We start from the raw sequence: 72,089 nt of genomic DNA, 5'->3' as shown, positions 1-72,089 counted from the left end.
TTCTCCGTCAAGTTACGTAATAGTTGTGCTAGATAATTGCAAGAGGTGTTCTATTTTAAGGAATAAACAAAGAAATTTCAAAAGTAATCCTTAAGGAGAAACTAGAAAGGCTTCCTCGTATGGAACTAATACGTTTTTGAACGTATTGCAAATCAGTATATTTGCTAAAGGTTGTGATTGGATAGAAGGATCATTGAGTGCCAAGTGTCGTGATAGTAAGTGCGATGTTTCTATATGAAGGACAAGAAACAAAAGCACGCTTAAGGAAATGATGCAAACTTGCTAAGTCTGGACAAGGAAGTATACCATCGAGGACTTCATGGACAAACTACCAAAGACGGCTAAAACTCATGAGCATCACTCGATGATTGGGAGACAAAGGATCAACCGGTAAGCCAAGAAGCTAAGACAATTCAAGAAAGGATGTGAATACAAGAAGTATTCATTTTATAAGGACTAAGCAGGTTTCGAGGACGAAACCTATTATAAGGTGGATAGACTTGTAACATCCCAAGTTTCATGAGGTAATTAAAATGAATCGAGTTTATATGAATTATAGGAGATAAATGAAATTATCTAAAGTATGAGGGGATTAAGTGTCATTAGATAAAAAGTTAAATATGAAACACTATCCCATTCCTATAAATATAGCCACCATCTCATTTATAATCCTCATCACCTCCAACCTCCTTCTTTACCAAATCCCGTTTTTGTGAGAATCACCTGCGAAGATCTGACGATTCCTGGAGATCTAACCGTCGGATCGGTCTCAAATATTAACTGAGTGTTCATAGAATATAAATGAAGATTTCCACCAGATGGATATTCGATCAGAGGTTGGGAAGCTAGGTTTTTATCAGCAAACCCGTAACAGTGGAAAATGAAGATTTCCGGCGACTATTTGAGTTTTCCGGCGATAGTGGTGGCGGATTCCGGCGGCAGCAGCAGGCGGCGCTGGTAGAGCCCAGCGACCAGGTTGCGTGGCTGCTTGAATCACTCAATTCCGAGTTCGTTTGATATGGTTTTAGGCTATTCGAGTGATTTGGAACAAAAACCTCAAATGTACGTTTTTATTAAAAAGGCTTACTTCTCGTGTACGGATTTGCATGAAACTTGGTAGGATGATAGACCGGGCCACGATTAGTGATAAAGTAATGAACTTGTTAAGAAATGGGTTAGTTGGTTCGGTTAGGATAAAACGAATAGCTTTCGGTTCATTACAAAGACGGGTAAACGAAGTCGGTTTTGCACGAAATTTGAAAGGATAGTAAAATCGGGTCTTAAGTGAGGACCTCGGAGGAATATGGCTTTAAAATGATTTTCATGGGAATGGTTTTCAGGAGAATGGTTTCCATGAGAATAGTTTTCATGAGAATATTTTTCATTTTCTTTCCATGAGAATGGTTTCCATGAGAATAGTTTCCAAGAGAATAGTTTCCACGAGAATGGTTTCGATGCGAATTGTTTACATGAGAATGGTTTCCATCCGATTTGTTTTCCCATGCCATACGATTTGTTTTCCCATGCGATGCGATTCGTTAGGAACTTCACTAACCTAGAAGAATGACAAGGTTAGAAATATTTTATTAATACTATAAATTATTAAACAGATAGACTTGGGCAACTAAGGAGAAGTGTTACAGTTGACTCCGAGAGGAACAGCATCCAGGTGAGTTCTAGCCCCTTTCTCTGTGACGTTTTTCAGAGCTGTGTACATACTCCTATGTGATAGTGTATACACTTATCCTAAGTGACAAGTGTATGACATGTGTATGATTATTTATTGAATGCTATTATTAATTATTGTATGAATATGCGTATATAAATATAATTATTATATATGCAATTGAAAGATGTGTAGTATGCACGTATGATAGGAAACGTATGAAGTAAACGTATGGACGACTGATGGGACATGTATGGTTGTATTGTTAAGCGAGACAAAAGGACCAGACCTTAATAATATCTGAGATTGAGATAGAGGGACCAGACCCTAATAATATCTGAGATTGAGATAGAGGGACCAGACCCTAATAATATCTTAGATTGAGATAGAGGGACCAGACCCTAATAATATATGAGATAGTAGGGACCAGACCATAATAATATCTGAGATTGAGATAGAGGGACCAGACACTAATAATATCTGAGATAGTAGGGACCAGACCCTAATAATATCTGGGATAGAAGCGACCAGACCCTTGAAAATATCTGAGATTGAGGGACCAGACCCTAATAATATCCGAGATAGCAGAAGTAGGATAGTTACGGTATACCATAGGAAAGCATGAAAGAAAGTGTGTAAATACATATATATGTACGTAAAGTATATATGAATGAGTAATAGCAAGTAAAGTATGAAATCCGTATCTCCGGACGCGTATAAGTATGAACGTGAATGTATTGTATGTTAATTAACTAGAACTCACTCAGCGTAGCTGACTTTTAGTATGCACGCAGGCAAATAGATTAAAAGAGCTGGCTTGAGGACGACACAAGGTAGGGACTGGAAGGCTGGCATCTTGAGAAGAAAGATTATGAAAATTTTATGTTATGTTTAAGACAAGTTAACCTTTGTTAAGACAAGATGTGTTGTTTTGTAACATATTAATTGATGTTTTGAGTTATTCCGCGAAAGTTTTATTTCACTATGATATTTAGAACTGTGTTTATGAGTAAATCCAACATTCAATGTAGGACACTGGGACCGGGGCCTTACAATTCAGCTTTTGGGACCACGTACAATCCACACTATGCCATCACTACTACTCGTCTTAAGTGATATCAATTCTTTTTATATAATGTTCTTCTACCCAGCGCATTGCGCCGCGGAAGCTAACAAAACACCAGCGTTGAAACCCAGGCATTTGTAAAACCTAGTGTTACGATGATGAGTCGACGCGAATTCGTTCAGTATCAGTTATGTTCGCTGTATGGATATTGTTTGTAAAGTTTGAGCGTTAAAGCCCAAAAAATTAATTCATCAAACTAAAATATAAAAAAAAATATTTAAAATGATGTTTATTTGATCGGCAAACCCAGGCGGTGGAAATACAAACGTTGTCGGTCTCAGTCATTGTGGCAGTAATTCGACACAAATTTGGGAGGGGGCGTCGGACGGTAAACTTGCGCGTTGGTAAAGCCCGAGCGCTGTCGGTTACAGGCGTTGAAGAGGCGAGTCTACTCAAATTTGGTTGATTTCCGTCTGCTTTGTTATGGTACTGAAACTAAAACAAAATAGATTTGACATTTGGTAGGCTGCCGGTTACCTTACGTTTGTTATGATAACTGAACTATATAAAACAAAACAAAAAAAAACACGGACTAATACAGTGCCGCCAGATGGCCCAATAGGGCACTTGCGGCACCAAAATTCTAATTTATATATATTAGTAATAGTAATTATGTTTTATCCGCAATAAATTACCAATAATTTTGATTAGTGGTACCTATTTGACATTTGGTAGGCTGCTGGTTACCCTTACGTACCTTTCATGGTTTATATTTTTTTACATCGGAACAGAAGGCAAGCGGCGCAGCTTGTTGCCCGCTTACCTTCTGTTTCGATGTAATTTAATTGCATGATAATCTGCTTGGTCGTTGATCCATCGGTTCCTGATCGGTCAGTGCATTGACCACCATCGTGTTATCTAGTTCTAGAAGAAACCCACGCAACTGTTGTGACGTCCCCAGAGAGAGTCGATAAAGAAGGCCCTGGGTAAAACATGCAACATGAACAATAATCCGTCGTTTTACTGTGAGTAAGTTCCATTCATAACCCGTAGGCCGGTAAAATACATTATCCAGTTTATTTATTTCCCCCGACATTTGATACCTTTGCATTTAGTGATATTAAAACTGTGTTTTCATTAGTTGTTATGGTAGTGTACAGGTGTACGACGTTGCATGCATGCATGTCTAGAACAATTTAACCCTATAAATGCAGCATCAAGCATCGATCCTCTTCTCATCATCATCTGAGTTAGTCAATATGACTAATTCTACTACATTCTTTCTTCTTCTGGTCCTTGGTGTTCTTGTGAGTACTTCTGCTGCTCGGAAACTGAATTCCACAGGTTCGGTGCAGTCTTTTAAGGATGAAAAGACTTTGTTTGGTGGCGAAGATGGCCCTGGATTAGGAGGTGATTCCGGATTGGGAATTGGTGATGGAGGATGGTTTGGCGGAGGTGGTCCTGGATCGGCAAGTACTGTTGGTGGAGGTGGCCCTGGATCGGGAACTGGTGTTGGTCCTGGATTGGGAAGTAGTGGTGGAGGATGGTTTGGTGGAGGAGGTGGTGGTGGTGGTGGCGGTGGTGGTGGTGGCGGTGGAGGTGGAGGAGGAGTGATTGGTGGTAGATTGGGAGGTAGCTCTGGATTTGGAGGAGGAGGAGGTGGTGGTGGTGGACTGTTTGGTGGAGGTGGAGGAGGAGGAGGAGGTGGTGGTAGTGGTGGTAATGGGTTTGGTGGTGGTGGTGGCGGTGGCGGTGGAGGAGGAGGTAGACTTGGTGGTGGGTATGATGGAGGTTTTGGTGGTGGACTGCCTTGAGTGCATGCATAACTAGAAAGTGTATGGCATGGTTGTAGAAAGTGTAAAAGACTTCTATGTTTTTACATTGTTGAAACCTTAAATAAAAGATGTTTAATTTGTATGTCGTAATAAAACATTGTTCTTTGTTAGTATTACAAGTCTAATTGTGACCTATGGCATAATATCTATTTTGAATAATAGGCTGTCGTATGTGAAAGTAGGCTACCAAGTGTTATTTATTTTAATTTTCGTACTAAATAAGTAATCATAAAATATATTTTATTTCTGTATATTCACTATATTTATCGTTCTCCTAAGGAGACAGTGATCACTGTCATGAAAATAGAAGTGATCAACTAGTCTCTTTAAATTGGTGGCGTAATTATCAAGTCTTACTTTATTAATTATAAGATGGTAGTAAACTAGTAGTCATTGACTGATATGATCTAAATAAGATGATATGAACACAATCAAATAAGTGTTTTATGAATGTTATATATGCTCGTTGATATTCTTGGATACATGTTTGACCTTGGGAACTTTTTTTTGCCAAAATAGGAAGAAAAGGTGTAAATGTTTCTAGAAGAGAAAAATAATTTTAAGTGATCCATCGTTTCAATTTGCGGATTCTAAAAATTGCTCAGATATATAGTGTTAATTAGGATATAAATAATTCACATTTAATATATAATTCAGTTACATTTTTAATTAGGGCTGAGCACGGTTCGGTTCGGCTCGGTTATTAGGCGAAACCGAAACCGAAACCGAAACTGAAGTAATCGGTTATTTGAATATGCAAATCCTTCGGTTTTCGGTTCGGTTATTTTTGGTTTTTTTCAAGTATGTGTTGACATTGCAAAAGAAAAATTAAAAAATGAAAATGCATATTTTAAGCTTTTATAAGAACGTGTTAAAGTACCACAGTCCACATATATATTGAATTCAAAAAAAAAAAATAGGCACGTGCTACGTGAAACTATACGAATACAAAGTTGCTAAATAGAGTTTAAAAACTAAAAAACATTAAAAGTTTAGTCTCGATCTCCATTCATCATATTATTTATTTATCTTAAAAGTTTAGTCCATTCCTCGTCATCTTGATAATCTTTATCATCATCAATCGGTTCGGTTCGGTTTTTTTTCGGTTTTTAAAAAATGGATAACCGAATCGAAACCGAAATTTCGGTTTTTCAAATAAACAAATAATTAACCGTCGGTTAATGCTTCGGTTTGGTTTTTTCGTTGCGGTTTTTTCGGTTAATTCGGTTTTGATTCGGTTAATTCGGTTTTCTGTTCACCCCGATTTTCAATCCATAATATGTTTTAATCTTGTACAATACGGAACCTTTTTTGCCCTCATTCACGGTTCATTTGTCTAAATACGGTACCTACATGATTTTATTAGTAATGATCATTGTATAGTTTTATTTCATACATGTCTAAATATATTGGATCAATAAACACTAACACAACTGTAGGGGTATGGTACTAAACCCGGTTTTACGACCCTAAATTTATTATGTTTGGCTTATTTTATTATATGGACTAATACAATGTTATTGGGCTGAGGGGGTTTTGTGGAGGTAACCTAACTGGGCTAGGCCCATTAGGGTACCATGATGGTGGCCATGAGACTCTCTATATAAGGAGGTCTCCACCTCCTTATTAAGGGGTCATGCTCAATAAGAGCCACCACCACTTTTTTGTGTCTGTAAACAAGAGATCCTCAGGATTTCTTAGCAGTCACCTCCACACCCCCGAAAAACAATTGCAGGTCTCAAGCAGCCGAGGAAGAAGATCAAGACGTGGTTCGTTCATCTCGAAAATCCGTGGAAACATCGTCATGGATCAGGTCAGATTCATTTCGTGCTTCGACATTGGCGCCATCCGTGGGACGCGCACGCGCATGCAACATCTACGCGTGGCGCGGGACATAAAGTAGCTCGTAAGTCGCCTCACGCGCAAGCTTTATTATTCTTATAGCTCGTAAGCCGCAACTCGCGCAAGCTCAATTATTATTATAGCTCGTAAGTCGCCTCACGCGCAAGCTTTATTATTCTTATAGCTCGTAAACCGCAACTCGCGCAAGCTTCATTATTATTATAGCTCGTAAGCCGCAACTCGCGCAAGCTTCATTATTATTACAGCTCATAAGTCGCCTCGCGCGCAAGCTTCATTATTATTACAGCTCATAAGTCACCTCTCGCGCAAGCTTCATTATTCTTATAGCTCGTAAGTCGCCTCACACGCAAGCTTTGTGTTTCTTATAGCTCGTAAGCCGCAACTCGCGCCAGCTTCATTATTATTACAGCTCATAAGTCGCCTCGCGCGCAAGCTTTATTATTATTACAGCTCATAAGTCGCCTCGCGTGCAAGCTTTATTATTCTTATAGCTCGTAAGTCGCCTCGCGCGCAGTTTTTATTATTCTTATAGCTCGTAAGTCGCCTTACGCGCAGGCTTTATTATTCTCATAGATCCGTAAGTCGCCTCGCGCGCAGGCTTTATTATTCTCATAACTCGTAAGCTGCCTCGCGCGCAAGTTATGTTACATTATTATCGAGATGCGCGCTCCATCTTTTATCCGGCCTCGCGCCACTATGATGCGTGTTATATCTTATTTATGACAGGGCACCATCATTATCATAAGGACCGCAACATGTCACCATCATGAGGAAAACCTCCCAAAACTCAAAGACAATAAAGACAAGGCCAAATAAAAGGGAAAAAACCGCCCCGTGACCTAACACACCTCATAAAGTCCAGCGCTCCACCTAGACGCTTGCGCGCCCAGGAGCAACGCTGGACTTGGGGGGCTTGTAGGGGTATGGTACTAAACCCGGTTTTACGACCCTAAATTTATTATGTTTGGCTTATTTTATTATATGGACTAATACAATGTTATTGGGCTGAGGGGGTTTTGTGGAGGTAACCCTAACTGGGCTAGGCCCATTAGGGTACCATGATGGTGGCCATGAGACTCTCTATATAAGGAGGTCTCCACCTCCTTATTAAGGGGTCATGCTCAATAAGAGCCACCACCACTTTTTTGTGTCTGTAAACAAGAGATCCTCAGGATTTCTTAGCAGTCACCTCCACACCCCCGAAAAACCATTGCAGGTCTCAAACAGCCGAGGAAGAAGATCAAGACGTGGTTCGTTCATCTCGAAAATCCGTGGAAACATCGTCATGGATCAGGTCAGATTCATTTCGTGCTTCGACAGTAGGCATTATTGGATGTAATGGTTTCAAAGAAAACTAGTCAGGAAAGATAAAACAATAACTAGTTAAGACCCAAACCATATAAATACAACTAGCAAAGAACCAAGTGGTGGTCACAAAACGTAAAATAGTATCTTGGTGACCTGTTTGTGTGATAGCAAGGAAATGATATTTGTGACTACAGAAAACAATATCTTGGTGACTTAGGGGTTGTTTGGTAGCATCTTAATAGTCATTAAGAGTCTATCTCTTAATAACTCATAGCCTCTTAATGGTTAAGAGGTAACCTTTAGTCTTAATGGTTAAGAAGCTACCTCTTAATCATTCAGACTTAAGGCTACCTTTTAATCGTTAAGAGATTATGGGCTATAAAGATGTAGCCTCTTAACGACTGTTAAGAGGCTACCAAACAGCCCCTTAATGTGTATCATAAAACTAGAACTGCGTTGGTCTAGTAGTACAGAATTAAACCATGACGATGGTTAAGTAATATAGATCCTGTAAGGATCCAGAATAGAAGAAAAGTAAACAGAAATGAATGATTAGTAGCTATATTATTGTATCACAAAAGAAATGTTGGTTCGAAAATCCTAAACGGAGAAAAGATTTGTAACGATCTGATAATACAAGATTTGATTAGTAAAGATCCATAAGTTAGAAATAAAACTGAATAATAGAATATTCAATATTTTGAACTGAAATCCTATTATTAAAATATAAAAGGGTAAGTCCTATTAAAAGTATATATAAACAGAAATTAATGATTAGTAGTTATGATCACTGTATCACAAAAGAAATGTTGATTCGAAAATCCTAAACAAAGAACAGATTTTTAACGATATGATAATACAAGATTTGATCAGTAAATATCTAGAATTTAGAAATAAAACTGCATAATAGAATATTCAATATTTTGGACTGAAATCCTATTATTAAAATATAAAAGGATGACGTAGTCCCATTAAAAGTATATATTTGCACAAAGATATTTTTGGTGTCAAACAACGTATTCACCAGTAATGTATAAGAATTTATACATCTTTTCATACTAAAATATCTTTAAATAAGCATAATTTCTGCAATTATATTAGAATAAATAGCCACTAATGATTATAATTTCTATCTATAGGTAAATATAGCCCTAAAGAATAAAACGAGCTGGTATACAAAGAAAAACAAAGAGAACCTGGTGAAAGCAGACTCAACACACCCCGTGGTGAATCAAGACATGGCCATGTCTAAAGTATACGAAGTAAAGACAAAATTTAGGAAGACAAAACATGGTCATGTTAACCTCAACACACCTATGTTATCAAGAACAAGAGGAAAAGACAAAATAGAAGGTTTTGAAGCTTAACATGGCCGTGCTTTGCCAAAACACATCCCATGTTTAAAGTATAAGAGAAAAAGACAATTTTGGACTATTGTAGACTTAACACGGTTGTGCCCAACTGACCACAACCGTTTTAACCTTTGCTGTACAATCTAATGATGAGCATTTAATGCAACAAGATAAAAAAGTCACCATGGCCGTGTTTTACTAAACATGACCGTGCTTTGGGCACCTGATCAGCCTATAAATTGAATGCCATCTTCCACATTCAATACACCTTGAACCACATTTACTCTACTTCAACCACCTCTTTTCACCAACATTAATAAGGGAATTATCTCATCCATCAAACCTTTGAAGATTAAGGGGATTAAGGCCTTAGAAGAAGTCATTAGCATCAAAGTCATCTAAATTGGTTAGATTGTTTCAATTTGGTCATGTTTGTATCTTTTACTTTGATGTATAACACTATACTTACTTTTGGCTAAACTTTCATAGTATCATCTTGGTTTATAATGAATCTTAATTGAAGTTTAATAATATTAGTTAAACATGTGATCGGTTTTTAATAAGTAAAGGTTATGCTGCAATTATAACTTGATGAGGAATGTTATAATACTCTTAATGATACCTCAAGTGCCAAGCTTGACGATAAGCCGAGAAATTGCTAGTCTTGTGAAGCAATGACGAACATTAAAATAGACACAGCTTGACGATAAGCCGAGGAATTTCCACTCTTGTAAGGGTTTGGTTGATAAATTATAAATCTTTAAAAGAGACACCAAGTTTCGAGCTTGATAATAAGTCGTGAAATTGCCATTCTTGTAAGAGCTTGGTAAAATAACTAATGCTAGACTGTCGCTATCTAGTCAAAAACAATTAAATCTAGTGTCCTAATCACTTTAAGCTAATCAAGGTAAGTATGGTGTCGAACCACGAGGAGTATGTGGTTAGTGTAATGTAAAACTGATTCCTTACATTATGAAGTAAACAATCAACAGTGCTGATCACACTAGCAATTGATTTGGTTATAATATCAAATGAACAACTTAAGCAAGATTCAAGCTATAAACAAGACAAATCACATCCGGGAATCCAAGTAAGCAACTAACAGTATTCTCATACAACCTAACATGTTAATTATTCTAAGTCAACTAAAGATTGATTAAGAGCTAAACCTTAGGCATCCACAATATCTAACACACGGCACTGGTTATCAAACAGTCCCTGCCAGTGTGACTCAACTAAGGGCAATTGTATGCTTTCTTACAATTAACTAGTTATAGCAATCGACAAACAAATCGTTCTGATCGACAAAAACCTAAACCGACTAAATGCAATAGACATAATAAACATTAATACTCATATATTAATAAAGAAATAATTACAATTAGTTGTTCTAGTACATGAGAAAATAACTGAAAGATTACAAACTATACATCCCGGGTATGACTCGAAGGAACTACCTACGATTCTTCATCTCTCGATATTTGATTTTGATAATATTGAGCATGTGTATGACTTAGAGATGAATGGGAATGATGGTTTTCTTCCTTGCTGCTAAACAACTGCCCTGGAAATTGCTTAATGACGATTATGGTCGTCAAAACGTATTTTAAACAAAACCCAAAGTTTTCCCGTCTATGGGACCCATCGCGTATCACAAATGGGTATCCCTTCTGGTTCATCGCGATACGTGATGGACCAAAAGTCCACAACTTTTAATTATTTTAATGGCATCGCGATACGCGATGCCCAGTCTTCACACCCCATCGCGATACACGATGGGTGGCTTCACCAGCTGAACCATTTTTTCATTTCGTTTTTCGTGCTGGACATCCCGGGTCTTCATCCCATGCTCATGCAGGTCCAAATTAATCACTTTAAGTACATGTGAACTGAAATACAATAAACACGTATGAAGTACCAAAGTTCTTAAGATAAACGATTAAAACAACTAAATTAACAAACCAAACTACATACAAATAAACCGAACATCAATAACATAAATCCTAATATGAATATGGACCAAATGAATTATAAAGCAGTAACTAATCATTTTAAAATGTGAACTATTAGCAATGTTTGTGGAGACGGATTGTTGATGTTCATCCACTAAAAATCGATTAATTATTTGTTAAGTGAGTGTGCAACATAACCTACTTTAAACAAATTTCGGGTGGTTATTACATGAGTTCTATAATTGTTCAAGAATTGTGCGAATTAATACTTGGTAATGCAAGGCTAACCCTTTACTACTTAACTAATTTTAATTGGTATTTTATGTATGATACAAAGACTATTTTTACTAAAATATCAAGGAGAATTCACTTAGTAATTTAAGGGATTATCTCATCTTTAAAGTGAGTTATCTTATGAATATTTATTATAAACGACTTGCTTACATAAAATAATGTTTTAGTGGATGATAGGGTCTAAAATATACATATTATTATATAAATATTTCCTACACTTTTTAGTACTTTAAGCTAGGTTTCTGTTGAATATATTTCTATTTATCTCATATTTGAATTTTAAAGGTATAAAGTAAATACAAGCTTAAAATAATAAATTAATAATAATAATTAATAACGATAAAATATGTAAATTATGTTTACTTAAAATGCATATTAATAGATTTGTTTTGAGAATTAAAGAAAGTGAATACTTTATACGTAATTCACATTAAAATGAGTTTTTGACATAAATTGAATTTAATATTCATTTATTTGTTTTGTGAATTGGTAGAAGATTCCATGTGATGATTGGACTGGAGTTAAGCACTACTCAAGATAATTGTAAAAGGATCAAACAAAATTATGATATCAGCTTGTGAAGCAAAACAAATTAAAAGGCCCACACTAATTGGTTTTGGACCCTACAGTCGGATTGAACTAAGGGCTAAAGTGGGCCATGAATAAAGAAAAAGGATTTGGAGTCGGTGGAGGGATACAATTATGGACAGCGAATATTATAAAAGATTTGAAGGACGGCAACAAGAGGAGAGGTCACGAAGGCAGAGAACCAAGAAAGAAAAAAAGAAGAAAATTAGAACGTTCGGGTTCAACACCCACTCATCCAAACATCATTATTATTCGGTTTGAATTTATTGTTTTTGTCATGAACTCATTATTTGAACTTATTTATTTTGGTTTGTTCTTGAGTATGGTTGTTGGTTAAACCCTTAGACCGCCTAGGCTTTATGATGAACTTTGTTGACGTTGGATTTTAGTTTGGACTTTGCTTTTGTTATGGTTTATGATTAAGTAAGAGGTTTCTTGTTATTTATTCGATGCATATGTGTGTGTAGGATTGTTTGGTGAGCTTTATTGTTTCACAGTTTCCTTGGTGATTGTCTGTCATATAATAGGATTCTGTTAGGTCATCTACTGTGTGTTTTTGACTAGTTTATGGCAGATTTGCAATAAAGCCATAGGAACAATATTAATAAATCAAATAGACCTAAGTGTGCTGCTAATCTAAATAGCTGAGAGGCGATAGATTATATGATAAGTCTTGGTTGTTTAAGATTGCTAGATTTAGTTCTTCGTAAGGAGTCCGTCTAGGTTTGATTTTTCAGCCTTGTTTATCTAGTCAAGTGAATACTTTAAACTACCTTTGATTTCCGCCCTGTAAGGTAGGATTTCTTATAGACGTACTTGTCATAAAATTAATTAGCGACCGTAAGCGAGTATAATTTAACTGGTGTTTTTAAGAACTTAATAGAAATCCATAGGTGTCTTCTTAAGAATGGTCAGGGGTCCTGTTCGGGTTTTCTTTAAGTGACGATTTTATGATCCCGGTTCCATAATATGCATTTTCTTACAATTGACAATTGATACATTAGGGATTCTAGCCTAGGTGGTTGTTTGTCATCATTTGAATTAAGTCTAGGTTTAAGTCGTCTTTAATTCTTAGTGATTAATTTAATATTAGTTTAATTTTAGTTTTTAGTAAAACCCCCTAATAATATAAATAAATAGTCGTGTATGTAATTGAGTCTAATTTAGCTAGTTTACGTAATTAAAAGAGTCTCGTGGGTTCGACATCCGGACTTACTTAGCTGTACTATAGTCGACCGGTTCACTTGCCGCTTAGTAGTTTTAGTTAAGCTAAGAGTCTAGAATTATTACTTAGTATCTAGATTAGTGTTTATTTAGTTAATATTAATAACTACTTTTAGCACATCAGTGGAGATCATGAAGTTACGCATATCTATTTATTTAATTATCATGAAACAACATGACTTAGGAATAGGTAGGTGTTAATCTCATATTTAATCACCATAGCAAGCTCACATCAGATGTTTACTAATTAATTGGTAAGCCAAGTTAAGAAGAGTTTGAACTAAGATGATACACTTTTATCCTTAATCGTCTATAAAAATATAAAAACACAAAAATATTGTCTTTACTTTCCTTTCAAAACTTACTTGTCAACCCAAAAACAATATGATATTTACTTCCTGTTAAAATAAATATAACAATTTAGTAGTAAAAATAAAACAAGTGTGTCCGTGGATTGATAGTTGGTTCTTACCTATACTTTACTACATATGTGATAGACACACTTGCCTATTTGTCTGTGATTTAGTTAAAATAATAATCATTTTATAAATAGTGAACAAACTTTTGAAAACTTAACAAGCTTTTTCCTACCCTATCCTCACGCACACCAACCAACATTAGGTGACGTATGTTTTCAAAAGTATTATCCAAATATGATACGAGGATATATGTGAACAATTGTTTTAAACCATGTTTTGTGATGAAAAAGGATGTTTAAATCCCTACTTACGAATTAAAGATATATTCAACTTATGAGTTATTTATGTTTGAAAAGAACAAACGGCTTTCCCCAAAATGACAAATGCTTTTAAATAAACCGGGCATTAGATTCCAGATATTTTACAAAACAATATTTTAAAAGACTTCCGCTTAAACTCTGACGTATTTACAAAATTAGTACTAACTATTGATCACACGGCTAGGCCCATAAGGCCGGGCGCGATATTCATAGATTTAAATAATTACATAAATGACCTTTTTTTTAAGTGAAAGAGTATTTTGGTCAATTTGTAAAAACTTAACAGAATAGTATTAATGCTCAAACTCATTATAAAAGTGAAACCAAAAGCCCCAAGCATGTTACTTGAAACTCTTAGTACCTAAACTTGTTAGTTTTGACAAATCACATGAACTGTATGTGTAATTAACTTTTTTTCTTTATGTTGCTAATCTTAGGCTTGAATTAACCAAACCTTTAAAACAACATGAAATTCGTATATTTGAGTTCAATCTAAATTAATAAGTTTGGGTTAGTTTCAAATCAAATCCACCAATGCATGTAGTGTAACAAGTTTCTTTTATGTACCGCTCGTGTTCAAATTCATGTCAGGTTGAACCTTTCAACCCACAAACATAATCCATTTAAAGCCATAGTTTGAAATTTGGAATTGCCAAGATTGTTTGAAAAAAAAAATGGCATATGTCCAAACATGTCATATTATCTGGTGCATAGTTTAAAATATAAGAAGCTAACTTTGATCAATTATAAGATAATAACTAATTTTGAATGGCAATGAGGAGTTGACGGTGGAGTGGTAAAGAAGAGACTTGATATTTCATGTGACCCAAATTTTATTCCTGTCTCCAACATTTAGTTTCAGCGGCACCGGAGTGATGATGGGAGACTAGACGAGTGGGTGACGTTCACTAGTTGGATTATTGAACTGAACAAGTTTTATCTCACCACATTATCGTGCCTTCAGACGAGTGCTCATGGGCGTTAAGCCTTAGTGAGAGTTTTCTCTAGATTGAAAGATAAGTATATCCCGATATAGTGAATTTGGCCAGTAGCCAATTTAGAAGATTTATTTGCCGTTAAAAAAATTGAATGTTTTAATGACAAGTTTTTATTTTGATGTTTGCTTGTGCCAGAAAGGCAAGTACACGTGAAAACACATTCACCCGATTGTTAGTGATTGGTTTTCGTCTAGTTGATGTCAGTTTCCTGTTTATATCCAAACTACAAAAATGATGAGAATTTAATGTAAACCTTTTAGGAAAGCAAATTAAGTGTCTGTCATTAGTTAGTTATAACAGATCACTTGACTTGGATTCTATTGGATCTTCGTTACTTTGAATTTATTATTAAGCAATTTATGGTTCAAAGGGGACGTTTGGTATTGACATGCAGGATCAGAGTAATTCATTTTACTATTTCAATGGTTGTGATAAAAATATCTTACATGAGAGTTGTAGTGTATTTATCCAAACGTTCAAAGTGGACGTTTTTGGTTTTTCTTAGTTTTTCTTTCTTTTAAATTATATATGTTTGAAGAGGTGGAGTCTCAAACCCATCTGAAAAGAATAGAAATATCCGCCGGGAAGGCTCGCACACGACGCGGAACATTGACTTGGTAAAACCAAACAACATGATGTTGGCGGAGACCCTACCATGCGCTTGACATTCTAGAAGATTTGACATTTAAGATCGTCCAAGGTATGACACGAAAAGGGAGTATCTTGACGAAAAAGACCTCCAGCCAATAGAATGACAACACATCATTAATAGTACTACATGGTATGATTGCCACAATCAGTCAGCTGCTTTATCCACCAACTCTCCTTGAGCACGTGCAAGTTCACTGGTTGGTGGATATTCTGACAACGCAGCTGGCCTCATTCCTTCTCTCTTATCCTTCGGCTATAAATATCACTCCACTACAAATGGTAAAGGGATCTGATCCCCGCACATTAATACTCTCTAACCTCTACTTATACTTTTCAGTTAGCCATACTGATTCTCACGCCAGATGGTGGCTCACGGTGCTTTGTTTCGCATGTTACACTGCTCAGATCAGCTGCATTAGGCCGAGGGTTGAACTAGTGTTTCTTCAATAGTCTACCAATTACTATATACTTAGATAACTTTGATATATTCCATCATTTTTTTACAAAATGATATACCATAAACTCGAGAATTTTATTCTATCTAGTATTGTTGAAAAACCAAGTTTTTGGAAAAAAAGATGTTGATAACATGTTTAAAACATGGAGGAATTACCCTTTACTAATCACCTCTAGCATCCATAACCAGGAATCAAAGCAATACATGTGAAAATCTCTGGATTTGTAGCACCCCGGTACAGACTATATTTAATAGGTTCATCAAAAGTGCAAGTGACATTTAGTTACATTGACAAAAACCCCTCCAGGCCTCCACATTGGTTAAACACCATTATGGAAACTCTAAATTGAAATCTTTTCATGTTAGTTTGAATTTCACATTTCAAGTATGTGAATTTAAAATTAGAGGTTTGTTTAAAAATAAATGTAAAGATAATCGGAGTTTGATCAAGATGGGAGTTCGGGATGATCATCGACCACGTTGGAAAACAGTCTGAGCAGCCATTGAGATGCATGAAGGGTAAAATACTACGTACCCCTTCCATTCGCCCCACCCCCATTGTTAACACGTAAAAGTTCCATCACGAATGCCCACCACGTGCATCCTATTAGGTAATTTTTATCATGTGGATCATAACTGGATACACCTATTGTTAACACATAAAAGTTCCATCACGAATGCCCACCACGTGCATCCTATTAGGTAATTTTTATCATGTGGATCATAACTGGATACACCTATTGTTAACACATAAAAGTTCCATCACGAATGCCCACCACGTGCATCCTATTAGGTAATTTTTATCATGTGGATCATAACTGGATATACCTGATACTCATGGTCGGGGCTTATATAGAATATCTGGACGCTTATAATTCCGCTATTTTTCTAATACTCAAACACCTTTTAGACTTACTTTTTTTTCGATTACCCAAAGACTTATAGGCCCACTGAAAATTGAAAAATGCCTTTTACTTTTAACTATTTAATAAAAGTTAAATAAATAATTCAAACACCAGCAGTCACGGTAGCATCTGCAGAAATGAGTTTTTCGAAATTATAATAATTGAAATCTTATTTACGATCCACAATGCCCCAAGAAAGACTTAGCGGGTTGGCGATGATAGCCATTGATAACGAAATATTAGAGCGCATAAACTTCGAAGAGTTGATTCAGCAATTTGCTATCAAGAATGTTAGGAGAGCTTCACAAATCCTCGGTTAGCTATTAGCCTATTCAATATGTCATAAACTCATTCTAATACCAGGATTTTGCTAATTGTTATGTTTATTGCCGTATCTTTAATCGTCGATTCGACGTATAAAAAATGTGTTTACATTATTTAGTATGATAAAGCTTAAGGGTATGTTATTTCCGGCTCAACCGGGACATATACTCGTCCCAAGTAAGTATTAAGTAATACTTATGAGATAGTTGTGAAACACTGTTTTATAATTAGTACCAGACTGCAATTATCGTAACCCTTCTCATATAGTAAAAAAAAAAAAAAACGTGCTAATTACCGCACAATTATAAAATCAGAATCGTAACTTTTGATTTTTTCCTTCTCACTGTTAAACCACTATATTTACCCATCATCTCTACTTCATCCATCAACACATAAAACACACACTAGCCATGGCTACAGCCATGAACATACCTCCACTAAGCTTCATTATATCGTCGTTTCTCTGTGTTTTACTCTTCGGAGCTCGTTGTTTGTGCGAATCGGTTCCAGGAATGTACGTATTAGGCGACTCAATAGTAGACGTCGGAAACAACAATTACTTGCCTCTGGCCCTCGCCAAAGCAAACCTTCATTACAACGGCATCGATTTTCCTACCGGGATAGCCACTGGCCGGTTCAGTAACGGAAAAAACATAGCTGATTTTCTAGGTATATTATTCCCATGCAGTATTTTTAATGACAATCTAATCTACTCTTAATAATACTACACCAATGTCCATCACATAACTCGAACGCTCAAGTCTCAACCTCCAAGTGGCGGATTCTCTACACTAATGTCTGTCACGTTTGATAATTGATATGTTTTTTTTATAGTCTAAACTTTCGATTCTATATTGCTCTGACTATGGGGAGTATTAAAACATAGATTATAGTTTGTTAATATTGAGCTCGCGGGCCACGTTAGACATCTAGGCCTTCGTTTCAATATCAATATATTGTAAGACACCCATTCAACAATAATCAATCCATTATTTACTATTGTTTTAACATTTATAACACATCTAGGTTAAGTATTTGAGTTATTTTTCTTTTTAAATAATTATGGCATTCATTAAAGAGTAATGTTTATATCGAAATGAATATCAAACGTTTAACAAGCTACTCTACTAACTTTTTTTAACAGTAAAACTAAGAGATTTAAAAATTACATTCATACATCTTTGAGTTTCATTTTGTGCTTATTTGGAATTGAAATTTTATGTGTTAACTGACAGCTGAAAAGATGGGATTACCTTCGCCGCCACCGTATCTGTCTCTAGTGTCGATATTCAAAAAGTTGAGCAGCAGTAATGCGATGGTTAGCGGAGTGAGTTTTGCATCTGGAGGTGCCGGAATATTAAACGAAATGGAGGAACTCTTTGTAAGGATGCATATATATATATATATATATATATATATATATATAGATAAAGGATATAATACAATAATCCTTTATTGTACATTACGTATGCGACATATCCAACCGTTAGATTTTCAAAACCCAAAATTACAATTACACTCATTTGCTCGTCCCTCTCCCTCAATCCGTCTCCACCACCAGTCGCCGACATCAGCACACCTCCTTCGCCTTCGCTTGTCGGCGCCATCAACACTCTTCGTCACCATCATCACCGTCGACAACGAACTCATCGGAAAAACGCAAAACTCATCACAGGGTTTGTTTTAGTTGAATTGAAATTGAAGCCAATTGATCGGTTAATCTTTGAAATCGATTCAATTAATCATCAATTTGAAGCTTCAATCGATCAATTTTGAGTTATGGATGATGGGTTTTTGGCATTTGAACGTTTAAATGTAAAAACGTTTTAGCTGAATATTTAAAGGTTTAAGGGGTTAAAGCGTATTAGCTGAACGTATTAGCTGAATGTTTAAGTTTTTGCCTGAATTTTTAAAGGATTTGAATGTATTACCTGAACGTATTAACTGAACGTTTTAGATTTTGGCTTGAACGTTTAATTTTGGCTTGAACGTTTTAGCCAATACGTTCTCGCGTACGTAATGTACGTTAAACGATTATTGTACATTAACCTTCCCCCATATATATATATATATATCTGATGGTTGGGTAAAAGTTAGTTTTATATATTAATTAGTTATATTTAGGTTAATAAATGAATGAACATTGATACTTCAAGCGTTGTTTACGTGTTTCAGGACATTGGAGGCTATGAAGTTTAACAAGGATATTTACGGGCTTGGAACGAAGATCAAGATGTAAAAGATTGGAAGTGCACGCATCACGAGGCATTCAAGAAAAGAAAAAAATAAAATCTGAAATTTTACATCTTCGCGATACGCGAAGATGCAATGAAGGGCAACTTCGCGATACGCGAAGTTGCATAATGGTGGCTGCGACTATTTTGTCCTTCGCGATACGCGAAGAAGCATAACTGGACATCTTCGCGATACGCGAAGATGCTTATGTCGGCCTAAAATTTAGTTTTCTCCCTATATAAACCCCTTAACCTCCCCATTCGTTTATCATCAACTTCCAGAGGCAAAAGAGGCTGCTTAGGACGATCTTCCATCATTCCAAGGCTTCCGGTTCGTGTCGGGTTTGCATGTTCATCCAAGATAAGTGTATTTACGTTATGATCATGTTCGGCTAAGTGCTTTGTTCATTCTAGGCTAGGTTTTTGTGTATTTTAACTTCTGTCCAGATTTGTATGCTTAATGTTTATGAGCTTGATTGAGTTATTACTTTAGTCTTGCTTAAATTATGATTGATTATTTAAACAACTTGTGTTTGAGATTATTGATTGATGCATTATTTGTTTGGTTGTGTTTATCAACATTTAGGGTTTGAACTCTTGTGTCATTGACTAGTTATCATCAAATATTGTCTTTTAATTGGTTTTAACAAACATAAGTTGGTAATTAGGTAAACCGAGTTTCATTGTGTCATCAATTCGGTTAGGGTATCGTTTGACATCACAAGCCAGCTACTAGGTTTAGTAATTACTGCGTAATCAATATAACCGAATCTGGAATTAAGTTGAATGTCACATTAACCGAACTTAGAATGAATGTTTTTATTAATATTATTCACAAATCGTTTTTAAGTAATTGTTAGTTTTTAATTAATCCTTTTTCTAAAAACCGCTTGATATCGTCTGTCCGCCTTAGTTTAATAATTAATTTAGTTATAATAAACTCACTTTCCTTGAGTCCCTGTGGAGACGACCTTACTTACCCGCACTTATTATAGGTATTTAATTCTTTAATTAATTGTTTTTGAGTAGACCACGACAGCCTACGTCAATATCAAAGTTCATAAATTTCATTCATATAAAATACATAAATGAGTAACTAAGTTGAATCTATCAAGACTTGGAAAAGAAATAGTTTAACAACTCACTCATATATATATATATATATATATATATATATATGATCAGGATCATGTAAAAACTTTTTAGGAATTGAGAACTATGAGAACTATTTTAGACCAAAAAAACCCCAAAATAAAAAAAATCATAAAACAAAAAAAAACACAAAATTAAAAAATTAAAAAAACCAAAGTTCTTATTTATCATCCCGGTTTCTAAAAAAAACGTAAAAAAAATTCTTGGTTTAGCTAAATTATACATATATGTACACACATGTTTTTTTCCTATACACATATGTATAATTTAAGGTAAATGATAATGTACATATGTGTACATTACGTAACTAGAGATTAAATGAAAATATACATATGTGTATAGGTATAATACGAATTAAAAAGAAAAAACAATTTCGGTTTTTTTAATGAAACCGTAATGAAATATAAGAATTTTGTTTTTTTTACTTTTTAAAAATTTTCGTTTTTTTTATAATTTTTTAATATTTTTTTAGAGATTTTTTTAGTGATCCAAAATGGTTCTCAAAGTTCTTAATTTGTCAATGGTTCTCTTAGGATCCTTACCCTATATATATATATGTGTGTGTGTGAAATTATTAATTAAGAAGTCTATTTGGATGAATTGGCCGTTCAAACAAAAAAAAAAGAAAGAAAAAAAAAGAGAGAAGTCTATTTGGATGATTTGTTATATTCATTTAATTAATTGTTAACATTAGAAAAAAGAAAATCTATAATGAAAATTTGTCGCCTTGTTTACGATTTATTTAAACTCATCAACCCATTTACGTCACAATCGTTTAATGTTGGCATATTTAAATATTTAATTTAATGCAAGCAGATATGGATTATGTTTTGGGTTCATATATCATTTCAACTCGTTATAAATCTATACATCGACATGTTAACCTGATAGGATAAGGCATTACAAATATTTTGAGATTTATACGATTAGCATAATCAGGGTCCAACCATTTAGGTGGTCTAAAGCGAATTAAAAATCAGAAGCCTTCTGTATTATCTTTATTTGATTAATAAAATTTGATCCATTAGCTATACATCATAATCCAAACAAATTTTTATCACGCCCAACTACAAAATAAAAGTAATTTGCTGATAAAAATTTCAGCATAAGTTTTGTTCAATATCTCATGTACAAAAGTATCTTAAACATATAGTTACGTATGGAAAAAAATAAATAAATAAAGAAATGCATGACTGCATGAGTATGCAAAACTTAAACAAAGGAAAAAAAAATACATGAGTCTGGGGAAAAAAATAAAAGATAACTATCCCAAGAAACAAATTATTGATAAAACATTCCTAGAATAGTATTGAAAGTAGGAATTGAATATTAATGAAATTAGATATTCCTACATTGGCATTACATGAAAAAATAAAAAAAACACATAGCTCCTGGGTTTCGACCTTAGCCCTTTCACAACCACTGCTCACTGCTCTACCACTTCACAACAGCAAAGTTTTGTGCTGAAAATACTCAACTTAAAATAATATACATTATATTTATATTTTTGTTTTCTTATTTTTTCTATACAAGGCCTCAAAATTTCGGAGGCCTAAAGCCCTAGCTTTACCCGATAAGCTTATAAAGCCGGCCCTGAGCATAATATTTTTATCTTTTCACATATAAATAAGCTTTTATTATTAGATATGTTTTTATTCAAATTTGATGTAAAAATTCAAGATCTAGGTATGTTTGACAAAACTAGCTGAAGGCTGGTGACTGGTAACTGGAAGCTGTAGTTTTTAGATATATTGAGGTGTTTGGCAGAGTAGCTAGAGCTTTTAATAAAATGTATAAAATGACCGAAATGGGCATAACTAAAAAAACATAATATTAAATGTATATATCTTGGAGGTTATTTAAATAAATTAAATACTAAAAGCTTATAGTTTTTTCTAAACACTACTAGTAGGAGCTTCAAGCTTCAAGTTTTTTCTCCTAATCTAAAAGCTTCAAGTTTTTTCTCCTAATCTAAAAGCTTCAAGCTTCTTCAACCAAACAAGACTTTTTATTAAGTAAGAGTTTTTTCTTAAAAGCTTAAAAGCTAGAAGCTCCTAAAAGCTTCTTGCCAAACATACCCCTATAATATTTCGTTAAAGCATAAATAACTTTTCGGGATATGGACACATGTGTTTTACAAACAATGAAGCACCTTTGTGATTTAAAAGAAGGTAAAACAAGAATCAAGCTTAGTCATATATAGGGATGAGCTTCGTACCGTACTGGTACCGACCGGTACCGGTAGCGAAAATCTCAATCCCGAAAATCACAAATTTTTTGTACCGGTACCGGTACCAAAATGTTCGGTTCGGTACCGTACAGTATCGGTATTTGAGGTAAAATTCGGGAAATACCGGTACCGTACCGTACAGTACCGAAAACTCAAAACCTTGGTACCGATTCGGTACCGACGGTGATTTCGGTACCAATATCGATTTTGCTCATCCCTAGTCGCATTGAGGTAAAATTCGGGAAATACCGGTACCGTACCGTACAGTACCGGAAACTCAAAACCTTGGTACCGATTTTGCTCATCCGATCAAGAAAAAAAACATGCTAATTAAAATGCGGTGAACTCAAAACCTTGGTACCGATTTTGCTGATCCGATCAAGAAAAAAAACATGCTAATTAAAATGCGGTGAACGTGGATCAAACACGTGACCTTCAGATCTTCAGTCTGACACTCTCCCAACTGTACTATCCCCGCGGTTGTTTTCAATGCACATCTTGTTTGCTATTATAAAATGCAGTGGCAATCAATTTCATTTACAAAGCAGGTGGGCTACTACTCTCTAGTTCATGAACAACTAGTTCAACAGTTGGGCTCAGATGAAGCCCAAGCCCATTTATCAAAGTCTCTGTTTGTAGTTATAATCGGAAGCAATGATCTATTCAACTACTTCAACAAAAACTCCAAATCCTCTAAGGAATACACCCCACAACAATTTGTTGATCTCATGGTCTCAACACTAAAAGGGCATTTGAAGGTAATTAACTGTAGTATGTGTTTGGAATTATTGTTAGTTTGTGATAAAGAGATCATTGACTTGGTTTAATTAAAGAGATTGTATGAATTGGGATCGCGTAAATTTGTGATAACTGGAGTTGTGTCGATTGGTTGTTGTCCAGCACAAAGAAAGGATAGTTCCACTGGTGATTGCAACGCCGAAATAAATACTTGGTCAATGAAGTATAATGATGGTCTAAAAGCTTTGCTACATGAACTAAAGACAGAATTATCGGATATCCATTACTCTTATTGTGAGACGTACGATGTTTTGAATAACCTTGTGCAACATCCTGAAACTTATGGTATTTAATACGACACTATCTTATATTTTACTCCATAATAATTTATAGTTTATGAGTTCAATCATGCAAATGTGATATGTGAATTACAAAAGTTTAATCAAACTTATTTTGGTTTACAGAATTTACAGAGATAAAAGAAGCTTGTTGCGGATGTGGCAGTACCCTAAAAGCCGAGTTCCCTTGCACCCCAATTTCAACTTATTGCTTGAACCGGGAAAATCACCTTTTTTGGGATCTTTACCATCCTACTGAACACACATCTAGTGTCTTTGCTGACTCAATCTATAGTGGATCACAACAAATTACGTTCCCGATGAATGTAGAGAAACTTGTTAATGCCTAAGATATGAACACGATGATAGACATATTTATACATTCATCTTGTAGTTATGTTTAAGGTAAACTGAGTTAAGGTCATAAGAATGTGAACTTGTATCAAATCTAGTATGTTTTGTATTTGGTTGTGATATTGTTTGTTGTTCAACTTCTTGCAAGTGTTACACCAAATAGTATAAATAATTGATTGATCCCAATGTATTTACAAACTTTTTGTGAGTGAAATGACATTCTTTATTTATAAAGGTTATACATCCATAATATACGTATGTACCATAAACAAAAGGTTTAGTTTAAACTATTTAAAAGTAAAATGGTTGATTGACAAAAATATGCCTTTAGCCCAACTTGAGTCTCGAAATCCAAAGCTTCAACTTTGGGGTGCCTTACAAGGAAATATACACATTTAAAACTCATTAGCATCACCCCCAACATATGTTAAAACCCAAAATCACACCATCCAATACGGGCGTATGGCTTATTGTATACGAGAATATAATTCCCAGACCAACATATGACAATAGGAAGAAACGTAGGGTTTCATCGGGCGACATACTTTACGCTGGCAAGACCCCAAGAGTGTACGGGCCCTTATGTATAGACATGTGCAATTCACTTAAGATCAACAATTCCTACGAATTTCATAAACATAATACATCTGTTCATAACAGGATAACCTTATCCTTTAAATCGTATGCTTTAACACATGTATTAGTACAAATCTAATATGCCCACATCTAGTTCATTTAGTCACAAAGATTTGTCCCGGAGATTCAAGACATCGTTTATATTCCCATCTTTCTTATAAGGTTCATGACTTCATATAACATCCTATAATCCACTATGACTTGCTATCTTGTAAACCTTATTGCATATACATGTATCTCAATTTATCACATTAACATGGAATATAACAATCAACAATCTTTATCACAAACGAGCATATATTCTATAAATAAAAAATGTATCAGGTACTAATCAATAAGTTTGAACAGATTATTAATCCTTAATTTTATTCTTTTGGCAAATTAGATTATAATAATATCATATTTGTATGGTTGGCCAATAAAAATCCCATCTGTGATTATTCTACCTGGAGATCCCACCTTTTAAACATTTTTGTCTCGCTGGACCTTCGTTAAAAAACAAGCTTAAAGCCGTTATATCCGAATTCCAAACTGAAGTTTTAGTGTTCTTGATCGAAAGAAGATACAACATACAAGTCGATTGATGTAAAACCTACCTCGAAACGGTTCTTCAATTCGGGCGTTTAAACTTTCAAGTAACAAAATAAAAGTTTGCCAAACTGCGGTGAACATGGATCGAACATTTGACCTTCAGATCTGACACTCTCCCAACTGAGCTATCCCCGCTTCTAATTTACCAAAGTGACATTAAACTAAAATAACATCACAAAAACATGCAGTAAATAATTTTCATTGACAAAGCAAGTGGATTACAATAATTTAGTTCATTACCAAATTGATTCGATCGTTGGCTCAGGTGAAACGCAGGCCCAATTATCCAAGTCGTTATTAGGCTATCAATTTTCAACAAATTCCCCCGCCCCCACAAGGCTGATTTAAGGGATACACATCAACAATATGATGATTTTGTCAACATCACATGACCTCAACTATCAGAAGGATTTCTAAAGGTGACAGGTAAACATACCAACGTTTGTTGAACATCGTTTAATCAAGGCTCTTATAGTCATCGTTCAATATGTTTTTGACTATAGTTGTTTCAATCTTTGTAATAGCATATAGTTGTAAAGACTTAATCATAATATGGATTTCAAAAGTTTTATCTTATTTATTTTGGTAGTTTGGAATTCATAAGATAAAAGAGGCTCGTTACAAATTTTACCTAAAAGCATAAATCCCTTGCAACACAATCTCAACTTATCATTTGACTGATTTATGTAACATCCACATTTTTGCAAACTTCACACATTGCAAAAGCATTTCATAAGTTTTATGATGATTACAACAAACTGTTGTAATCTATATAACATAATTAAGGATTCATAAATTGTGTGTAATCGTGTAAGGTAACCCCAAACACAATCAATAACAGGCCTATTTAGTTTAATAGACACACAGGGATTGTTCCGAAAACTAGAGATTCATCAAGGCTCGTTTAAGACATTTAACATAACACCGTTATCTATATTGTTAAGTTAGGAAAAAGAAAGTGTAAATTACCAAACACGTACAATTTGAAAATTTATTTTAAGTATAACTAACTTTCGTATACTTCTCCTTATTAGACTATAATATAAATTGAAATATGTAACTTATTGATTTGTAACTTCTATGTTAATTACTTGTCTTTATTTTGCTTGATTTTGGCCTATTGTTAAGCCTTGATCTTAGTCTTTTCTCTAGTATATGTAACCACACACTGATAATAAATTATTTAAGTTGGTTTGATAAACTTATTATGGTATCAGAGCCTAAAGTGCTCCGTTGAGCTCTTTCCAATCCCAACTTCCGGCAACAGTTTTCACCACCTACTGAAATTAATTAACAGCTTGTTGCCTCCTCAAATTTCTCCATCAAACTTACTTCCACCACTACAATATTTTCCGGCGACGCACTATTCCGTCAATTTCCGACGACGCACTATTCTGCCACTATTCCCCTCTACCACTAAAATATTTTACGGCGACGCACTGTTCCGTCGAAACACTGTTCCCTACCACCTCTAAAATACTTCCGGTCGACGCACTGTTCCGTCGACCCACTGTTCCCCTCCACCAATAAAATATTTTTCGGCGACGCACTGTTCCGTCGACCCACTGTTGTCTCCACAACTAAAATATATTATGGCGATGCACTGTTCCGTTGACCCACTGTTCTCTCCACAACTAAAATATATTCAGGCGATGCACTGTTCCGTCGCCCCACTATCCCTCCACCACTAAAGTCCTTCCGAAGACCCACACGCGACGCTGCCGAAGGCTTTTTTAACAAGATATGTCTTTTCTCACGACCGTCCATCTTGCGGGAGCATATTAGACTAGAATACAAATTGAAATATGTAACTTATTGATTTGTAACTTCTAGTTAATTACTTGTCTTTATTTTGCTTGATCTTGGCCTATTGTTAAGCCTTGATCTTAGTCTTTTCTTTAGTATATGTAACCACACACTGTGAATAAAATATTTAAGTTGGGTTGATAAACTTATTACTCCTGACTCGCGTATGCTCACTTCGGTTGGGCGTGCATGCACACCATATAACACAATTTGAGTGTATTCCTTGCGTACATGCGCTCTGAACTATTTCATTTTATTAATGAACGAACATGGACAAGAAATCTGTTCTTTTAAGCGTATTTGTTTATTTGGTTAAAGTTTAACGAACAAACACGAACAAGTTCGTTTATATCTGTTTAGTTTATTTATAAACCTAACGAGAATCCAATTTAAAATAAGGGAAAGCATACCCGTTATTTTCTGGTACATATTTAAAATTTCGTTAGAAAAAGAATAAAAAGTCAAAAAACACCACATGTACATGTACAATTTATAAATTTATCGTATAACTTAAAAATCAGAACCGTTTATTCAGTTATCACTTATTCTCCTAATCTCCTCACACTTTATAAACCCCCATCCTCCATTAACACACACTAGCCATGGCTGCTGCCATTAGCATGCCTTCACTTGGCTTCATTACGTCATCGTTTCTCTGTGTTTGCCTGTTCGGAGCTCGTGGTTTGTGTAAATAGGTTCCAGGAATGTACGTATTCGGCGACTCATTAGTAGACGTTGGAAACAATAATTACTTGCCTCTGTCTGCTGCCAGAGCTGACTTTCCTCACAACGACGTCGATTTCCCTACCGGTGAAGCCACCGGGCGGTTCAGTAACGGAAAAAATGCAGTGGACTTTCTAGGTACGTTTTTTTATTCGGGTTGCGGTTAATTATTTAGGAAATTTGAGGTTAACGAATTTAGGTTAAGTGTTTTTTTTTTTTTTAAATAAATTTATTGATTGTTTATTGGATTACATCGAAACAGAAGGCAAGCGGGCAACAAGCTGCGCCGCTACCCCTTTTTGAGTTTTAACTTGTGTTTAATTTTGATTTGACAACGGAAAAGGTGAGATTACCATCAGCACCAGCTTACCTGTCTCTAGATTTGACAAAAAGGAGAGATGCTCCGGTTAACGGAGTCAGTTTTGCATCCGGAGGTGTCAGAATCTTCGTCGAAACGAATGGACTTTCTGTAAGAATACACATGTATATCATTTTTCTCATCACACGCCTAGCTGAAGCCACCTTTACTTACATATGTGACATTTACGTAGCATCACTTTAAAAAAATTAACATTTCACTCAACTAGAACACATAGAGGACATAGTCTTATATAGTTACCAAATCACTATAGCAATTCTTTAATGGGGAAAGTGAATATAGGGCTGTTACGCATACAACTTACATGTAAAACCTATCAAAACGATGTAGTTTTGATTATATCCATCTAAAAATCTATTAGATCTGTTAATTCCCTATTTCATCTCCCTAATTTTGCATCTCTGATTAAATCCTCATTGATCATAACCCTACCTTTTCTACCATCATCCAGCATATCATCACAATCGATCAACAAATAGATTAAAATTCTTCTTATGTTGTAGATTAGTTAGCCAATCATACATCACATAAAGTATTTTTCTTGCATCATGGAGATAATCTTGCAGTTTATTTCTTAGAACAATTAATCTAAAACTGATTTGTGTTGGCTCTGTTTATAATAAAAAACTATTAAGATAAATTAAAAAACGAATCAACAATTTGAAGCCCCACAAGAGGGATGAACAAGACCACCAGAAGGAGTAATGATATGATATTTTAATTTGTTGATTTTGTTTTTTTACAGTTTCAGTATTGTGATGATTATTTTTTGAGGGTAGCCTCTGTTGTCACACCCTGGCTCAGGGCCTGGACGTGACACCCAACGTTGGTACCTGTTTTGTAAATATATCAGAGTTTAAGGTTGTAAAGCGGAAGACTTTAATAAAATATTATTATATTTAAAAGAAGGGATTTTAAAACATCCGTTAATTTGTACATAAGTGTTTGGATTACAAAGCCATGTTTCACATTATTTTATTTATAAAACATCTATTGAGCCATCAGATCGTCTAACGGCTACCCTTATTCTCCAAACACCTATTCTCCATTACCTGTAAAACAGTTATAAAAATACGTCAGCAACACATGCTGGTGAACACGCTGACACAAAACATTTAAGTTACTTGGTTATCCCCTCGGGTATCTTATGACCCGGCCCATCGTGGCTTAGGAAACAACCAAGTTAAATATACTATTATAAACCTCCAGTTATACTTGAAACCTCTCAGCGATACCGCAGCATCGAGGTCTTAGCAACTATCAATATACACGAGATAATCCCCTCTCGGACATTACTTAGGTCCGGCCCAACGTGGCGGAGGTATTAGCAAGTGTGGTGCGGTGTGCCCACCGTCTATCCACATATGTAAGGATCTAGACAAACATATACAATAGCCTGATGGCCAGCATTACTTTTGTTTATAAAGTTTTAGGGATTTAATCCCATGCAAACATTCAAGACTTGTTTTATAAAAAGTTGGACGTATTCACCTTTCTTCTTGGTTGGTGTTTCTCACCAATTTGTCTCGTTACCTCAGACCTATAGTACGAGAATAACATTTTATAAGTATTAGATCAACGATCTAGCTTCAGACCTTTAGTCCGATTGCATAACATTTACCTTGACATTTTATCTCTTTATAAATATAAGGACCTCTAGTCCTTTCTTGTTAATCACTTATAAACCTTTGTTTCTTCTTCGTGAAGGAATATATATTTCAACTTTCTTTTATTATAAGAAATACTTAATAAAATCTTTATATATAATAAAGAAGTATTATTTTATCTATAATCTAGACTTTATGAAATCTCATTTCCACTTTATAAAATCAAGGTACAGGCTATATCCCTGACTAGGGTCTAAGCCATTTATAATATAATAATCAGGCAGAACCCCTACCTTGAATGGCTTATTACTCGAAACGCCTATGCTCTACTTGGAGGGAGGTCGAGAGAGAGTAACTAAGTAGAGTTATGGCACGCATTTCAAGGTAAGACTTGTCGGGATATCGCTATATCGGGGTCGTGGCACGCTTATCGAGGTAATGTGTGATTGGGAGTGTGAGTTGGATGAATGAGGACCAGCCCCATGGCCGGCCTATTTATAGAAATTTTCCTGCATCTTCGCGTATCGTGAAGATGCACTAACTTCGCTGAGTCGCCACGTAGGCTTGCCACGTGTCGCCACGGTATCGCCACGTGTCCTGCATCTTCGCGATACGCGAAGATGCAACCCAGATTCTTCGCGTATCGCGAAGACGCAAAACTTCAATTCTGTTCATTTTTGGTCCCTGATCTTTTGGTAACTTGCCATATCTTGATTTCGTCTCATCATCCAAAAATACAAAGGTGGCTCGCGGCGATGCGAGCGTGCGAAGTGCGCCATCAAAGTGCCCATCGCCCGTGCCCGAGCCCGTGCGCGTCAGGTGCTTCGCACCCTCCGCTAGGACTAAGGAGAGTGGTTGGCCACATAAGAATATTTCCATGGAATGTTCTTTCCTTATAAAGTGCTTTATATTTCTTTATTCTTCCGATGTGGGATGGAGTATCCTTACTTCATTCCCTTAATATAAACTACTTCCCTTCTTTGTCTTATTTTTCTCTTTACTTTTACCATGAATATATTTAGTCCCTTAATTTTATTATTTGTCAAAAATTGTCCAAAATTTTCGTGATGTTACATCCTCCCCACCTAAGAATGAATCTCGTCCTCAAGATTCGTTTAGAACAGATGGGGGGTATTTCCTTCTCATTTCTGACTCTAACTCCCAAGTAAACTAGGGTCCTCTTCGAGAATTCCATCGTATCTTGACTAATTTTAGCCTTCGACGTTTAAGTTGCTTGACTTGAAAATCTTCAACTTGTAGGGGTTGTTCTACAAATTTTAGATTTTCATTGACTTCGACATCCTTTAAGGGCATGGCTAAAGTTTCGTCAGCCAGAAATTTACGTAAGTTAGAGACGTGAAATACATCGTGTATTTCTTTCATCTCTTCTGGCAATCGTAAGCGATAAGCGACAGTACCGATTCGTTTCGTACTTCAAATGGTCCTACGAAACGTGGACTTAACTTTCCTTTCTTGCTGAATCGTACAACTCCTTTCCATGGTGATACTTTTAGTAAAACCTTATCGCCCACATGAAATTCCAACGGCTTACGGCGGACGTCTGCATAGCTCTTTTGTCGATCTCTTGCCGCCTTAAGTCGTTCACGGATTTGTAATACTTTATCCGTGGTTTCTTGGACTACTTCGGGTCCAGATATTTGATTATCTCCTGTTTCGGACCAACATACAGGTGTTCTACATTTCCGTCCATACAAAGCTTCAAATGGTGCGGCTTGAATACTTGTGTGATAACTGTTATTATACGAGAATTCCATTAGAGGCAGGTGATCGTCCCAACATCCACCTAAATCGATCACACAAGCTCGAAGCATGTCTTCAAGCGTTTGAATTGTTCTTTCACTCTGCCCATCAGTTTGAGGATGATAAGCAGTGCTAAGATTCAACTTAGTTCCTAACGCTTGCTAGAAACTATTCCAGAAATGAGACGTAAATCTACTGTCTCGGTCAGATATGATAGATAATGGCACACCATGTAATGCTACGATGTTGTTCACATAAATCCGTGCCAATCTATCCATAGAATAAGATTCATTGTGTAACGTCCGTAAATTTCCGATAAAAGGTTTAACCTTGTAGTGTTGTGTACACCTTTCGGGCTTGACCCGGCATTCTCCCGGGAGCTCCTTGCAACCCTCGTAAGCTGGTCATACTTAAATTTTCTTACAAGTTCAACCATTAGTAAAGTGGAGGGGCTAGAATGTATATTGCTAATATTTTATAAAAAAAAATATAAACCCTAACCCCTAGCATTAGTCCGATCGGCACCCCCTAGACCCCCCTTCTCTTGTTGCATGCATTCAGCCACAACCCGGCCTCCAAACGTTCAATTCCAGGTCGGTATTAGATGTCTACAACTCTTTTTCACCTTAATTCATCCTTATGGCTCGTTTATTCGTCGTTAAACCGCTTGTTTTAAGTTTACCGAGTGGCTGTCCAATTGGGCTGTTTCGGGGCTGTTTCGGCTGAGGTTCTTGAACCACAATCTTCCTAGGTAAGCCCCATATAACATACTTAAAAATCATGTTCATTAGTTTTAGTTTGATTGGTCAACTAGTTGTAGATTGAAAGTGGATATTCGGTTGTCTAGAATAGCGAATTGTTGCGTTTAACGTGAGTATGGAGTAATTAACGACAAATTCAGTTCGGGTGACCTTGGTTCGGGTTACGGGCTGTTGAAAAATCATTTTTATAAGTATGGGGGCTGAATTGGTTGTCGGTTACTCAAACGGGTCGGTACAACGCGCATTTGCGTTTATTGAATAGTTAGTGCGTTGTACTTGCGAGTTACCGACCCATTTGACTCGTGTAGCGTCGTGTGGACTTGTTGGCTGTGAAATTATCATATTAGGTCCACACAGGTCTGAGTTGGATGTTAAGTGCTTAAACAACTCTTAAACGCGCGTGTTAGTATCACCTAGTGCTTCCGGGAGTGATTTGGAAATTCTTTATTCCCGGGAGTATCTAAGGGTCGTGTTGGTAAACTTAAGGCCCGAGGGGGCTGTTATGAATGAGTTTGATGAGGTCGAGGCTTTAGGTAACTCGAACCATGCTAGAACGTCTTGTAGGATAAACGAGTCCTTTCAATGTCGTTAGTGATGTTTGTATGTAAACCGACAAGCGTTTGAGGTTGGGGATACTTAGGGGTCCTCTAGCTCGTGATGAATTCGTGCGTTGTGTCAGGTGAGTTCATGATGCCCCTTTTTACTCTTTTTACGTTTTGGGCTAGCATGCACACCGTATTAAAAATTCTACCCGATTTTACGCATTGAAACTATTTGGTTGGTATTACATAGCCTCTTTCGTATATGTGGATTTATGAAAATATGTGTGAACTATATTTTATGCCTTAGGATATTGTAGACTCGTTTATGATTTTATATTCCCTAAGGTTATACATATTACTTGTGGTCTAGGCTCGAGGTTGCTATTAGGCCTAGTATTGATTCCTAGATTATCCATTATTTATGGATTGAATGTGATGATATGGCTTGGTTGAATGTTTGAATTAGATGGATGTAAGTGTGTATGTGAATGTGTATGTGTTGGTAAACTGTGACTGGGTCAAATATATTACTCGGGGTGGACCTGGGGTGAGGAGGCCCGTGTTGCATGTTTATGTCCCGGCGGGTCAAATATATTACTTGGGGATGACCCGGGGTGAGGAGGCCCGCCGTTCTGTAAACCGTGGTCGGGTCAAATATATTACTTGGGAAGACCCGGGGTGAGGAGATCCGTATCATGTGTTTAGGTATGTTAAACCGTGACCGAGTCAAATGTATTACTCGGGGACGACCCGAGGTGAGGAGGCTCGTGTTGCGTGATTTTTGTATTATTAAACTGTGACCGAGTCAAATATATTACTTGGGATGACTCGGGGTTAGGAGGCTCGTGTTGCATGATTTTGTTGGTTTTTGTTAAACTGCGGCTGGGTCAAATATATTACTCGGGGTAGACCCAGGGTGAGGAGGCCCGTGTTGCGTGTTTGATCAAGAAAATATACTTATTATTTTATTTATTTATGATTTGATTAAGAAGAGTTATTAATGATTTAATTGACTTATTATTTGACCAAGGAAAGTTATATATCTATTTACTTATGATTTTCTCCTACATTTTTATGCTTATGGGATTAAATTGTTTAATGAATGTTACTTATCAAAAACTTGAACTCACTCAGCTCAAGCTGACTTTGTGTGTATGTTAAATTGACTTTCAGGTTAAGGATTAGAGATTTCCGCTTAGACGTGCTAGAGACTACTCGGACGGTTGAAGGCACATCTAGTCGAAAAATTAATAACGCAAACTGTTTCTTTTAATTAATTACTATAAGCTTTTAAATTTTGGTTTTGGGCACTTTTCTTGGTTTTTGGGAATTTGATGTTTATTATTCCGCTGTTTAATTACTCTGAACTGATTTTAATAAGATGAACATGTTTGGTTTTGAATTTTTGAGAATTTTTGGATATGATTACCAACTGTAGGATTCCCGAGGTTCGGGGTCTTTCACATTGATAAGCAAGAAATGAGCGGATTTAGTTAACCTATCAATGATTACCCAAATAGCATTGTGTTGTCGGGTAGTTTTAGGGAGTTTCGTAATGAAATCCATTGTTATCATCTCCCATTTCCATACAGGAAGTTGAGGTTGTTGGAGTAAACCTGAAGGCTTTTGATGTTCTGCCTTGACTTGTAAACATGTTAAGCACTTAGCAACATATAAAGCAATATCTCTCTTCATCCCATTCCACCGGTAGTTCGGCCTAAGATTTTGATACATTTTATCACTACCGGGATGCATCATGTACTTTGATTTATGAGCTTCACTCATAATCTTTTCACGTAAATCACCAATAATCGGTATCCAAATTCGGTTTCCAAGTCTGAGTATGTCGTCGTCTCCTTTTACCAAAGAATCAATGGTGCCGTTACACTTTTCTTCAGAGATTTGGTTTTCTTCAATTGCTTGTTTCTGAGCTTTCTTGATTTGTTCGATTAGATCTATTTGTAGTTCTAATCTCAAAGCTCGAACCCTTTTGGGCTTCTCATGTTCTTTTCGGCTCAATGCGTCAGCTACAACATTTGCTTTTCCTTCGTGATAGATGATTTCACAATCATAATCGTTTAAAGTGTCCATCCATCTTCTTTGACGCATGTTAAGTTCCTTCTTGTAACATTTCGGTTTTTTTCGTATTCGTATTTTTATTGTAAACCCGATCCAGGTTTGTTAGTTTATTATTATTATTATTATTATTATTATTATTATTGAATTTGGAATTCGACTCATGTTGCTAGTCCATAAAATCTGTTCTTAGTCCATTTCTATTGTGCGTATGTATGTTTATATATATATATATATATATATATATTTATTTATTTAAATTTTGATTTCAAGTTACCTACTCATAACCGAACGTGTTCGTTTTTAAACGTTGACTTAGTTATAAAACATCTTGTTAAATTACTGTTAATAAAACAAAAGGAAAAAAAAAAGACAAAGAATTTGTACAATTATATTAAAATAAAAGGTTTAAGTTTAAATGGTTAAAAGTTAGGGGTTCAAAGTGAAACATTGAATTGAATTTGCACCTTCCCTGTCATGTTCTATAATGTTTTCCTTTGACGACAAATCCATTTGTCAACCCGTGTTTTCCGACAAGCAATAAGGACAAGATCAATGACCGTAATGACAAATTGATTTCGCCTTTTGACTCGAGATATTCTAACAAACTTAACGCCAACATTTTTAGAAGTTATAGGCGCACATTTAACACCGATTCATCGACCGAAGATTTCGGTATTTACCAAATTTGTGAAAAGCGGTTTTTCTTTTTTCTTAAACCTATATAATCTGACCGTCACACTTGTTTTTTTTTAGGATACCCAACTTGAAAATCATACCCCTCACTCGAAGTCGCTTTCTATTATCATGAAACCTTCACTACCGCCGATAGGTTGTTCTCTTTCCGGCCAAGCTCACCAGTCATCGAACCGACCAAATCAAGATAAGGTATTTACACAAACATACTTGCTCTCATATTCCGAATAAAAGCTCTATTGCTCCATTCATTAACGTTAGTGTAGAGATCGAATTTTGGGTTGAAATTTGTATGGGTTGTAGGGATTTTCTGAATGAAAAAGAACTGTTGTTTGTTCTTAATCCACAAACATGACAAATTAATAGTTATGTCCATCAGTTTTGTTTCTAACATATGGACACTTAACCGATTTTATTTATTAAGAACTATTGTTATTGTTTTTTTTTATTTAATAAGGAGTTTGTAAACATGTTTCTTTTATAGAATTTTAAAAGAAATCTTGTAATTTATTTCAAAATTAAATAAGTGTTAGAGCTTATTTTTTTTATATACGAAAAAGGTTAAAAAGACAAATATACATACATACTACATATATATATATATATTGTTTTAAATATAAACTGTTTAAGATCTTCACTTGAACGATAGAAGTGAATTGGCTTCTAAATCAAAATATTAATTATAGGTTCCGCAACGTTTATTTTTAGCGCAAGAATTCCGTTTATAGGTTTTGCTACCCTTCAATTAAGTTATCGCGTAAGACACGACTTTATTATCCATGTGCATCTGCATGGGAAATTCCTAGCACATTATCAAGGTGAGTAATTCACACCCCTCTTTTTACCGTTTTACATTTTGGGGGCTTTATGCGTATAAAACTTTATTATTTATTTATTATACAAGTATATACTCCAAAACACAATTCCACTATTTGCGTAGTTGTGATATTGCTCGATTAGCTGCTAAATGTTATATGACTATGTGGTTACAGTTTTTATGATTGGTTGGTATCTCATCCTCATAGTATGATCATACGCCGTCAGAGTAGCTCGTTATCTATGTGATTCGAGTGAAAAGACAATTTTTTTATATTATTGTTATGCTAGTTGAAGTAATTCACATTATCGCAAAGAATTGTCATTTTTTTTACCATTATATGTATCACAAATTGTGATTACTTGCTCAACATTATGTTGACAAAATAAATCTATTTTTACGCATATCGCAGGTAGCTATTTGGATGAATTGAAGATGCAAGACTTAGTTGGACTTTAGGTTTTATTAAAATAAAGAACAATTTATATGTTTTAGTTTTATGTAATAGGTTTGGATGATTTGTGATGCGCTCGTACAATGATTGAAATAAATAAATTAGATATTGACACTTATTATTATTTTTAGTGTCTTTGAGCTATGATACAAATTATGTCGTGCCCCGGCATGTTTCGTCATTAGTTTGGGGTGTGACAGATTGGTATCAGAGCCGAAGGCTATAAGATAGATGGTTTGACACAACGACCTAGTAGTATGCTTTAGGGTCTCTATACGTGTTCATGCATGTGCCCTACTTGTTTAAATTTTTGTTCATAGCTTAATTATTAATTATTTTATTGTTATTATTGTACGCAAGACACACCATAATCTGAGGCTACGCCTCGTTCTCAAAATCATTTCCAAAAACCTGATTTTATTATTTCATTTTGGGAAGTTCCTTAAGAATTCCCACAATTTTTACTCCTCTGTTCTTAAGGCTTGAACATATGATGAGATTTCGTTGTAACTAGAAGGGGGAGAACGCTATGATTCGGGCCTAGAGGATTCCGACCACAATGTTTAAACTTATAGGCCAAAGCGAAACCGTACGTCATGTGACACCAAACCTTGTGTGGTCAACGCAACCAATGTAACGGTTACATTCCTAAATAAAAACCGAATTCACAGTGATTTCGTGGTTAAATTCGGTATTTCTGATTATTTTATAGATATTTTTTCGATTTAGAATAAATAAGTATATCGTCGATGAATACGATTACAAATTTATGTAAATAAGGCTTACAAAATCTGTTCATCAAGTCCATAAAAGCGGCTGGGGCATTAGTGAGTGCAAATGGCATCACGGTGAACTCATAATGTCCGTACCTTGTTCGGAAAGCTGTCTTTGGAATATCTTCTTCTTGAACTTTCAACTGATGATACCCATAACGTAAATCTATTTTCGAAAAGAAACTCGCTCCTTGCAATTGATCGAATAGGTCATCAATTCTAGGTAGCGGATATCGATTCTTAATAGTTACTTTGTTCAAGTCTCTGTAATCGATACACATTCTCATGGAACCATCTTTCTTCTTGACGAATAAAATTGGAGCTCCCCAAGGTGATGAACTTGGGCGAATAAACTCTTTCTCTAACAACTCATCCAGTTGTTTCTTTAATTCCTTCATTTCCGTCGGAGCCAAACGATAGGGGGATTTGGCTATTGGAGCTGTTCCCGGCATTAAATCTATTCTGAATTCGCATTCTCGATTGGATGAGATTCCTGAAAGTTCATCTGGAAAGACATCAGAAAATTCGGATACTATGGGCACATCTTTGATTTCCTTCGGTTTTGATTCTTCCGTCACATAAGCCATAAAAGCTAAACATCCTTGGTTTAAGCATTTGTTAGCTTTCATCATGAAGATTATGCTAACATGACCAGCATCTTTTTCGCCAGCGATTTGAATTATTCGCTTGTTAGGGGCTTGAAGTTCTATGGTTTTCTTATTGCAAATGATATGAGCATGGCTGTCGGATAACCAATCCATACCTAGAACTATATCAAAGCCTGCTAATGTCATAGGCAGTAATTGTACAGGTATGACGTAGCCTGCTAACAAAATCTTTCCATTTTCTAAGGTTTCAGACATTTTGACTATCTCACCACTGGCCGTTTCGACGTTTATGGTTTTATTTAATTTCTTTAAAGGTTCGTTTAATAGACTACAAAATTTATAATCTATAAAACTTTGATTTGCACCAGAATCAAATAAAACTCTTGCGTAAACGTTATTAACTAAGAACGTACCTGTGATGGTTTCCGGTATGTATGCGGCCTTCTTGGTGTCGAGTACAAAGACTCGAGCATTCCTCTTCTTTCCTTCATTCTTGGTGTCTCTTCCCCCAGCACCTCCAATACCGCCACTCCCAGCAACATTCTTCTTAGGACATTCAAAACTAAGATGCCCCATTTCCTTGCAATTGAAGCAAGTCATCTTGTTCTTCCAACAATCAGCAGTGGCATATCCTGGCTTCTTGCATGTATCACGGATGATGGGTGAAAATACTGCAAACCAGAATCGACCCGAGTGATGTCTCTTACAAATCTTGCACAACGGGTAGTTGGAATTGAAACCACCCCTCCTTCTATCTACATCTTTTCCCTTGTAAGGATTATTTCTCTTTCCTTTCTTGTCATTTGTTGAGTATTCCTTTTTGTCCTCTTCCTTGTTACGAATCAAACCGTTCATCAAATAACCAGCTAACTCCATGGCGGATTCGGCAGTCTGCGGTAGATGAGACCTTACCATGTCTCTTGTCTCTCTAGGTAAACCCCATATGTAGCGGGTTACCTTGTTTGATTCGGGTGTTACCAACTGAGGCACAAGTCTACAATATTCTTGAAACTTGGTATTGTAGTCTCTCAGATTAGTCCCGACCACTTTGTGATTAAGAAACTTGGTTTGGATTAAGTCAGCCTCATGCATTGGACAATACTTCTGTAACACCAGATCTTTAAACTCTTCCCACGTCAACTGGTACATGGTTCTCCTACCTCTTGTCATCAACAGAATGTTCCACCACTCTAAGGCTCCTTTAAACATCTGTGCCATGTACTGAATCTTTTCCTCCTCAGTACATTTGCTTATTATAACAATTGATTCCATTTCTTCGAGCCATCTTATGGCGGCTATGGCTCCTTTTTCGCCATAAAATTCTTTTGGCCCACAATTCTTAAAATCTTCAAACAAACAACCTTCAATTCGTAACTTTTTCTTAAAGGTTTGGTGGATCTTTTCACCATTGGTTGATCCTTGATCACTTCCTTCGTCTTGAGGGGTAGGATTAGGACGGGATTTGGATTTGACAGACTTACTAGGTTGTTGGTTTTCATTTTGATGGACAGATTTTTCTTTCATAGCGGGTAATAAGGTATTCATGGCATTGATCATTTCTTGCATTTTGGTTATCAACTGCTCATGGTTTCCTTGAGCAGGCTCAGTTTTCGATTGGTTGCTTTTAGCATTTGAAGCTTCCTTATTTTGGGATGGATTACTTTGTTTCGACAATCTGAAATTATAAGGAAATTGACTCATTACTTAAAAGTTTTTATTTATCTCACAAACAGGAGTACATTATGACAACTCCTATTACCATGAACTCTAAGAACAACGATACCATCACAAATACTACAGACTTTATTCTAGAAACAACCGATACTACTACAACGGAACAAGGAACAAACGATAGAACCACAACAGAACAGGGAACAAACGGTATGGTTACAACAGAATGAGATCTTCAATCATTCATGTATTTCTTGATTATCTTCTTCAAATTACTACACTTGTGTAGTAACTTCTTCTCCGCTTTCTTCTTCTTGCTACTTTCCGTAACCAACTTTTTCCGCATTTCATCCGTCTCATGCAGTGCCCGATCCAAATGCTCTTCTTGGGACTGAGGGATGAGACTTGGATATCCATACTGGGGCGGTGGATCACGATACCCCATCATGACTATGTCATAATGGTTTCTTGGATACGGCGGTGGTGGACTGGATTAAACTAGCATGTTGTGAAAAACTTCTGCAGCCTCTTCTTGCTGCCTGATTTCCTCCGCTTGTTCCGAGATGGTTGGAACGACACCAGTAAAGGGTGGAAAACTACCTGTGTGTGCCTGGACATATGGGTCTTGTGGATCACAATGAGGGGACAGGTGAAACAATGGTTGCTGGCAGCCCATACTCGGTGGACAGTCACATCCTGGGTGGTTTTGCACCTCAGGGTTTTTCTCATCAATGCTCATCTCCTTTGAAACCTCTTCCTCTGGATCTTCTTCCGGGTCTTCTCCCGATTCTTCTTCTGGTTCTTCTTCCGACTCCTCTTCAACTTCCTCCTCGGGGTCTTCTTCTGGTTCAACTTCCACATTACTTTGATTCACCTTAATCCGAATGGCCTCCGGTTGATCACTCTCATCTTGGGTCTCCTTGATGGACCTGAAACAGAATGAGGAGAATCTGTGGGGTTGTAGACTGGGGTTCTTAGGTTAGAGTAAATCTGCATCCAACTTGGGGTACCCTCCTTAGGATTGGACTTAGCTGGTTCGTCAACCTCCATGTTATTGGAAGGATGATTCCTTGGGGTTGGTGGATCACTTGGAATGTTGATTGGCATTTTCTCTGTGCCTGGGAAGTAAATGGGTTGATTCCCATATGGGACCACTGGTGTAATGGGTCTGTCCTGGTCGAAGAAGTTAGCATAGTATTCATCACTTTAACCATCGGGAGGAACGATGGGTTCTGGATGGCCTGCTTGTCTCATCTCTTCGTAGAAGGATTCTATCATCTTCTTGAATATCGACATCTATGAGGATAAGAATGATAAGGGATAGAAAAGATTAGAATAATAAGAGATAGGAAAGAATACCAACCTATCTTATCCTTATATAATAACATAATAAATATTGAAACTTATCTCTGATCAAAACTTAGGTATACTTATATACCTAATTCGCTAAGATCGATGACTCTGATACCAACACTTGTCACACCCCGGCTTAGGGCCTGTGCGTGACACCCAACGTTGGTACCTGTTTTGTAAATATATCAGAGTTTAAGGTTGTAAAGCGGAAGACTTTAATAAAATATTATTATATTTAAAAGACAGGATTTTAAAACACCCGTTAATTTGTACATAAGTGTTTGGATTACAAAACCATGTTTCACATTATTTTATTTATAAAACATCCATTGAGCCATCAGATCGTCTAACGGCTACCCTTATTCTCCAAACACCTATTCTCCATTACCTGTAAAACAGTTATAAAAATACGTCAGCAACACATGCTGGTGAACACGCTGACACAAAACATTTAAGTTACTTGGTTATCCCCTCGGGTATCTTATGACCCGGCCCATCGTGGCTTAGGAAACAACCAAGTTAAATATACTATTATAAACCTCCAGTTATACTTGAAACCTCTCAGCGATACCGCAGCATCGAGGTCTTAGCAACTATCAATATACACGAGATAATCCCCTCTCGGACATTACTTAGGTCCGGCCCAACGTGGCGGAGGTATTAGCAAGTGTGGTGCGGTGTGCCCACCGTCTATCCACATATGTAAGGATCTAGACAAACGTATACAATAGCCTGATGGCCAGCATTACTTTTGTTTATAAAGTTTTAGGGATTTAATCCCATGCAAACATTCAAGACTTGTTTTATAAAAAGTTGGACGTATTCACCTTTCTTCTTGGTTGGTGTTTCTCACCAATTTGTCTCTTTACCTTGGACCTACAGTACGAGAATAACATTTTATAAGTACTAGATCAACGATCTAGCTTCAGACCTTTAGTCCGATTGCATAACATTTACCTTGACATTTTATCTCTTTATAAATATAAGGACCTCTAGTCCTTTCTTGTCAATCACTTATAAACCTTTGTTTCTTCTTCGTGAAGGAATATATATTTCAACTTTCTTTTATTATAAGAAATACTTAATAAAATCTTTATATATAATAAAGAAGTATTATTTTATCTATAATCTAGACTTTATGGAATCTCATTTCCACTTTATAAAATCAAGGTACAGGCTATATCCCTTACTAGGGTCTAAGCCATTTATAATATAATAATCGGACAGAACCCCTACCTTGAATGGCTTATTACTCGAAACGCCTATGCTCTACTTGGACCGCACTTCTACTTGGAGGGAGGTCGAGAGAGAGTAACTAAGTAGAGTTATGGCACGCATTTCGAGGTAAGACTTGTCGGGATATCGCCATATCAGGGTCGTGGCACGCTTATCAAGGTAATGTGTGATTGGGAGTGTGAGTTGGATGAATGAGGACCACCCCCATCGCCGGCCTATTATAGAAATTTTCCTGCATCTTCGCGTATCGCGAAGATGCACTAGCTTCGCTGAGTCGCAGTGTAGGCTTGCCACGTGTCGCCACGGTATTACGCGAAGATGCAACCCAGATTCTTCACGTATCACAAAGATGCAAAACTTCAATTCTGTTCATTTTTGGTCCCTGATCTTTTGGTAACTTGCCATATCTTGATTTCGTCTCATCATCCAAAAATACAAAGGCGGCTCGCGGCGATGCGAGCGTGCGAAGTGCGCCATCAAAGCGCCCATCGCCCGTGCTCGTGCGCGTCGGGTGCTTCGCACCCTTCGCTAGGACTAAGGAGAGTGGTTGGCCACATAAGAACATTTCCATGGAATGTTCTTTCCTTATAAAGTGCTTTATATTTCTTTCTTCTTCCGATGTGGGGTGGAGTATCCTTACTGAATTCCCTTAATATAAACTACTTTTCATTCCCTTAATATAAACTACTTCCCTTCTTTGTCTTATTTTTCTCTTTACTTTTACCATGAATTGTCACACCCCGACCAAAGGCGGCGGAACATGCCGAGGTGTAACGATTGTCCATAAGCACATGACACTAATTAAAGTGACATTATTTAATAAACTCATTTCATTTCACAACATCGAAAATGTCACATAACAATTATCCATAAAATAACCATAAAAAAGATATCACAAAATATGGCAAATTGATATTGTTCATTTTTACTAATATCCTAAGGTCTTTGATGTCGTTTTCTTCACAATCATAAATCAACCAAGATGCAAACCTGCAACATTTCATAAAATAAAGTTTGTCAACACAAAGGTCGGTGAGCAATTCATAAGTTTAATCATATTAGTATGTAATAAAGATAGCCACAAAACTTGCATACGAAACGATAAATAAAAGTGGTAATTTGGATAAATAGATATCGCTAAACACATTAGCGACACCTAGCTATAAGGGGATGCCAAATAGTCCAGGATTTTATAGTTATCGTTAATTGCATTACGTTAACGACACCTTGCTATAAGGGGATGTCAAATAGTCTAGGATTTTATAGTTCCACCAACCAAAAGCGATAAACACATAGGCATATAAGCATGGAACACCAAATCGAGCAATTATTTAGGTAAAGTATACAACTACGTATGTGGTTTAAGATTCAAATATAAAGCATTTTGTTGAATAAGTATGAAATGTCACCCCCAAAATAAAAGATGGAAAATGGGGTATGAAGTACTCACCTTCAAGTAGTAAACTTGGAAGATGATAATTTGGAGATTTGTCGGAACGACGAGTTTAACGCACAATGCCTAAAAAGAAAAGAAGTTTTGAATTTAGAAGGGTTGTCTTGAAGGTATTTAAACAAAATAAATGTTGAGAAATGTAAATAATTAAAGTTCAAGGTTTAAAATGTGACTATTTAAGAATTTATAATAATAACCCTTTAAAAATGTAAGTTTGCTCGAAACCGGGTTAAAGTATATAACCTTAATATTTACTCAACATATGTTAAGTAATAAGGTGGGTAAAATGCAAGAATGCAAATCCCTTTGGAATAAAGATACTAAAACTGGTTTTTTTTATCGAGTGTTCGGGTTGTCGGTTCGGGTCTTGATAATTGGTCAAACCCAAAGTCAACTTTCCAAAATATTGAATGTTATGAGATAACTCAATAAAATTTAATAAGACTTAACCAAGTATGTAGTTCCATTGTTTTAGAACTAACAACGCACGTTAAGCGAGTGTTCGGTTTTGTCGGTCCAAACTTTGTTATGAGATCAAGTTGGATCCAACATTTCCAAGTACTTAAGAAAATATTTAAAAGTCAATTTGTAACTATTTTTAAAGACATATACAAGTCTTGATGGCTAAAAAAAACACACTTGTGTGTCTTAAGCGAGCAAGAATCGGTTTGGTTCGGTTTCCATCTCACAACAAGTTCATAGATGGTTTCCACATGTCCAAACACTAAATAACTTGTATAATAATGTACAAATAAAAAAATACCAAAAGTTAACAATAAAGTCTTTAAACAAAAGTTCGGTTTTCGGTTCGGATCGTGTTTCGGGTTAAGACCGAGGTAAGATTCTACAAACCCATAACCATAGAATTTGTAAAAATGATTTTAGAAACTTAGATCTAACACTAAGTATGTTTAAACACACAAAACTAGTAACAAAGTTCGGTTTACGGTTTAGAGCTATTTACGGTTAAACCGAAGAATAGACTCTTAAAAACCCATAACTATGGAACTTGTAAACATGACCAACAAACTAAAATAAGCAAGATTAATATGTATGAACAAGTTATATAGATGTATATATATCAAGGACACGAAGTCCTCCATGAAGCCTTGCCTTATGGGGTCCGAAACCTCACCGACCGGAATCAGAGAAGTAACTACCAAAGGTAAACAAGGGGTGTATATTATATATATGTTGCACAACCATAAACAAGTATTAATAAGGCTACATAAACTAATTAAGATGAAAGACCAAAATCCTTCAAGAACACTTAAGAAGATAACCTTGAATCTTTGATGTTTGAGAGAGTTTTTTTTTTTTGGAGTTGTAGCAAGGGAAAATGAAGAGGAAAGGTGGTGTATATATAGGGTAATGTTGGTGGTCAAATATGGGTGTGAGACACAAGAGTTTTCATGCAAAATGGATCAAGACAAAAACACAAAACAACAAAAAAATAAATAAATAAATAAATAAATAATAAATAAATAAATAAAAATAAAAATAGGATGTTTTCAAGACCCAACAAGTGTGAAACAATATTATAACATAAATCCATCATTTTGATTATAACATAAGCTTCGGTTTACAAATCGGGTCGGTTTACATAATAAACAAATACAAAAACGAATACAAACAAGACCCGAAATTGACGAATGTCACATGAATATATTTAGTCCCTTAATTTTATTATTTGTCAAAAATTGTCCAAAATTTTCGTGATGTTACATCTGTTTGATTTTTTTTCACTATGTACAATGAGGATTTCACATTTTCAATGATGGCCTTCTCAGTTTTCATCTGTAACTGGAGCACGAACAGAAAATTGTTGATTTTATTTTTTTATTTTTTTTTGAGAAGTAAATTCATTGAAACACAAGCGAAAACCACCTAATCTCTAATACGGAGAGAAGGGGCCGCCTATAACATTACATCAAAAACAAATTACATCACGACTTCCAATCCTTTTCTTTACTATTTTATTCTTGGCGCTGATTAAAGGAGATGAAATAACAAGGATGCTTAATTAATGGAGATGAAATTGAAAATTAAAATGTTTAATTTATCTTTTAATAAGGTTAAATCAAAACTACGTCGTTTTAATAGGTTTCACATTTAAGTTGTATGCGTGACAACCATACATTCACAAACGAAATTTAAAAATGTTGGCCCAAAACATGATACGATTAAAAGGGATTCTAGCAAGTCACAAATATATATGATACAACAAAAACAAATATAGAAGTCATGTTCATGCAGTTTCACATATTAATATTTAACACTTCATCTCGAAACACGACAGAATCATAAAGGCTTCTTACGCGACACAACATGATACAGCAGAAAATAAATATACAAGTCTTGATCGAGTTGTAAATTCAACAAACTACCAACACCATTAACACTAATTATTATTATGCCTAAAAATTTTATAAGGTTTTAAAGTGAGCGTTCAGACATAAGTTTCTGAAAACTGTTCTTAAAAAAGAAGCTATTGTTTAACTTCTTCATAAATCTTCACACTTCTTAATATCCTACCAACACCTAATGTCCAACACCACAACCACCCATCATACGCCGCCACCACCACCACCGTCCACCACCACCCACTGTCCGCCACCACCACCGTCCATCACCGCCACCACCCACCATCCACTACCACCACCACCCACTCATCGGCCACAACCATCATCCACTACCACCACCCACCGTCTGCCACCACCACCACCTACCATCCGCCACCAACACCATCCGCCACCATCGTCCATCACAACCACCACCCACCCGTTGGCCACAACCATCGTCCACTACCACCACCCACCGTCTGCCGCCGCCACCCACCATTACCACCTACCATCCGCCACCAACACCGTTGACCACCCACCACCATCACCGTCCATCACCACCACCACCCACCGTCCGCCACCACCACCTACCACCATCACCGTCCATCACCACCACCGTCCACCGCCCACCACCAACTATTTTACTAGTCTACAGACGTTAAATGACTTCTATCTACTGTGATATGTATGATAGGTAACTAATTTTCAGCTTATGCAGACGATACCTAAGAGTATCTTTCTTAGGTTGCACACCTTCAGACCACATCTTCAGTTATTATATTTTCATATTGCAAACCTTCAGACCACATCTTCAGTTACAGACATGAAATCAGATTGCAGACAGTTTTTGTCTTCAAAAACAAACAACACCTAAGAAGACATGAAATCAGATGAAATCAGATTGCAAACAGTTTTTGTCTTAAAAAACAAACAGCACCTAAGAGTATTTTTCTTTTCAGTTTTTTATTCATAAGCGTATAGATAAATCAAAACACAAATAAAATGTGTTGGTTGCAAAAATGCGGTGAACGTGGATCAAACACGTGACCTTCAAATCTTCAATCTGACGCTCTCCCAACTGAGCTATCCCCGCGCTGTGATTAAATATTAGTGTTTGTTCATAAGTACTTTATAACAATCAAAAACCCATACAACTAAGTTTTTGTCACAACTCACAACTAATCCTCCGTAATGAAAATCATAATAAAAAAATAAATCTACTAAAAAAAATCGTCACATTTTATTTTCCATAATTGTGAAATAACAGTAGTAATATTTATAAATCTTATGTAACAAGTAGTGTGCATATAAATTGTATATAGTATTCGGCTATAGCCAGTCTACCAAGATTTATTATAGATTTTTAGATTTTATGAATAAATACAACATTTATTTAAACTATAGTGATATGTAGAACAAAGAACTTTTACTTCTTCCATGCCAACTAGTAGTTTACCCGTAGGGCACCCGTCCAACGGATGAGAAAGTCAACACCTAAAGCTTATACACTAATAATTATATTTATATTAAACTACAGGGGCAATCCATTTCATTAACAACACAGGTGGACTATTACTCATTAGTCCATAACCAATTACTTCTACGGTTGGGCTTAGATCAAGCCCAAGCCCAAGCCCATTTATCCAAGTCCCTATTTCTAGTTGTCATCGGAAGCAACGATCTATTCGGCTACTTCAACAAAACATCCAAAGTCTCTAAAGAATATACACCACAACAATATGTTGATCTCATGGTTTCAACCCTCAAAGGATTGTCAAAGGTAAGAAACAACTACACTTCGTAAAGTTTATGATCATGAACAAGAAATGCCAAATATTTGATAGTTGAACACGTTTAATCTTGCAAATTGGGGGTTTTAGTATGCTTTTGAATGGATATGCAATCCATTTCCAACATAAAGATGTTTGATTTGATTTGGTTGTAGAGATTATATAAGATGGGAGCCCGTAAATTTGTGGTGAGTGGAGTTGCAATGCTTGGTTGTTGTCCGGCACTAAGAAAGGAGAACACCACTAGCGACTGTAACGTCGAAGCAAATTATTGGTCAATGAAGTATAATAACGGTCTAAAAGCTTTGCTACAAGAGTTAAAAACAGAATCACCGGATATTAGCTACTCTTATTTTGATACATACAATGTTATGGATAACCTAATCCAACATCCTGAAACTTACGGTACTTAATCATCGACATCTTGCATTTTTATCTACATAATAACATACACTTGCGTTTTTTAGAAAATCTACAATGGGTTGCTTCAGGTATTTTTAGGAAGATAGAAAGGTCAGTTGAAGAAGAGAGATGGTAATATGAATGCGAGAGATTTTAAGAAAGTTCTTGCCAAACTACTTAAAAACAAGAATGTGAGAGGGTGATGTAGAGAGTGGAGGGTGGAGAGAGAAGGTTGGTTTTAGGCCATCCATTGTGGACACCTCAAAAGGGGCGTGAAACTTTTGGGCGCTACACACCACCACACAAAGGCATGATCAAGGGTGCGGGGGCAACGGCGTGACGCCCACCGCGGGCGCGGGCCAATGTGTTGTGTAGCTTTTGATTAATAATTTATATATAATTAATCACTTAGCATGAGTACCTGTACCCACCATCACATCTTATATTTCACAATAACGCATGTTCTTTGGTATGAAATGTGAAACCCTTCAATTCATTGTATGCGTAGAGAGTTTTCTTTTCTCTTTTATTTTCACATTTAAACCTTACCACATTGGAAACAATTAAGAAAAGAGAAATTATCAGTAAGGTAGAGTACGGTAAGAAAGATAAAAGGGTTGGGCAGTTGCCAAATGGGCATGGAAACATCACCATTGTGGCACCTATGCAATATGAATTACAAAAGTTTTCTCTTATTTATTTTTGGTTCATAGGAATCACTGAGGTGAAAGAAGCATGTTGCGGACTTGGCAACCTAAAAGCCGACGGCCCTTACGGCCCAAATTCAACTTTTTGCCCGAACAGGGAAAACCATCTATTTTGGGATATTTTCCATCCTACTGAACACACTTCTAGTATCTTTGCTAACCTAATCTACAACGGACGGCAACAAGTTACAACTCCGGTGAATGTAGAACAACTTGTTAATGTCTAAAACATGAAAACGGATATTGTCTAAGCTTCTATAGATTCATCTTCTTATTGTTATAAGGTAAAGTATATTGTAGTCCAAGTGCATATATGAATATGTATCAAATAAGATGTTTTCTGATTTGTTGTTGTCGAAGCATGAAATGAATCTGACCTGATCCATGACGATGTTTCCACGGATTTTCGAGATGAACGAACCACGTCTTGATCTTCTTCTCCGGTTGCTTGAGACCTGCAATGGTTTTTCGGGGGTGTGGAGGTGACTGCTAAGAAATCTCAAAGATCTCTTGTTTACAGACATAAAAAAGTGGTGGTGGCTCTTATTGAGCATGACCCCTTAATAAGGAGGTGGAGACCTCCTTATATAGAGAGTCTCATGGCCACCATCATGGTACCCTAATGGGCCTAGCCCAGTTAGGGTTACCTCCACAAAACCCCCTCAGCCCAATAACATTGTATTAGTCCATATAATAAAATAAGCCAAACATAATAAATTTAGGGTCGTAAAACCGGGTTTAGTACCATACCCCTACAAGCCCCCCAAGTCCAGCGTTGCTCCTGGGCGCGCAAGCGTCTAGGTGGAGCGCTGGACTTTATGAGGTGTGTTAGGTCATGGGGCGGTTTTTTCCCTTTTCTTTGGCCTTGTCTTTATTGTCTTTGAGTTTTGGGAGGTTTTCCTCATGATGGTGACATGTTGCGGTCCTTATGATAATGATGGTGCCCTGTCATAAATAAGATATAGCACGCATCATAGTGGCGCGAGGCCGGATAAAAGATCTCGATAATAATGTAACATAACTTGCGCGCGAGGCAGCTTACGAGTTATGAGAATAATAAAGCCTGCGCGCGAGGCGACTTACGGATCTATGAGAATAATAAAGCCTGCGCGTAAGGCGACTTACGAGCTATAAGAATAATAAAAACTGCGCGCGAGGCGACTTACGAGTTATAAGAATAATAAAGCTTGCGCGCGAGACGACTTATGAGCTGTAATAATAATAAAGCTCGCGCGCGAGGCGACTTATGAGCTGTAATAATAATGAAGCTGGCGCTAGTTGCGGCTTACGAGCTATAATAATAATGAAGCTTGCGCGCGAGGCGACTTATGAGCTGTAAGAAACACAAAGCTTGCGCGTGAGGCGACTTACGAGCTATAAGAATAATGAAGATTGCGCGAGAGGCGACTTATGAGCTGTAATAATAATAAAGCTTGCGCGCGAGGCGACTTATGAGCTGTAATAATAATGAAGCTGGCGCGAGTTGCGGCTTACGAGCTATAAGAAACACAAAGCTTGCGCGTGAGGCGACTTACGAGCTATAAGAATAATGAAGCTTGCGCGAGAGGCGACTTATGAGCTGTAATAATAATAAAGCTTGCGCGCGAGGCGACTTATGAGCTGTAATAATAATGAAGCTGGCGCGAGTTGCGGCTTACGAGCTATAATAATAATGAAGCTTGCGCGCGAGGCGACTTATGAGCTGTAAGAAACACAAAGCTTGCGCGTGAGGCGACTTACGAGCTATAAGAATAATGAAGCTTGCGCGAGAGGCGACTTATGAGCTGTAATAATAATAAAGCTTGCGCGCGAGGCGACTTATGAGCTGTAATAATAATGAAGCTGGCGCGAGTTGCGGCTTACGAGCTATAAGAAACACAAAGCTTGCGCGTGAGGCGACTTACGAGCTATAAGAATAATGAAGCTTGCGCGAGAGGCGACTTATGAGCTGTAATAATAATGAAGCTTGCGCGAGTTGCGGCTTACGAGCTATAATAATAATGAAGCTTGCGCGAGTTGCGGCTTACGAGCTATAAGAATAATAAAGCTTGCGCGTGAGGCGACTTACGAGCTATAATAATAATTGAGCTTGCGCGAGTTGCGGCTTACGAGCTATAAGAATAATAAAGCTTGCGCGTAAGGCGACTTACGAGCTATAATAATAATTGAGCTTGCGCGAGTTGCGGCTTACGAGCTATAAGAATAATAAAGCTTGCGCGTGAGGCGACTTACGAGCTACTTTATGTCCCGCGACACGCGTAGATGTTGCATGCGCGTGCGCGTAGACTTTGTGTCATGCGCCATGCGCAGATGTTGTGTGCGCGTGCGCGTAGACTGTGTATCATGCGCAGATGTTTCATGCGCTTGCGCATAGGCTTTGGTTTTGTGCTATGCGCCACGCGCAGATGTTGCACGCGCGTGCGCATAGGCTCTGGCTTTGTGTCATGCGCCATGCGCAGATATTGCATGCGCGTGCGCGTAGACTTTGCGCTATGCGCCACGCGTAGATGTTGCGTGCGCGTGCGCGTAGACTGTGATATGTGAGAGCATGTGATGCGTAAGCATATGTAATATGCGTGAGCATATGTGATGCGTGAGCATGTGGTGCATGAGCATGTGATATGCGACTGCGCTCAAGCATCATGGTGGTGTGCATGTTGAACGGCGCGGAGCCGCGTTCGGTCTTGTATTCGGCGCGAAGCCGTATGGGTTTATGAGGATTCCCAACCTTTAAGTTTGGCGCTTGGCCTGATGGGTTTATGAGGATTCCCAACCTTTAAGTATGGCGTGTAGCCATATGGGATATTATGAGGATTCCCAACCTTAAGTATGGCGCGTAGCCATATGGGATATTATGAGGATTCCCAACCTTTAAGTATGGCGCGTAGCCATATGGGATATTATGAGGATTCCCAACCTTTTAGTTTGGCGCGTAGCCATATGGGATATTATGAGGATTCCCGACCTTTAAGTTTGGCGCGTAGCCATATGGGATATTATGAGGATTCCCGACCTTTAAGTTTGGCGCGTAGCCATATGGGATATTATGAGGATTCCCGACCTTTAAGTTTGGCGCGTAGCCATATGGGATATTATGAGGATTCCCAACCTTTTAGTTTGGCGCGTAGCCATATGGGATATTATGAGGATTCCCAACCTTTAAGTTTGGCGTGAGGCCTGATGCGCGCATGCACGGTGATGGAGTGGTGACTCGCGAGTGCGCGTGCATGGCGGAGGTCTCTTGCGCAAAACCCACATGGTGGTTTCCGCGGCGGCACATGCACGGCTGCGGAATGAGAATCCGCGGGCGCGCGTACATGGCGGCGGAAGTCTGGTAATTTTTGGATCTGCAATTTAAGAGTTAGACCTGCAATTTTAAACCTAAAATCCAGGTGTGTAATCTAGATCTAGATCTGTAAATCAGATCTGGATAGATCTGAAGCTCGGAGCAGATTTAAAACCATCACAGATCCGGAGACTAGATCATTCGAGTCCGGCAGTTTCTTTTCGCACAGATCTGGAAGCCTCTTTTAGATCTATGGATCTTTTTGAGCTTTAATAGAACAAGCCTTGAAGCCTTTTTCTGTAAACTTCCAGATCTGGGTTTTTCCTGGGAGAGATCTGACAGCCGAGATGAAGATCGAAAGGTAGTTCGTTGCCGTCCCACGGATGGCGCCAATGTCGAAGCATGAAATGAATCTGACCTGATCCATGACGATGTTTCCACGGATTTTCGAGATGAACGAACCACGTCTTGATCTTCTTCTCCGGCTGCTTGAGACCTGCAATGGTTTTTCGGGGGTGTGGAGGTGACTGCTAAGAAATCCTGAGGATCTCTTGTTTACAGACACAAAAAAGTGGTGGTGGCTCTTATTGAGCATGACCCCTTAATAAGGAGGTGGAGACCTCCTTATATAGAGAGTCTCATGGCCACCATCATGGTACCCTAATGGGCCTAGCCAGTTAGGGTTACCTCCACAAAACCCCCTCAGCCCAATAACATTGTATTAGTCCATATAATAAAATAAGCTAAACATAATAAATTTAGGGTCGTAAAACCGGGTTTAGTACCATACCCCTACACCTACAAATTAGGTCATAGCTAAACATTATGTTAGCTCTTTGTTTACATAGCTATGTCTCCCGACAACCCGCCAGCAGGTCTTACATATAACAAAAGTCCACATAAGTCCATACTAATAATGTTTAGTTTTCATTCATCTTTATGAGATTATAAATGTTATCTTTATATTCATAATTGGGCTATTTACCATTTGTTTTAATCATTCTCTTTGCACACTTATGATTTATGTTATTATGTATCTGTGTGTAATTTGTTTGTTTATATATAATAAGTTATTATTTGTTTAAAACAATTATGTGGACTCTTCAAAATGAATCATTTATTCATTATTCAAAAAATAATTAGATAAAAAACTTTCTTAAAATCTTTTATAGGTTGGATGCTATATGTGCAACCAAGTCTATCAAACCTTTTCCGAAAATATGACTGATCTTTAAAAAGGTTTATATAAACAGAGAGTTGGAGGTGCTCACCTTATCGATATAGTTGAAGTTTTGGTTCAACGCTACTTCTGTCTATTGTTCCTGACCTTAACGGCTAAATACGAGTCGATGGTTATAACTTCTTACGTTACCAAAACCGTCACTTTAGAAAGATATGAGAGTCAGACTGCTTGTAAGTGAAGCAATTGCTCCGTATGTGGCTCAGGTTTATTTGAGAGTGGAAAGGGATTCAAGTTTGGATGAATCAAATGAACTCTCAAGTTCTCTATTTATAGTATCATAACTAATTAATGAGTAAGCTAAAAGATTTATTGTTGTCTAAGTGAATTGCACAGGTCTATTCATGAGGACTGTACACTCTTTGGGTCTTGGAAGCGCGGTGAAGCCTTACATTTCTACCTGTTGTTATACGTTGACCATACGTTGGTCTCAAAATTATATTGCCGCACACAAGAAGCCATACGCCAATATTGGAAGGTATAATTTTGGGTTTTAGTTTGTGTTAACATATGTCTAATGAGTTTTAAATATGTATGTTCTCAGGTTAGACACCCAAAATTCAAGCTTGATTTGTAAGGCTAAAGTTGGGCTAAAGGCATATATTTGTTAATCAACTATTTTACTTTAAATACTTTAAACTAAGCCTTTTTTTTTAATGCATGCATATGCTCAAAGGCGGACCCAGGTCTTGGTCATGGGGTCGGTCGCACCCCATGAAAATTTTATATATATGATAAAATTTTGATTAAATCTCATGAAATTTCAACTCAAACTTCCTAAAATATTGAAAAATGTGAAGATAAAAATGTTGACATAAAAGAAGACAACTAAAAAGGATTTTCTGTAATTTTTTCCAAGCAAGAAGCTAGGATGTGAGATGATAAAGAAGGCGATAGATAGGGGTTAGATAATTGTTTTTAAGCTTTTAGCTCATCTTTTCGATGTACTTTTTCTCCACACTACTTTTTTTAACCTAAAAAGTATCAAATATTTAATAATAAAACAAAGAGTAAAGTGTCATTTTTGTCCTTGGTTTGGTAAATAACACGAATTTAGTTCAAAAAGTTTATTTTTTTTGCATATAGACCATCCACGTTTCCCAATTCTTGCCAATTGCATCTAAATCACTAACCCTATTAAATTCAATCGTTAAGTCAGGGTAGACATGTCTTTTCATTCTTTCTTTATTATATGAGTAAATTGTCAAAATCGTCCCTTAGGTTTGTTTACATTTGCGAATTTCATCCAAAAATATATTTTTTTCGCAATTAGACCCTCAATGTTTCCAACCGTTGTCAATTTCTTTCAAATTGTTAACTCGGTTAAAATTCAACGTTAACTCAGGGGTGCTACTGTCTTTTTACATGTTTGTTTACACCATCATTAACATTATTATTAATATTATTATTATTATTATTATTATTATTATTATTACTACATTGAGCTAAACCTTTTATATGACTAAAATAAAGAAGAAGAAACAAACGGATACTATATTGGATTCAAACATAGGAATCGTAAGATGTTATATATGTCATCGAACAATCACATAATAATAATAATAATAATAATAAGTTAATAATGTAAAATGATGGTAACATCTCTGAGTTAACGTTGAATTTAAACCGAGTTAACAATTTGGACGAAATTGACAACTGTTGGGAAATCTCGAGGGTCTAATTGCAAAAAAAAATATTTTTGAACGAAATTCGCAAGACCAAACATCATGGACGATTTTGGCACTTTACTCATATAACAAAGAAAGAGTGAAAAGACATGACTACCCCTAACTTAGTGATTGAATTTAACGGGGTTAGTAATTTGAATGTAATTGACAAGAATTAGAAAACATGGATGTTCCATATACAAAAAATAAACTTTTTATACTAAATTTACATTATTTGTCAAACGATAAGAGCGAAAATGACACTTTACTCTAAAACAAATTAAAAAGCTTAAAGTCTGTCTTTTAATCTTGTCAAAGGCCTGGTAGTCTAGTGGAAGAGAAAAGGTCTCTTAAACAACTAATAGTCTTGGTTCGAGTCATGAGAACAATAAAGAAATTTACTTTACAAAAATATCTTCTAAACTTATTTAGGTTTTGCTTATGATTTATTTAAATTATTGTTAGTTTATTAAATTTTACTGTTTTATATATAATTATATATATATAACTCTTTTACTTTATTATTACATGTATTTAGTTCAAACTTATTAAAAAATTTATTAGGCTGATATAAAAAAATATATATTGGGAAACCCCTAGTTAAAAGTTTATGGGTTCGTCCTTGCCTACCTTTGATGTTGTTGTTTATTAGTTATTTAGTTTGACATACTTGGAAAGAAGGAAGACGATGGATAAAATGTCTACTCTTGTGTTTTTTTGTCATGTATTATAATTTAATCTGGTGTTTATCTTTTCATTATGTGACCCGGCTCAAACCAAAAAGTTTAATATTATAATAATATAGGTCTATCTATGCATATATTATGGATGCATAGCGTTTAAAAATAAAGAATGCCACTTCATTTACAAAAAAATTGTAAATAAATTGAGATCAATCAATTATTTATACTACTTGGTGTAGCGCTCACAAGAAGTGGATCGACAAACAAATCGCAACAAATACAAAACATACCAGATTTGATACCAATTCGCATACTTATGACCTTAACTCAATTTACCTTATAATATAACCACATGATGAATGTATAAATGTAGCCCTGCTTGCGGTGCGCACATATGATGTATATATGTGTGGACCCTTGGGTGGGCAAAAGTGAAATTGTACTAATTTTGACGTTATTTTACTAATCTCGTGAAAATAACGTTAAAAGTGACGGACGGTTAATCAGGCATCATGTAGTGGCGTTGATAGCCGAAAGACAAGGGTACATGCACCGATCAGCCAGTGTCCCGATGATTGAGTGCTATGTGCCTTATGTCCAAGGCTTGATGCAAAACTACTATCGAGCCGGGGGTTTCACCGGAAGCAGCCTCTCTATCCTTATGGGGTAGAGGTAAGGCTGTCTACATCTTACCCTCCTCAGACCCTACTATAGCTTTGCTATTGGTGGGATATACTGAGTACGATGATGATGATGATGATGATGATGATGATGATGAATGTATAAATGTGTTTATCTTCGTGTTCATATCTTAGACATTAACAAGCTGTTCTACATTCATAGGGAACGTAATTTGTTGTGGTCCACTATAGATTGAGTCAGCAAAAAGACTAGATGTGTGTTCAGTAGGATGGTAAAGATCCCAAAAAAGATGGTTTTTTCGATTCGAGCAATAAGTTGAAATTGGGGTGCAAGGGAACTCGGCTTTTAGGGTGCCACGTCCGCAACACGCTTCTTTTATCTCTGCAAATTCTATAAACCAAAATAAATATGATTAAACTTTTATAATTCATGTCACATATGCATGACTGGACTTAAAAATCCATACATTACTATGGATTAAAAAATACTATAGTAAAGAATTAAGTACCATAAGTTTCAGGATGTTGGATAAGGTTATTCAAAACAACGTACGTCTCACAATAAGAATAATGGATATCAGATGATTCAGTCATTAATTCCCGTAGCAAAGATTTTAGACCATCATTGTACTTCATTGACCAAGTATTTATTTCATCATTGCAATCGCCAGTGGTGCTATGCTTTCTTTGTACCGGACAACAACCAATCATTCCAACTCCACTTATCACAAATTTGCACGCTCCCAACTCGTACAATATCTGCAGTTAAACCAAATCAATGATCTTTTTATCGCAAACTAATATTTCCATAAACGTAGCACAGGTTAAAAGTTAGGATCTAGGAAGTTACCTTCAAAAGCCCTTTGAGTGTTGAGACCATGAGATCAACATATTGTTGTGTGGTGTACTCCTTAGAGGCTATGGAGTTTTTGTTGAAGTAGCTAAATAGATCATTGCTTCCAATGACAACTACAAATAGGGACTTGGATAAATGGGCTTGGGCTTCATCTGAGCCCAATTGTTGAACTAGTCGTTCATGGACTAGAGAGTAGTAGCCCACCTGCTTTGTCAATGGAATTGACTGCCTCTGCATTATGAAGATACATAAAACGATTAATGTAACATGATGTAACAGCGGGGATAGCTCAGTTGGGAGGGAGTCAGATTGAAGATCTGAAGGTCACGTGTGTTATCCACGTTCACCGCATTTTAATTTTCAAGACTTTAGATTTTTGATATCTTTTTTTTATGATATGCGCATGTGACAAAGCATACGCAAGCTTCTTTTTTTTGTTTGTCTTTAACCACAACATTGCTTTCTTGTTTACAAAATACATGTATCCATATCTCTAAAAGTTAATCATTCTACAGTTCGCATAATTATAGATCTAGATTTTATAAATCTTTTAAAAGCAAATATTCAAGAATGATAAACGATAATTAACGAACAACTTAGAAATAACCGACTTATATTATAACCAGAAAATATAGCTTAAAAAACTGATTACAATATCTTTGGTAGTGATGGTGGTGATTGTTGTGTTTGTTGTTGTGTTGTGATGTTGTCTCTAACACTAACTTTGTACATGCATTTATACTAGTAACCCAACTTGGTCACCAAGCATAATATGTGTCCACCACTCAACTTAGCCACCAAGGTGAACTTGGGCAACAAGGTCAACTTGGCCACCAAGCAAATGGAAGAATATTTCATAATACCCCTTAGACTTTAACCATATTGTTAAAATCTCTTAGGCCCGGTTCACCGACTTGTGACCCGGAATAGAAATTAATTCAACAAATATTTGATTTAAAAAATATATACTGCATATCTTTTTCATATTTGAATATTTCAAAATACTTTTAGGCCCTTAATATTGTCAACATGTTGATGCATTTTTTGGTTTATGACGAGTTGAATTGATGAACCTTAAATGATTCTTATGTAACTGGATTGATGGGTCCCAATAAACAAGTTAAATAAGTCGAAAACGGGTTGACGAATTATCATTTTTTTAAATATTAATATAAAACAGACCCACTGAATTACTTATTTATTCACATGTATATATGAGTGAGTACTGAGTTGATAAACTATTAAATTTATTTATTCTGACTTAAAGTTTAAGAAAAGAATATAATTCGATGCAAAGGTGACTCTCAGTGGTTTGGGCCTTTCTGGACTTCACCAGGTAGGTGCTTTTCTCTTTTCTGATGGATTCAACTTATTTACTTATTTATTATTTGAACGAATGAATAATTTTATCAGCTTTTGAGATGTAAGCATCCTTACATAGAGTTCATCCGTTCCGTCTAATATTCCGGCACCTCCAGACGCAAAACTAACTCCGGTAATCGTCGCGTTACTGCTACTCAACTTTTTAAATCTCGACACCAGAGACAGATACGGTGGTGCGGACGGTAATCCCAGCTTTTCCGCTGTTAAATCATAGTAAATTACAAATCCACACAAAATGACAAAATGAAATTCAAATATCTATGAATGTAATTTTTAAACGACTTTGTTTTCCGTTTGCCTTTCATTTCGATGTAAACACTAGTTTTTAATGAAAGAAAAGAACTTTTTAGAAAAAAATGAATTTTGAAAAAAAAAACAAAAAGAAAACTTAAATACTTAACCTAGATTTAGATTCATCATTTATAAATCAAAACCTCAAATTTATTGAATAACATCAAAAAGGCATTTGACCAATGATATCTTGTTGTTGTGTTATAAGGTGCTTCTTGTCTTGGACATTGGTGCAGTATTATTAGGAATATATTAGTTTGTCGTTAATAAAGACTGCATGGGAATAACGTACCTAGAAATCGGCTGCATTTTTTCCGTTACTGAAGCGGCCGGTGGCTTTTCCGGTAGGGAAATCGACGCCGTTGTGAGGAAGGTTTGCTTTGGCGAGGGACAGAGGCAAGTAATTGTTGTTTCCGACGTCCACTAATGAGTCGCCGAATACGTACATTCCTGGAACCGATTCGCACAAACCACGAGCACCGAACAGTAAAACGCAGAGAAACGACGACGTAATGAAGCTAAGTTGAGGTGTGCTCATGGATGTGGCCATGGCTAGTGTGTGTTGATGGATGAAAAGAGGATGATGGTCATGGAGTTTATATAGTTGTTAAACACCGGGGTGTGTGAACGAGAGGGAAGAAAAAAACTTAAAAGTTAGATTCTGCTTTTAGAGTTGTACTGTTAGCGCGTCTTTTTTTAGAGCATTCTCATCTAATCTCTCATTTGATGTGAGGGGTATTTTTATAATTTAGAGGGTGATTCAGGGTGTTGTGAGTGAAGAGTTTTTATATTTTAAAAAAAGTAGTGATTTTTCTGTATATTTGAAAAGTTACTGTTCACAATCTATAATTTTTTAATATATTTTAAAAGTGATTGTGAGTGAAGGAAAGAGAAAAGATAATGATAAAGGTATAAAAAGTATTATTTAATTGAAATAGAGAAAGAAAATATAGTGAGTTTTAATGTAATTTTTAGTTTAGAGATAGGAGATAGGATGAGAATGCTCTTAGTTGCTAATTAAGATTCGGGTTAATCGGTTATGGTTTATTCAGGTCAGGTTAATCAATATCCGGGATTCGTTAATAACTTAAGTATAAGTTAGAAGGCATACTTCACAATTTAACTTAACATGATATTCATTTGATTATAAGCACAAAATGTCAAATAAAAAATTCCCAGTACCGATTGTTACTCTGACTGTTTTATTTACGTGGTCGATTATCTCTAACCCATTTCGACCCATGACCCGTTCGACCCAGCCCTTTTGATTATACGTAAGGCTTATGGTTACTTTTATTGCCCAAACCTCTAATTTTAAATTCACTTAAAATCCGACTTGCAATATAAATTTCAAACTAACGTGACAAGACCGATGCCATAATCATATATCAATTAATGACAGTTACCATATATTCCATCAATAACTTTCTATATTCGTTTCTTTATCATACAAACAAAAGACCAAATTAATCATCAACAAAATTAGCAACGACCAAATAAAGTTTTGGTACTTTCGAACTAATTTCTTTATCATAATTAAAGTTGGGTACGAAGGAAATCGACTCCACCTGATAAATTAAATGGAGTCTCTCTCTGTTAATTACTTTTATCGGTTTCTCATATGATATGAACATATAACACTAAATTTAATAATTAATATTTGTATTTAACAGGAGTTCCAACATATAATTAATAAGTTGATCATATGGCTATCCACAATACCAATCAAATAAAAAACGGTGAATTAACCTAGGTAAGTATCCGTTATTTCAAATTACCTAATAATGTGGCCCACTTACAAAATTTTGAAAATACTAATTAAATGAGAACGTTATACGTGCAATAAAAGTGATTGGGTGAACTATGAAACAAATATCGACCATGTAATGTGACCGTGTAAAGTGTAAACACGATCTAATAGTGGAGAGTTTATCTCATAGCAACATTAAGAAATGGTGTGAAGTATAAACATAACAAATCTTGAGCCACGTGGTTATTTATGGATTCCATCTTATTTCTTATTTCGTTGTTTACTTCTTTTTTTTAAACAGCGAATTTCTTTCAACTTTTATCGTCTGTGAGACTTGAACTAAAAACCTCCTAAAACTTTCTAACTCGAAATGTTTATAGGCGTTGCATTTGCCAATGCCTCACCAACCCATTGATATTTCATTGCTTATTTACATTCCGTGTTATTTGCTTATTCGATTTATTCGAAAAGAAACCTATTTATTTGGCTAGGTTTTTGATTTTTGACAGGATCCTTATTTTAGTAAAAACAAACATGCAGTGACATAGTTGTAAATACGCTCAGCTTGATTTGCGCATTTATAATTATGCAAAAAGATTTACATAATTACCCGCTTGTGTAAATAATCACACAACATGTACTAATAATCACACGCCTTATAAAAGGTGAAGAAACTTTAAAAAAAAAAAGAAAGAATAAAAAAAAACAACAATTGTATGTTATACCAAAACATGAGTTCATTGATTTTTGATCTACTAAAAATCCTTGTACACCTTTTATGATAAGAGGACTTTGTATCCAAATCCTTTTTCTGCTTGCTAAAGTTGTAACTTAATAAAGTTGTAACTTAATTAGGTTAAATGACAAAACCTAAATAATGATTATACGCAGTTTATTAGGTACGAACTGAACTTTGAATTTTGAAACAAAAAATTCAATTTAGTTTTGATGGAAAACTAAATAATTTGTTTCGATTTTAAGTTATTCGCTTTGATTTTCGGGGTTGAAACCAATAATAAACACGGCATAAACTCAAAACATATTTGTCGAAGAAAAATATTTTAACTGCCTTCTATTATTATTACTTTGTAAGAGAGAGTCATGGTTTATAATGAATGTCTCGCCTCAAATATCGTCAGCGCGTTTTAGATTTAGTTGGTCGTAAAATAGATAAAACTCAATAACAATGTACAGAAAACGAGACTCACCCTACTATTGTTGAACATGTGTTTACTTGCTTAAAAGGCCATCGGACATGATGAAACGGTGTGCAATATTTTTTAAATCTCCAAAGAGAACTTCCCATGGATGAAAACTTATTACAAGAACTAGCAACAAGAGAAGTGTTTCCACTATTCGATGAGGAAGTCGCTTACAATGAAGTGAAGACGACAACCATGAAGATTTGATATCTGAAAGTAACATGTATTCGCAATTGCAACAATACTAGGGGGTGCCCGCGCGTGCGGCGGGTGTCCGAACACAAACCCTGCGAATCACATAACATTTAAGAGTGCTCATGGTTCGGTTTAAAGCCTTTAAACCTTCTAAACCGGTCATCAATTTGGTTTCACGGTCGGTTTTCTTTCTTTTTTTTTTTTACTTTCACTCGGCTGGTTGGTTTCAAAATTTTCAAACCGTAGCTAACGGTTTGGTTCACGGCTTATGCTGAAAACCGGCCATATGAAATCAAACCAAACTTAAATGTTGTTTGCATTTTAATCTCTTTTATTATTTAGTATTTGACAAGTTTTGTTATATATATCAGATACAGTTAAGATATAATTGAACAAATTCTTTTTTAATACAAGTAAACATGACTACTCAACTTTAAATTAACCTAATTCCAATAGGATTTTTTATAATCTGCGTTCTTGTTATAATTTTACATCATAGGTGTTTCATTAATCTTTACCATTTACGTTGCTAAAATTATCATTTTTCCTATTTTGTTATATATAAGAGAGTTGGTAGCGATTCGTTATCAATTTTCAATGATTCAATTTTGGTTTGAACGACAAAAATCGATACTAATGGTTGAGCTCCCAAGTTTAACTTACAAACCATCGAAAACAGGCATCGAGCACCCCTACGTAACTTATTAATTTTTTAAAAATTGGAAAAATTATAACAATAGCATACTCAAATTAAAGAGAATAAAATTCTCGATTTTATGGTACACTTTTTTTACAAAAATATTAGCATACGAAAAAATTATAGTTGTTTAAAAATCGTGGTGGGAAGTTAGTTTAAGATTAAAATTAAAAACATAATATCGTTAAAGATGGGGGGCAAACTTGTAAGTTTGGTAAATTATGTTTAAAAGACAAATTTATTTCTTTTTACATATGTGCTTTATGCATTAACATTTGTAAAACTTTTAAAAAAGTGTCTTAATTTACCCTTGTCTCGTGTATTAAATATAGTATAGAAAAGTTTCTTAAATGAAATTATGCCTTGTTAATTCATAAGGATCAAAATAAATAAAAATAGACCCTTTTATAGAGTTTATATTAGATTTTAGTATTAAATTGATTAATTTTAAAAGCCAGTTATTATAACTGGTATTTCAGTTAGGTTATTAATTGAATCGGTTTCTTAAGTCATAATCGGTTTCATAAATCAGGTTATTACACATGTTAAAACCGGTGGCCTATAACTTGCTAATGAAATTACTGCCTTTCACCAAGTACCAGCAACCACTTCTGGTGTTAAAAGACAACCAAAAATTCCTAATTTCCCAAAATCCATGTGGTGGCAAATAACAGCTTTATGTCTGTTAACAAGAGGTCCACAGAGATCCAAGACCAAAACCTGTTCAGATTTCGTCGATACAGTGCAAAAAAATCTACTAAACCCGATAACACGACCTGGCCACGAGTTGAACTCAATCATCCACCCTGAATAACATGCTAGTTAAGATCAGCTATATGTGATCGAAGCTAGAACCAGCTCGTACGGTTTACACATTACACACTCCTAATCAAACCATACAAATATCAACTAACTTGTTGCTTTTGCCAATACGATACCAAAGTGAAACGTATACCGCAAAAACCAAAATATGAAAAGCAAAGACAAACTTTTAAGCTTGCATACTGTCAAAGCGTCACACAAATACGTGAAACCAAACAAAGTGAGCATCATTGATAAAGAATGTACACATGCATAAACCATATACACATAATAGATTATCTTCGTATCCCAAACAGCTTCAGTGCAACCCAAATGTGTTTTCACCACTGTATGTCATGTATAAGAAACCATCTTCATCTTTGTTTTCCTCATAAATTGCAGACATCATTGCAGCTAACAACATTAAAATGCCAATTAGTTTATCACAAACCTACTTATGAGTAACCCAACCCGCTTCAACCCACCTATTTTACCACCCTAAAAATTTCATACTAACCAGTAGGTGGAAGAATGTTCTTAACAAAGATGAAGATAGCCTTTTCAGCACTGAACTTAATCCTCTTTCTGACCACGTAAACAAACTGTCCAACAGTGAGATCAGCAGGTACCAGATATCTGCAGCCACCATTCAAAAATTACAGAATTTACAAGTCTAAAGTCAATATCATCAACAAGAAAATTGCAACTCATAAAAAAAAGTTACAATCTTTTTCTTGTCAATGTCTGGTACGTCACTTCTTTCAGCTTTCTCAACAATAACCTGTAAAAAAACAAAACCAAGAATATGATACAAATGCATGAATTAGAAAAAAAGCGAGAGAGAGAAAACTATCAAGTTTAATACCGGAATTCTATCGGGATATTTCTCCCTGATGCGAGCAGCTTCAGCTTGGCGCCTCTCTGAATGATTTAAGTTCAAACAAATTATAAGCTGTAACATTCAATCCAATTGTCTAGTGTAGAATACCATCAACATAAATGAATTCAAACTACAAAATTTACGTCAAAGACATAGTGTGAAATAATTAATATTGCTCCTACTGTATATATTTATTCACACAGAGATATTAGAGCAAGTTTAATACAGAAACAATTTTAAATAGAGAACCACTATCTACTGTGCATAATATAACTACAACTAAACATATTTTACAAAATTGGTACCAGCAGTGGCATCTGTTCTTCATGTTTTTGGTTACTCGTACCGAATTAAAAAGAAAAACGGCATGATATTCGGCATATGGCTTCACTTGTTATTGGTTATTACTTTATTAGTATCAGTTCGGCATCAGTAGTTCAGTACGATACCAATTTCAGACTTAGATATAACAGTTAACATGAGCTCAAACAATCACCAATGTGAAGGCTAATACAAAACAACATAATAAACAACTAGCAATTAAATAATACTAGACGTGATTTAAAATACGCTTTACCAAGAGGATGTTCCAGTTTGAAGGAGCTTTTGGCCATGGCGATCAACTGCAAAACAACGATCGATGAGCAGATTGAATTAGGGTTTTTGATCAAATCGCTTAAAACCGATTGAAAATTGAACAACAAAATTCGATAAGATCATACCAAAAGAAAAACTTAATTGAGAATTGATTGGTTGAGTCGGTGCCGATAATTTGTTGTTTATATATTAGGGCAAGGGGTAAAAGAAAAGAAAAAGAGAAAGTGTATAATACGCCGACGTTTCCTGTGTATGGGGGCCTGCCTTCATGGGCTCAAACTTGTAGCGTAAGTTATTATAATAATGTCTTATTCATGGGCTCTTCTCGTCCAATAGGCCTTATATTTGCGACTTGCAAGGTTTTCAAATTTGGACCTATAATATTAAAACTAGTTCCATCTAGGCCTGTAAACGAACCGAACGTTTGGGAACTATTCGTGAACTGTTCGGCGGGAAGTTCGTTTATTTAATAAATGAACGAACATGAACAAAAATTTGTGTTCGTTTAATTAAACGAACGAACATGAACACATGTTCCGTTCGTTCATTTACGTTCATGAACGTTCGCTTATGTTCGTTTATGTATTAATAGAAAATAATTAAATATTATCTGGATAGGTCATCTGATTAAAGGTTTTATATTTGTTAATTTGTGTTCATTTAAGTGTTTTATTTAAGTTCGTTTATATTTGTGTTCATTTACATTTGTTCATACATGTTCATCTATCTTTGTTCAGCTATGTTCGTTTAGATTTTAAACAAATAAACACAAATGTCTATTTTTAAATAAACGAACATGAACATAAATATTTGTTCGATTAAGTGCCCATGTTCTTTTAAAGTTAAATGAACGAACATGCCCTTGTTCATGTTCATTTGATTCGTTTCCTAGCTTTTATTATTCACATTGATGAATACATCGGTCTCAATCTCTAGACTCTACCGATTTTATTTGTGCTCGTGAACCGTTCGTGAACACATTGATTTCCTTAAAGAACGAACATGAACATAAAATCTCATTCGGTTAGTGTTCGTGAACACATTATTTTCTTAACGAACGAACATGAACAAGGCCTTGTTCGTGTTCGTTCTGTTCGTTTACAGCCCTAGACTTCCATCATTATAAATGACGTAATACCAACAAAAAAAAACTTTCATGTCATCTGATAAGAGCTGACAACACATGTACAACTTTTAGGATCTGAGTTTAAATGGTGATCACCTAACCCATTTCAACCCTAACCTGTTTCGACACATTACACGTTCGACCCAACCCATCTGCAAACCCTATTTTGCAAACCCAACCCATTGAATACATTCTATTCTATCTTACTACTCAAATGGGAATTTTGGTTATTTCATACAAGTTTAACTAAAAAAAAAAAGTTACTAAAGTTAGAGTTAAATTCCAAACTTGTTACAAAATCTAAACTTGTAACTTTAAAAACTTGGTAACCAATGATGTGACTTGCGAGGGTGGGAAAAGTTGCCTACAAGCTTGACCTGCCGCCCGCGCTCAGCAATGTGCATCCAACTTTCCATGTATCCAATCTCAAGAAATGTTTAGCTGACGAGAACCTCCACATACCACTTGATGAAGTTCAAGTTGATGAGTCTATGCATTTCGTTGAGAAGCCTGTTGAGATTATGGATCGCGAGGTAAAGCAAACCAAGCGCAGTCGCATCCCTATTGTTAAAGTTCGTTGGCAGTCCAAGCGCGGAGCCGAGTTCACTTGGGAAAGGGAAGATCAAATGAAGATCAAGTACCTGCACCTTTTCTTTGCGCAACCTACTTCGAGATAAATTTCGGGACGAAATTTCTTAAAGTAGGGGAGACTGTGACAACTGCCCAATCCGACCCGACCCAGGTACCCGTTTTCGAATCCGATTCTTTCTTTTATGATTTAAAATTTGATTATTAATCTTTGTAAATTTAACATTAAATAAATCATATATATATTTTTTTAAAATTACTTACTAATAATAATATTTCCTTTCCGCCGTCCCGCCTCTTTCTCTCTCTTGTCGCCGTCCCGCCTCTTTGCTTAACCCTTGAGCCTGAAACCCCTTTTCTCTTAACTCTTTGCTTGTCCTTTGGTTCTTCCCGCCTAAGGATGTCTGCGCAGCTCCACGCGCCAGACTCCTTACAAGGAAGCCTGCGTGATGACCAGCTGTTCCTGCAGTACGCGAGGCGAACTGTTCCCTCAGCGCGCTAAGAATGGTAGTTCTTCCCGCGACGCGCTAAGGATTTGTAGTTCTTCCCGCGACGCGCTAAGGATTGTTGTTCTTCCCGCGGCGCGCTAAGAATTGTAGTTCTTCCCGCGGCGCGCTAAGGATTGTTCTCTGTCTGCCTTCGCCCTCGCGAGCGCGCTCGAATCTTCTCGCGCTAGACCTTAAGTCTTTTCTTCTGTTTAGGTCAGCCTGTATCTTTTGATATCTTATCTTTTGTTTGAGCACTGTAGGTCAGTTCCGACATATGTCCGAAAAGCCACTTTCGGCGCAGCATGCGCACCAATCCTATTGGTTGACAGAAAAAGTGACTGACATAATCTTTTGAAATCTTCTTTTGCATGTCTTGAACAGTGTTTTATCTGACACCTCCCATGCTTTGACCTGTATCCTGTCAGCTTTTCCCCATCCCCTGCAGCTGCCGGCATATCTTTTGATATCTTTTGCTTTTGTTTTCTTGTGCTTTTTAATATCTTTTGCTTGATTTGATGAGATCTTTTCCCCTTTTTAAGGGATTGTGTTCCCTAGGGTTTTCCTATAAATAAAACTATTTTCTTGTTTATTAACACTACACACACTACACTTAAACTTTCCCCAAATCTCTCTCCCTTTGCTCTCTGCCGAAGATCGCCGCTCCTCTCTTTGCCTTCGTCTTCTCTTCTGTTCTGCCCAGAATCTCGGTAAATATAAATATATATTTTAATTTGTTTAACTAACAAAAATCGATACTTACTGCATATATTCAAGACATGAAAACCAATCGTTAAACCAATAAACTTTTATTTATAGGATAACTTGTGCTTGTTTGAAAGTCGGTTCTTGCATTATCTTTCAACACACCTTTTTCAGGTGAGTAATCTCGTACTTAATCCCCTTTTATTTTTAACGTTTTGGGATGTTCATGTGTTCGTACAACTTGAGTCTTAAACTTGTTTATGAACTTTATGTGCGCAAAACCCCATGTGTTATGGACGTTTACTTGGCTGTTTATTTGTATGTGTGAATCATTAACCGCTTTGACGGCTTATTCCGAAGTTTTCATGGATCCATTAGATGAACACGGGAGATCTATCGTTTACGGTTTTCTTGTTTTGTTTACACATGCACGTATGATTTATCGTTTTTGTGCTCAATTGGGAGCACGGATTGAACTATGAGCTATGATCTAAGGCTTGATCACAATCTGATTACACCCTATGTTAAACCCCAGTTAAGCACATGTTGCGCGCAGTGTTTATTATTATCTATTTATATCTATTAAACTTGATTTCTCACCGACACGCAAGTGTTGACGTTTTATTTTAACACATGTTCAGGTTTGCTGTAGCTGCTTTTGGGAATCTCAAGGACACGTAGGATGTTTTCTTTTTCTTTGGACCTAGATTAAAATGTAACAAGACAAATTATGTTATTTGAATATTTTAAGTTATGATATGATTTATGTTACCTTACGATTCATGTTCTGCGCGTGCGCAATGATAATGTATTTATTAAATATTGACACCCAAATAGTGTCACGAGTAATGAAACAATATGTGGCGCCCCGATGTATAATCCGCCATCGGTCGGGGTGTTACAGGCCAAATCAAAGGACCATTTGTGTAGTTAACTCATGCTTTTTTTTTCTTTCTTTCTAAAAATGTCCATGAAGAATGAACTAAAGCGAGCCCATGAAAGATGGATAAATCAAATAAGTTGGTTTAAGAAAGATTCAATAGTGAAGAGGTATGTACCCGCCTCAACACCGAGCGAGGCGGGTCAACCCACAAGATATAGACAAGAGGCTTGAAATCAAGACATTATGAAGGCACAAAGCCAAAACCTATGCGCATGGCGCATATCACATATGCTCACGCATATCACACATGCTCATGCATCACATGCTCAGGCATCACATGCTCAGGCATCACATATGCTCACGCATCACATATGCTCACGCATCACATATGCTCACGCATATCACATCTGCGCGTGGCGCATCCGCGCGTGGCGCATATCACATGCTTGTGCATATCACATCTGCGCATGAAACATCTGCGCGTGAGAATAAAGAGAAGACCTCGCGCATCCTCAGGATAGGCGCATATCACACATGCACATAATCAACCTCGTCCTTATCCAAATCAGGATTAGGGCAACCTTGATTGTGCACGTCAGACAACCTTCCAGAAGGTATCTTTTTAAGGAATAAGAATATGCTGATGTTGACAGCTGCCAATGAAAGGTGGACAACTCAGCAAAACCCATGTGCTACCACGTGATTGTAACCAATGAAAAAGCACTAGGTGTCCCTGAAGGACACGTGGCGCAAAGCAATTGGAGGAGGCCAACAAGGCCCTAACTGGGTCTAAGCCCAATCAGTGGAAACCCTAGCACTATAAATACCACATCAACTCCACAAGGAAGAAGATACAATCACACCCAATTACACAGTATTCAGCTATATTAAGCAATACACTCCAATTTCCTTACTCTCATATATTATTATCTTCTCCTACAAATTCTTATTCTCACACTGGAGGGTTACCCCAAAGAGGACCCCTCTGTCCCTTTATGAGGGGTAAGTTTACGGTGCTGTTCATTTTGTAGGTGGAAGAATCCAGATTCCAGAGAACCATCGGTGAGAAAGCATAATCACACCCGAGGAAAGTAGATCGTCTACCAGTGAGTCGATCCACGTTTCTTCATTGGCGCCATCCACTGTTACAACGGCAACAAGATCTCATCAGATCTCTAAAAAAAAACAAATAATCACCATGGTTTCTGGCGTTCGTAACGTTGATCAAGTTCTGGAGGATATTGAACGTGAGGATGTTAATGAGGGACAGCAGTTTCTGAGGGTGCCGCGTGATTCTACGCGCACCACCAGTAACCGTCCCTTCATCACAACTCCTCATGGCCAGACTGAAACTCCTCCAGACGATCTCACGTTACAAAATCTTACCGGCGCGAAACAAAAGGGACCAATGGGTCCAGAAGATGAAACCAATGATCCCAAAGAATGGCTCATAAACGAGCAACGGCGTCTAATGGACAAGTACAATGAGCTGGTCAAACAAAAAACACAAAGGCAAGCGTTTGATAAGCAAACCGTTCATGGAACAAGAAGGGGGCGCGCGCCGGAAGAGGGTCACTCTGTTCACACTGAACACGCTGAGTTTAGTGATGAAGAAGTGCACAGCGTCAGGAGGACGCGAGATACTCATGCAGGAGGCTCACAGCCCCGCGCGCAAATGAACATGGCGCCTGGAGCCAGAGCCGATCTGGATCTGCACACACCATACAGCCCACCAGTGAGAGGGCAAGTAGATGTAACCACACCGTACAGGCCAGCCATCTTGGTGAAACATTCAAAATTCACTGAGCGCATTGCGAAGGCCCCCATTCAGCACAAAACCAAGATGCCAAGTGGTTTGGGCAAATATGACGGCACAACAGATCCAGACGATTTCTTACAAGGTTTTTACAACACTGGAAACCTAGAAAGCTGGACGATGCCAACATGGTGTCACATGTTTGCTCGCTGCCTCACGGGCGCGGCGCGTGTCTGGTTTGAAAGCTTGCCGACTGGGCAAATCGATGGGTTCGAGGAACTATTGGAAAAGTTCCAAGCTCACTTCGTACAACAGCGCAGACACACGCGCGACCCTGATGACATCATGCACTGCGTGCGCAGGAATGATGAAACGATTGAAGACTACATAACTCGTTTCAATCAGGAGTCTCTGGCAATCGGAGGTATCACTGAGCAACTATTGCGCGTGGCGTTTATACAAGGCGCGCGCAGTGATCAACTCCGCCGAGCACTCGTAAGCAGAGATGGCATGCCAACCACTTGGGCCAAGCTAATGGAAGCATCGCGAGTCTTCGCGAGAAATGAAAAACAGATTGCCCAGGATAGAGCGAGAGAAAGAGGGCATCAAGCAGAGGCCCCGCGCGGCAACGAAAGAAGGGGCAAACAGAACACTGTATGGTCCAGGTTGCAACCAACCAGTATTTCTCCCGCAGAAAAGCAGGCGCAACCAAGCTCACCTCAGCCCCAAAAAGACATCCGTAATCGCGGAGAAGGTGATAAGAGGGAAGGCGGCAGAGATCCTAACAGACCTCTGCCAAGAATATGGACTCCCCTCACTTAAACGCCTTCACAAGTGTTGAGCACTGAGAATGTCCAGTTCAAAAGCCCCAAGCCACTACACTACAAGGGACCATCAAACAGTGGCAAGTACTGCGAGTTTCACA

General features: G+C 36.5%; 2 protein-coding genes, 1 non-coding gene and 1 pseudogene across 3 annotated transcripts; 2 read left to right on the top strand and 2 right to left on the bottom strand.

The window, feature by feature from the left end:
- The first annotated feature begins 17,603 nt into the window (after window positions 1-17,603).
- Window positions 17,604-24,264, top strand: LOC143587812 (GDSL esterase/lipase At5g55050-like). Its single transcript, XM_077068992.1, has 5 exons — window positions 17,604-17,891; window positions 18,458-18,603; window positions 23,360-23,596; window positions 23,672-23,921; window positions 24,041-24,264. Exons 1-5 carry the CDS (start codon window positions 17,633-17,635, stop codon window positions 24,262-24,264), a joined length of 1,116 nt encoding a protein of 371 aa, XP_076925107.1. The 5' UTR covers window positions 17,604-17,632.
- A 3,639-nt stretch (window positions 24,265-27,903) lies between these two features.
- LOC143587814 (GDSL esterase/lipase At5g55050-like) lies at window positions 27,904-49,679 on the top strand (annotated as a pseudogene).
- Window positions 47,574-47,646, bottom strand: TRNAF-GAA (transfer RNA phenylalanine (anticodon GAA)). The gene has a single exon. It is a non-coding gene; the product is annotated as a tRNA-Phe (tRNA).
- Window positions 49,680-64,315: 14,636 nt separating the features above from the next.
- On the bottom strand, window positions 64,316-65,640 carry LOC143587813 (autophagy-related protein 8C-like). The gene is made up of 5 exons (XM_077068994.1): window positions 65,602-65,640; window positions 65,010-65,065; window positions 64,873-64,925; window positions 64,662-64,780; window positions 64,316-64,558 (listed from the first exon to the last, which is right to left on the bottom strand). Exons 1-5 carry the CDS (start codon window positions 65,636-65,638, stop codon window positions 64,464-64,466), a joined length of 360 nt encoding a protein of 119 aa, XP_076925109.1. The 5' UTR covers window positions 65,639-65,640; the 3' UTR covers window positions 64,316-64,463.
- Window positions 65,641-72,089: the final 6,449 nt, after the last annotated feature.

This window comes from Bidens hawaiensis, unplaced genomic scaffold (assembly GCF_021521415.1).
Source record: "Bidens hawaiensis isolate Kalapana, Puna unplaced genomic scaffold, B.hawaiensis_p1.1 tig00035895_1, whole genome shotgun sequence".
Lineage (NCBI taxonomy): Eukaryota > Viridiplantae > Streptophyta > Magnoliopsida > Asterales > Asteraceae > Bidens > Bidens hawaiensis.
Note: the sequence above shows the minus strand (reverse complement) of the source record. Positions and strands in the feature narration are given on the sequence as shown.

Coding starts and splice junctions, on each gene's coding strand:
- LOC143587812 (XM_077068992.1), top strand. CDS start 17,633: ATGGCTACAGCCATGAACATACCTCCACTAAGCTTCATTATATCGTCG. Junction 17,892..18,457: donor AAACATAGCTGATTTTCTAG/GTATATTATTCC, acceptor GTTAACTGACAG/CTGAAAAGATGGGATTACCT. Junction 23,922..24,040: donor GCAACATCCTGAAACTTATG/GTATTTAATACG, acceptor TTTGGTTTACAG/AATTTACAGAGATAAAAGAA.
- LOC143587813 (XM_077068994.1), bottom strand. CDS start 65,638: ATGGCCAAAAGCTCCTTCAAACTGGAACATCCTCTTG. Junction 65,066..65,601: donor CAAACTGGAACATCCTCTTG/GTAAAGCGTATT, acceptor TAAATCATTCAG/AGAGGCGCCAAGCTGAAGCT. Junction 64,926..65,009: donor AATATCCCGATAGAATTCCG/GTATTAAACTTG, acceptor GTTTTTTTACAG/GTTATTGTTGAGAAAGCTGA.